This window comes from Heteronotia binoei, chromosome 10 (genome assembly GCF_032191835.1).
Source record: "Heteronotia binoei isolate CCM8104 ecotype False Entrance Well chromosome 10, APGP_CSIRO_Hbin_v1, whole genome shotgun sequence".
Taxonomy (NCBI): domain Eukaryota; kingdom Metazoa; phylum Chordata; class Lepidosauria; order Squamata; family Gekkonidae; genus Heteronotia; species Heteronotia binoei.
Genome location: NC_083232.1, coordinates 55,122,493 through 55,182,072, shown reverse-complemented (window position 1 = coordinate 55,182,072; position 59,580 = coordinate 55,122,493). Strand labels below are relative to the sequence as shown.

Genomic DNA, 59,580 nt, shown 5'->3' with positions numbered 1-59,580 from the left:
TGATTACTTACAGATGCCCCATTCCCAGGGGTCATCCTGATTGTTTCCATCCTCTTTGTGCTGGAAACAAAGGAGGCTACAAGAGGAAAGGAATACCAGGCCCCCCATGCCCCAGTCTTACCTCATTACCAGCTGTGCTTGCTCTTTGGCCCAGTCTGCCTGGGCTGCAGCAGCGTGTGGGGAAAATACAGTCCCACAGCACAAATGCCTCACATGTGCCTTCTCCCTGCAGAGCAGCTGTTCTCACTGTGTGCTGCCCCCTGCCCCAGCAAATAACTCACAGAGGGAAATATTTAAAATGCTGTGCATTCCAAAATGGATGTGGAGAAAAAAGCTTTAAGAGGTCTTTGTGTGTGCTGGCAGAGTTGATGCTGCCTTTGTGCCTTTAATTATCTTGATGGCAATAGAGGCAATCTGTATTTGTAGGCAGGATGGCAGTACTTTGGGTGTAGTGATTTCTGATCTCCATGGTGGGGTGTGTGGGCCCCCAGGAGCACTAAGTCTGCCCCAGCTTTTCAGCCTCTTTTCCCTTTAAACTTTGTTCATGTGCTGGAGTCCACTGCCTTCACTACCTTCTTTACCTCCACCCTATTCACTTCTCTTCTTCCATGGGACTGAGTCTCTCTCCCCAGCAGCCTTTCACTCCTGATGCACACAGGTGGACTGCTGCAACCACTGTAATGTCCCTCAACTAGATGACGTGTTTATAAATGTCCTATAACAAATTTGAGCAGACTTCGGAGGATGGTGGAAGACAGGAGGGCCTGGCGTGACTTTGTCCATGGAGTTGCAAAGGGTCAGACTCGACTGTATGACTGAACAACAACAAAATAACCTCAAACCAGGGTTTCATGGAAGGCATGCCCAAAACCTAAATGCAACAAAAACTTATGCCAGGTTGCAATTTAGCCCTTTTGAAATAGAAAATGACACAGGGCCTTCCAGAACAAAGTTAGAAGCAAGCATGATACCTACAGAGGAGCAAAACTGAGTTGCTGGGGGACTTAATGCATACTGCTCAGAGAAGAGAGATGCACATGGGGAGAGCTTGAATCCCTTGCCCTAGCCAGGATGCTGGCAGGATGATTAAATCAGAACCAGATAGTAGTTTTCAGCTGATTACAAACTGATGCGCTTGAACTGGTCTCTAAGCACACAAGGTAATATTCCCTTTATTATTGTTCTAGGAAATACTAATAGGTTGGGCTGCACTACTGGAGTATTAGGAAGACATAATGGACAGAACTGCTCAGTGCTCAGCAGGCAGCTGTGTATAACAAAGGGATTATGTCCATGTGCTCTGAACTGGAACCAAACACCTGCCCAATAGAAATCTGTTGCTAAAAGTAAACTGGGTTGGTTCACACAACACTTTTCATCTATCCCTGATATTTCCTCTATCTTCTAGTTAGAATGCCTTTTTGTTTCCAAAAACTCCTTTACCTATCCATTTTTCTCATTGCTTTCCCCAGCCTGATCTTCTTTCCTCTCAAACACTGTGTAATATTGTTCAGTGGCTGATATGTATCTTGTGCACTTAAAATGTTTAGGACCATTCCAGTATACTATAGCAACCCACTGCTGGGGTAACTTACAGGTAACAAGCAACAATGAGATTTCCCCCCATTTTTTTATTTCATATATACAAAAATACTTTTAGAGTTAACAGCATTTCACAGATTTGTACATTTCAACAATTATACAGAATGGCATGGCTGAAGTTTAAAAGGTTAACTAGAAGTTATATCTGACTGGCAGTAGGGTTACACCTCCCCCCAATACTGTTCTTGGGTTATTGGTATTTTTAATGTCAGTTTACAATATAGTGAAATGTGGCAGACAACAACATTTTACTAAGGTTTCATTTGTTAAGGAGCTAAAATAAGGGTCTGATCAAGTGCAACATTTAGGCTGTATTGCACAAACGTGCATGCTATGCCTACAGTGGATGCTTATATAGAATCCAAAACAAAGATGACATGTTTAAAAGCAATCTTAAATTTAAACAAATTGGGAGCTGCGTAAACCTTGACAGAATTTAAGATTGACAAAAATGCCCCAAAAGGGCTCCATTTAACATGCATTTTAAAAAGCTGCACGTCAGTGCCAGCTGATGTATCATTTTGAACACAGATGCCAGCACAAAGTTGTGCATCTAAAAAGCAAATAATGTTTCTTACTGTGGGCACTATGAGCTGTTAACTTAATGTTCTGCCAGGTAAAACTGTATTTGGCAAAGTACTTTTAAATAAACAAGCACATAATTAATCCAGGTTTACACATCAATCTCCAAAATGAATCCTTAGCACTCTTGCTGCTAGATTATGACCTTGTTTTCTTTAGAAATGCTATTTAATGAGCCTTTGGGAACATGCACCTCTTCCTGTGAAAAAGAGGGGTCGGACGAGCCTGCTTAACATCACCTTTCGGTTTCCACAGCCACTACAGTAACATTGGAAGAATCAAAAGAATCTTCAGCAAAAGGTTTTGTATCACACAAAAAAGAGAACTAGGTAGTTAAACATGGGGTTTCAGTTCCCCAATCCCTTCCTTTGAATAGAACTTCTGGGAGAATTCAGGGGGCACTCAATTTTCTCTCCTGATGCTTCCAAAATTGCTTATCAAGCATACCTTTCTCCCCGAGAAACATTTTCTTTCAGCAAATGCAAGACACGTCTGCCAAAACATTGATATTAGTTCTGGAGCCCCATGTCTCTGATGAGCACCATTTCCAAATATGCCCTTCTGCCATGTTCCAGGAAAATGGGCAAGACCATCTCAGTGTGATTGGCAAATGGTTCCCACCATGAAACAGCTGCTGCCAGAGGGGCTAGAGGATGGGTAAGTTGCAAGTTCTCTTGGGCTTTAGATCTCATGCTGTGGATAAAGGGCCCAAAGTCTCCAACAATCCCAGAGTCTTTGCATTCTCATCCCAGCACCCTGGGTGGCAAACAGGAAGATAGCAAGCTGTTTGCAGAGAAGGGAGGGGAAAATATTGCCATATTGCAGCCATTTAGAAAAAGAGCAAGCTGACCCCCAGTAGGGTGGTGACAATTTTACTCCCCTTTCGCCACAGCCAGCTTGCTATCCTCCGACCTCCCCCCCCCCCACCAGCTGCTGTGCCTAACCCTCCAGGTACATGAGGGTTGGCTAAGGTTCAACAGTGGTAGCAACAGACAACCCTAAAGGCTCAAAGTTATTCTGGTAATTAAAAAGGTTTATTTTGTATTAACAGCTATATCTTATTGTGGGTGGTTAGTGGGATGGTACACACGGCATTTAGTGGCTTTTTTGGTTGATGGTAAATGCTATTAGCCACAGTGTATGTGTGTATATAACATTTTTTGCCACTGTGTGACACAGAGTGTTGGACTTGATGGGCCGTTGGCCTGATCCAACATGGCTTCTCTTATGTTCTTATGTTCTATTGTTGCTCTCTGAAGAAATGGTGCTCCACAACTCTCAAAGAACCCACCCCCCACCCACCCCCAAAAAGCAGGCTTCTGCCAAGTGCTTCTCCTGTAGTTTGTCTAATGGATTTCTGATTAGTAGTCCAATCCAGTCATGAACTGGGTGCCCCACATAGGCATGGTAATCAATCTTCTGCATATCTGCATTACAAGAAGTGTGGCAGGCCCTCTTCTCTTCCCATGCAGAGAAGGGGGGGGGGAATACATCATTCAGTCCATTTCCCCTTGCCTAACAAGAAAGAAAACTGCATCTCATTCTTCCACCCTGCACCCTGGCAAATGATATGGAACAGACATGCTGAAACATGCATTGGTTTTATTCTGTTTCCAGTAATGGAAAAAAGCAGAAATATTCAGCTTAGCAGCTCACCCTAGTCTGAGATTTCACCAGGCAACTCTTCTAAGGAGGCTTAAGGACTAGTCACTTGCCTTTATAAATTCTCCCACAAGGAGAGAGTCAGCAAGCTCTAAAAGATTAACCCGCTCTTGAATAATCTTTTTTTTAACACTTCACTGTAGGTACAAACACCAGGAACACTATCTTCTAGCAAAACTTTTATGTACAAGCCCACAGCTACAATACAGAGCCATTATTGCTGACAGGATGTCACTCCCTGAAACACAAGTCAGGAGCCTGTTGTCCAACAATCTTTCCATCTCAATTTTCTATCTTTGGGCCCAGCTGTGTCTGCTACTTTCACCACGGTATGCTTTATTTAGTGCTTCCTGACCACAAAGTAACTTTACCCTCTGACATTTCAAAACTGTATTGGCATAATCGAAGATAATTGCAGTTCTGTCCCTGAAAAAAGCATCAAATAACTGGATATGCAGAGACAAAAATTTAAAACTAAAATCTGATTTAAGCAAGCCTGTGTAAACACCCATTCAGTTCACAGTTATTAGAATTTTTATAACAATATTTCAGCCAAAAAGTGGCAGGTAAAAGCCAGCATTGTCAACAAAAATGATTCAAGATCTCAAGCTCTACATCATCTAATGAACAGCATAGTTCACATGGAAGCCTAAAGTTGAGTGTAACTTTCTACTAAAGAGAGTAAGAGAGAAACATGATACAGCTATGATCTCTGGTGTATACCAGATTTTATCTCTCCGCAAAATCAATTGCTTTTAATTTTTCTTTAATTGCAGATATTAAAATATTAATACATTTTGAATGGCTTTCCACTCCCATTTGTTTTACTCTACAAGAATTCTACCCATTGCAGGCACAAATATTTCTGATTTGTATTGGCCCTCAAAGCCTTTAAGACTGGGTCTAGTCAAGATAATAGCATAAGCCACTATTCTCTACTTACATCTGCATCCAACAATAGCTGCTCGAGTACATTCAGGGCTTTTTGGGGAGCAGGAATGCCTTTGCCTATTAGGCCATACCCACCTGATGTAGCTAATCCTCCAAGAGCTTACAGGGCCTACTGTAAGCTCTTGGAGGATTGGCTACATCAGGAAGGTGAGGCCTAATATGCAAAGGAGTTCCTGCTACAAAAAAAAGGCCTTGCTTTAATATTAATGTTAATATTAACAGACAGGTATGGACTTAAGCAACAGCTCTACTGGTGGAAATATTAAGTAACATCTCGCTATTATTTCTGTACTCGGTGCACTGGCTTCCAGTTACATGTACTAATACTTGCAGTGTATACATTATCTGCAAAGAGAAAGACCACCCAAGCACAAAGTCACTGTGGTAGTGCAATCCTATGCAGTTATTTTAATCAAAACTCACTGAAATGAATGAGCTTAGACTGGAGTAATTCTGGACAGGAGTCTATTTGTCAACGTTCTAGCCAACAGCCTGACTGGGAGGAAGTAGAAGTTGATTAGAAGCCAGAAATCAGATTTTTTTTTTTAAAGCAAAGGTCCACCTTTCATGTTGATAGCAACTTTTCAAAGTCTGACCTTCCAAAGCAAGATAAACACACATTTAAAGCCCAGGTAGTAGCTGGAATTAAATCTTGCACGTAAATGGCTGGAAAGAAAGATATTTCCATAGCAATTAAGATCCAAATTAATTTAAATTGGGCTTCCAGCTGTATTCAAGCCACTGCTAGGCTTCATAGGTTACTTACATCCGTGTGCAAATAAAAAAAAGTTTTAGAGGACCCTGGTTAAGCAAACCATGCTGCTGAAACATACATAGGAAAGCAATCTCTCTGTTTCTTGTACTTGCTTCATCCCAGTCAAAAGGGACATTTTAAAAAATAACCAATGGAGACCGTGTTGCTACTCCCTGGTGCCTAACCTTCACTACTACTCACTTTTTTGTATTTCATGTGTCACCATGGTCATGCCCTGAGCAAGAGGACCATAATTTGAGCCATTCTTTTTTCCTTCATATCTTGGGAAAGTATACCCAAACATCTGCATTTTTAAAATGTAAAATTTTGCATGAATTGGTGTCATGCTGCTGTAACCTGTAAAAATTAATGATTTTTTACCATTAGGGAGAAGTTAGTTGCTCAGCCATCCTTTGGCATCACAGTTCAAAAAGATGGTTCCTCTACCACCTACTTAAAAGGCATAGTTTTATTTCAACATGCACGTGTGTGTGTGTGTGTGTGTGTGCGTATGTATACACACACACACACACACACACACAGACCTATATTCCAGTTTGATAATGGCAACTCCACAGTCTACACCCATGCACAAACTTCAGGATGAAAAGAGAATTTACTCAAGCATACCAAGCACTGGTTCAGCTACTGATGCTCTTGAGGACACCACCTGTTTCTTGTACTTTCCTCTTCCCCCTTCCTTGGGCAGAACAATCTGTACTCTAACCTTTCAAAGCCGATGATAATAGAACTCTGACCTATTTGCCACTAACCCCTCCCACAGCAATACAAGACACCAAGAGGATGTGTGACTCTTCTGTCTTGGTTTCTTCAGTTAAAGTCTGCCCAAAAGATTATTTCTAACCGCAGCTACTTAGAGCCTCTTACCTCAAGCTGGCCAAAGGCAGTAGCACCAAGCCAACTGGAATTGCTGTCCAGTAAGAAACTGAAATAAGAGGATCAACATGAACCACAGTAGAGGCTGAAGTCTGTTGCATTTCAGAGAAGCCTTTTTTAGGTAGGAAATATCTGAATGAGCAAACTTTTGTCCAAATAAGAATGATCACTATACTGTAGCTCTTGAGTCCATCAAATCATTTTTTTTTTTAACTTTTAAAGTCATTCTAGGTGCTAACTTCATGAAAATAGCTTTTTATCCACAATATGCCATATACATTTTCAAACACTTTATATAATTTTAATGTAACAGAAATTAGCAAATTTCTTAAAAATATTTTATGATAAAAGCTAAAATCTAAGTACCAACAGCAATTAAGACAAAGATATCCAATAATTTGCATATTATTTATAAAATATACTTAAGCCTTTAAAAAATCCCCCAAAAGGAATTTTTTTGTCATCTAGAATACCATTTTTGGTGTTTCATTATTTCTCAGTATAATGTAAAAACTATCCAAACCCTGTTTTCTTGTGCATTTAAAGAAGAACAAAAAATGTTAGCACAGCCTCAGTTTTCCCCCAAGAACACGTCTTTGTTGGCACCCTGTGTATACTTTGGTGTTTAAAAAGAAATTCAGAAGCCTGTCTTCAAATGTAACAAAATAAATACAGTGGGCAGATTACTACAATTTTAGGCACCAAGCATGTCAGTAAGGATGAGTGTGAGTATTTTAAAAAACCACCAAGATACAGTCACCAAACTGGCCTCTCTTGGTGACAATCCACACAAAAATGAATTCAACAGAATATGCATGAACCAATGTGTTTAAATGGCCAGTATAAGCCTAGTGATAATATGGAGTCATCTGCAGGGCCTACTGCCTGGGAAAGGGAAATTGGATGACTCTTCTGAATATTATGTTAAAAAATTACACTTGGAAAACAAAAAATAAACTCTCTTATAAATAACATGTTTTTCAGCATCCAACAATAACTGTAGTTGCACACGCTATTTGGTAAATAAAGCAAACACAAGGTAACACATAGCTCAAAGTCCCATCACATCACATTTTGTAATGCACATAACCACTCAAATATTCCAAAGTGTAAAATAAAAGCCTCTTAGTTATATCATAGAACAATATACAAATACAGAGCAAGGTCATAGTAACAAAAAAAAAGAGAGAGAGAGAAACTGTTCTTTTTAAGCAATGATTTTTCACAAGTGAGAACATCCATCCTACAGGCCAAGCATTGTGGAAGGAAGGTTCAGTATTGTAAGGCGCTCACTCATGGGCAACTTTGCCCTGATCCCAAACACAATGAAGAACATCACACAGCTCTCTGAGACAGCAGTACTTGTTCTAATAGGTTGTTGGTTGCTAAGACCAGCCTTGTAGAGGAAGTTCAAGGTATTGCTTTACTTTTTTGTAAAACGTTAACATAGGGAAAGTCTATACAGTACATCTGTCTAACAAGACAAGACAACTGCATTAAGCAAAACATTAAGCAAAAAAAAAAATCTGTTACATGGCTCAGTGCTGGTTTGTTTCCCAAGTATTGAAAATTCAGCTCACATCAAGAAGAGCAACGTGTTTATTAAGGTAAGGATTAGTGTCTTCTTCTGACTGTGAAAAAAAACCTGACCAGATGAACACTCGATTTCAACAAGAGTTTTACAAAATAAATCTTCAAGTATTTTTTTTCCTTATCACAGTGAAAAATGTAAGACCAAAATGTATTAAAGTGAATGACTGGAAAGTTTCGCAGATGAATAGAAGGCAAAAGTAGTAAAATCAAAACATTTATAAAATGCTTGAACACATTTCCTTCATGTGGTATGAATAGAAAGGTTATCGGTAAAAAGTTAGAAAAATTAAAATAAATTACATATTTAAGTACACTTTCCCTTTCAACATTTTGTATAAAAATCTGGAATAGCATACCACTATCTGGATATACAGAGAGTAAAAATGTATCAGATGCTGCTGCAACTGTCTGGTATTCTGTACAATGTTCTCTTGGTATACTGTTTATTGTTGGCAGCCATCTTAGCTTGCATCAGTAGACCCAGCTAATGGGGACCCACTGTGGTTCAGTCCTCAGTTTCTCAGTAGCACTTTGCAATTTTTCAAAGGCTTTGTCTAAATTGTCATTCACAATGACTAGATCAAAATAGTGGCTGTAAGCTCTTTGGATCCGAGCACTCTCATCTACAGTTTTCTTCAAATCAGTATCCTGTTAGAAGACAAAGAATGGAGCAGAAATCATGATATGAACAGGGGGAGGGAAGACACTGACCCTTTAAATCTTGGTTTCCACACTGACAAGTGCTTTTAAAACATGTTTACTGAGAAGGAATCTTAATTGAATTCAGTGGCACATGATTCTTTAGTGCCATTTCTTCAAAATTACAATGATACAAGTACCTGGAGAAAAACCATGTGTTTATTAGATATGGCTAAAGACATTCCTCCTCCTCAGGTTAAAGTACAAAGCTTCATGATGCCCATAATTATGTCTAGCTGCTTTTAATATTTACATACCAATACACAGCTTGACCAGCATCCTGGTTGAACAAACATTTTATTCTTTCAGACAATAGAACAATCAAATTCCCTCCACAGGAAGATTTGTCATTGCCCCCATAGCGCTGTCTTCCACTACAGGTGAAGACAGCAATTCCTCACTGACCCTCCTCCTTGTTTATGTGTTGGGGTTTTAATGTCTGCTGCCTTGGTGGACCCCAAGAAGGGCAGAAAGGTAGCATTAAAATGTTTTAAATAAATACAGTTATCCAGCTCACAGCAAAGTTGCTTGATTACTTAGAATAGCAAGGATCCCAGCTTTTTTAAATTAAGCAAGCTTCTAGACCAAGTAAAGGATTTGTTTTACTTCAGCCTGTATCTGCACAGAAGAAAATAACCTAGACAGCAGCCAATACCAACTTGATACAATACCAATACCAATGGCTGCTATGTGTAATCTATGACTGACAAATACCCCACAAGCAGTCTGGTGGTAAATCAGTAATGGTACACAGTTCCAAGGTCACATCCCTTGACAGGAACTGGAAACTGTGTGTTCAATTAACCAGCCACATAAATAAATGAATAAAGAAACAGCTGCTTATCCAAGTTAAACATTTTGTTAGAAGCCACAAGACTTTAAAAAGGTATCCAAGAGAGTAAAAAACCTGGCAGGGAGAATTTGCCTACTCGGAACTCCTGGAAGTCTGGAAGTTGTTTAAAAAGGAGGGAATGGAAAGAAATGTCTTCAACAATGCCTAATAAATCAGAGAAAACATGCAATGAGTTTAAAAACAAGTAAGAGAAGAAGAAAGGGCCTCAAGAGGGCAACTAACATGGTTATAGTTTTATAACACAAACACTAATTAGTCAATGTGTGTTCATGTTTGTTGTTAAAGAGCTTCCTTACTGTTAGAAGCTTGGTTGTAATTCCGGCATCCACCACTGCTTTGTGCATGGCACGCAGAGTCTCTAGCTCTGGAGCGGCAATGAAAACAACATAGGGCATAAACTCTGCTGTTCTGAGTATTTTCAGGGCCTGGAGAGAACAGATAATTAGATCCACTAAAATGTTGAACAACAGTCAGAAAACATCACTACAACAGCCCAGTAAGCTAAAAGAAGGCAACAATCATTTTGTGCAATGTGTCATCTTGAAAGACCTTTTTAACATAGTCAACACTTCCAAACAAAAAAGCTATGCTCCAAGACTGGTTTTGTTAAAAGGCATAAGTAAATATCACTTACTTAATCAGTTATAGCAAAACCCCATGACAACAGATGCCACATGGCTATTTTCAAAGCCCTCCCCACCCCCTCACCGTTGTAATGCTTCTGCTGGAGTATCGCTGTGCCATACCTGTGGATTCACATCCAAGATGCATGTCCTTCCAGTCTGAACCACTTCAAGGATAGAATCTATTTTGGTGCCATAAAGGTTTCCTTCATATTCCCCATGTTCCAAGTATCGGCCTGCTTTAACATCTGCCTCCATTTCAGCTCGTGACACAAACCTGTATGCTTGCCCATCTTTTTCATCATCCCTTGGCTTTCGTGATGTAACTAGACAAACATGACAGAATGCACACATCTGACAAGCAACAAATACAAGATATGCATTGCTGGGCTGGTTTTCTTTTTTAAAGCAAAAGGGCCTGTTACAAAACTATAGGAATACTTGATTGTTCTTTGAATTCCTTGTGTAAGTAAATACACTTCCTACTCTCTTACTCATTTAAGAGCGCTTAAGGGTACATATATATTACCTAGTCAGATCACTGGTCTATCAAGGCCAGTACTATCTACTCGGACTGGCAACAGCTCTCCAGGATCTCTGGTAAAGGTCTTTTATTTATCATTACCTACTATGTGATCTTTTTTAGCTGCTGATGTTGGGGACTGAACCTGGGATCTTCTGCATACAAGGATATGCACTAACATGGAGCCACAGCCCTTCCTTTACAGGCATTCTAGAGTTTAATGATAATGAGAAATTATCAAACATGCAGGCTCCAGTTAATACCATGACCAATACATTTTGAATTGGTTAAAGCTCTTGTGATATATTCACATACTCCTACCACCACCTTTCTCCCCAGTGGATCCCAAAGTGGCTTCCATCATACTCTTCATTTTGTCTTCACAGCAACTCTGTGAGGTTGGTTAGGCCAAGAGTATTGGACCGGCCCATGGTCACCCAGCAAACTGCATGTCAGGGTAATGATTAAAACTTGGTCCCCTAGACCAGGGGTGGCCAAACTGCAGCTCAGGAGCCACATGTGGCTCTTTCACACATATTGTATGGCTCTCAAAGCCTCCACCACCCCATCAACCAACTGGGAGAAAGCATTTGTCTCTTTAAATCGCTTCTCCAAGCCAAGCCAAATTTGGTGGGATTCAATACAATAAATCTGTTTTTCAAATTCCTTCAACCAACTCCCTGGGCTCCTATTAAGACCAGTGTTTTTCTCTGAAATGGAGGCATTTTGTCTACCTCCTCATATATCTGAATTTCATGTTCTTTTCTTTCCACCTCTTCCACCTTCCCCCCAAATATCTGACATTCACATCTTGCAGCTCTCAAACATCTGATATTTATTCTGTACGGCTCTTACATTAAGCAAGTTTGGCCACACCTGTCCTAGACCTTAGTTTGACACTGTAACTACTACACTGCACTGGAACTCAGGTATCACAAATAAGAGGGAGAAGTTGCCACAGCTTCCTGTGAGGTTTTGCTTTGTTTTTTGTCTATTTTTGTTTTTACAGATTCCTGGTGCTAACTGCTGCCTGGCGAGAGTGAGTGTACCTTGGAACTGGGTTCCATGCCAGTGTGTCATCCCTCTAGCATGCTAGTAGGTACCCTATCTGAGCAGGCAGAATGGATCTGTGGCTTGGTGTTTGAAAACCCCCCAAGCAACAGTCTGTGGAGGCTTCATCCATGCACAGGTGACCTTGCATGGCAATGGTCAGAACTTCTTTTGTCTCTATGGCTATCATGAGTCTGTCCTAGTGCTGACTGCACCTCTGCCAAATCTTGAGATCTCCCCCCCTCCCCATCTAGTGTTATGCAGATAACAAAGACTATGAGAGACAAGAGAGCAGCTCAAATTCTTACTTTTAAATCACTTAATTTCATAGCCCCAGGATGCGCAAACTACCCTCTGCTTCTATACCACTCTGCCCATGCATTCACCAAAGATTTGGGCAGCTAGACTAGGGAAAAAACTGAGTAGAAATTTTAAATAAATAAATAAATACACAATTAGAAATAAGCTTCTTGGTATGAGAAAATTTTCTAACAGTAAAGTGACAAACATTCTCAAGCCGCTTAAACCACAGGTATAAAGGGCGGGGGCGGGGAATCAATAACATAGGAAGGAAATATGTATAATTTATGAGCAAATTTACACATCACTGAACAATCTACCACTTAAAAACAGCAACTTACATGGCACTGTGGTTCCAAATTTGGTGGGATTCAATACAATAAATCTGTTTTTCAAACTCCTTCGACCAACTCCCTGGGCTCCTATTAAGACCAGTGTTTTTCTCTGAAATGGAGGCATTTTGGCTACTTCCTCATATATCTGAATTTCATGACGATCGAATTCTTGATGCAAAGAGGTAAAACATTAAAACTAAAGCATTACATTTAATAGCTGGGTTTCAATTACCAAGTAATTATAATCAAGATATACGTCATAAAGGCCACACACAATTTTCTTTTCTTAGGGTTGATATACTTACAGGCAGAGTTATTCGTATCTACAATACATTGTTTTGGACCTACTACTGACTTGGTATTTAACTTTTTATTCTCTTTGTTGATCTAGGAGTTCCATGGAAAAATCCAGTTGCAAGATACTTGAAAGAAATAAAACTGAAATACAGCAAAGTAGCACTAACTGTTCCATTTAAGAAAAAAGCTTTAAAACCATATTGGTGCTGCTGAGATAGCAGGCAGATTGTTCTAGAATAAAGAACAATTGCGTGCCTTGCAGAATAGACAGCCAGATCACATGAAGGTCTTTGCAGCAAGCTAGATGGCATCATGGGCAGTCCTAGATGATCCTTGCTATTGATTAAGTATTTGTGTTCATGTTTCTTTTGAGGGTTCTTGCTGTTGTAGCAGGTGACCAGGCAGTAAGAGAAGTTTGGTGTGCTTCTAGGTTTGCCTCTGATTTCTGTAGAGCTGGGGGGGGGAGGGGGCAAGGTGCCATCCTTCCTGCCTTCCTAATATATGACACCATAATAAATGCTTAACTTTATTCTGCTGAGCTGTTATCCAAACTGTCAACTTGTCATTTCTGGTGTATGTGTTGAGATTAAGTTTTATATGTAGGATGCTTCTTCTAATTTATTATTTCTGTTAGCTGCCTTGAGACAAAGAAGTAAAATAAAAACCCATTAAAAATGGGGAAAGCTGCTGCCTACATAGTGGCATTCTGGTATTTGTGGAATATTTAACCAGTCTGTTTACCAGTGTGCTATTTCTAGAGAATATTCAGGCATTTTTGTGTTCTTAATATTCATAAATAAAAATACTTGCGCAATATATACTAATTCATATTGGAACACTGCATATGAAATGTGGTAGCTTGTACACATTTTTCAGCCAATTCAGGGAAAAGCCCAATTTCTATAGGTTATGCATTTCTATAGTAGTTTTCTTTGTGCAGAGGACTTTGCAATATGTCATGTTGAACTGACTATAGTGAATTCTTTTGTTAAATAATTTGCACCATGAATAGTAGAAGAAATGAATTGTTCCTGGCTACAGATGTCACAGCAGAGGTCCCCAACTTGGTATCCAGGGCTGCCATGGCACTCAACACATTTCCTTGCACCCAAGTGCTCTTAGGCCTTTTGCCAAGCAAGGTTTCTGACTGGCTGCACAGATTTTAAATGCTGCTTTGTTAGCAGCTGACACAAAAGGATCTTCACTGTGTGACTTGATAAACTGTATGTACACAAGGAAATATTTTAACACAATACACTTGTTTTAAAAGGCATTCTGTTAAACACAGCTTCTGACTTAAGCGTTGAAGAGTTCTGTTAAAGTTATGCATAATCTTAATTCCTAACATCTTGTGAATGGCTTCCACCTCCTGTGGCAGCCATTTTATAGTTGTGCCCACCACCCCATGTCAGAATTCCAAAGTGGTTGTTGGCTAAAAAAGGTTAGCAATCCCTGTGTTAGATGATGTTCGAAATGCAATATCATTATAGTTTCACAATGAGCATTAACACATTTTAATTAGTGCAAGCATCAAATGGGCTGGCATATCACTGTAATCTTTTTGCTGGCTAAAAGTTTAAAACTTTAATCTAAAAGCACCTCCCTGGATTAGTATGTATAGTAATGTATGATTAGAAAAGAAGGGGATGGTGTAGAGAAATAAAACTACTTTTAAGTAACAATATTATGTCAAAGAACAAATGAAAACAGGCAAAATGCAATGGACTATTCAGTCAGAATAAAATATTCCATACTAAAATTCAAATACCTGCATTCCTAGTTGTGAGATACATCATCTTTTTCTTCTTTTTACTGCTTAATGTTCCACAAAACGGACCTGAAGACAGAGAAGTGGCAATTTAGAAATTCCAAATTCTTACAGAGAAGTCTTGGATAGCAATTCACTAAATACTGTTATTCTGAATAAGGACTTTATCTATGTCATGACCAATAACTGTAGCACTTGCTTTAAAAGTATTTTAATTGCACATTAAACTGAGAGCCAGTCTCGTGTATTGGTTAAGTGTGTGGACTCTAATAACTGGGTTTGATTCCCCACTCCACATGCAGCTGCTAGTGTGACCTTGGCTCAGCCACAAGTTCTCAGCAGAGCTGTTCTCTCAAGAGTACCCTGAGAGCTCTCTCAGCCCCACCTATCTCACTGCGTGTCTATTGTGGGGAGAGAAAAGGAAGGAGATTGGTAAGACATTCTGAGACTCTGAGTGAAGGGTGAGGTATAAATCCAATTTCCTTCATTTGAGCATATCACTACTAAAATCTGTGATATTTACACAGATGGAACGGAAACAGAAAAATGTCTGTATGTGTTAAGTGCTGTTAAGTCACATCTGACTCATGGTGACCTTATGAATTTAAAAGATCTTCAAAATGTCTTATCATTAACAGCCGTGCTGTGGGCTTGCAGACTGAGAGCTGTGGCTTCCTTGATTGAATCAATCCATCTCATGTTAGGCCTTCCTCTTTTCTGGCTGCCTTCAACTTTTCCTAGCATTATTGTCCTTTCCAGGAAGTCTTGTCTTTTCATATTGTAACCAAAGTAGAATAGCCTCAGTTTGGTCATTTTAACTGCTAGGGAGAATTTAGACCGTAACTGATAATTGGCACAGAAAAAATGGGCTAGTTTTATTCACTGAACTTAGAAGACAATGAGAGATTGGATTTATACCCCACCCTTCACTACCCAAAGGAGATTCAGAGCAGTTTACAATCTCCTTTCCCTTCCTGTTGCCACAACAGAAACCCTGTGAGGTAGGTGGAGTTGAGAGAGTTCTGACAGAAACCGCTCTTGAAGGGAACAGCTCTGCGAGAACTTGTGACTAACTCAAGGTCACATCAGCAAGTACATGTGGAGTGGGGAATCAAACTCAGTTCTCCTAGAGAAGAGTCCACAAACTTAACCACTACACCAAACCAGAAGACTTGCAGCCTGCCCTTCTACAAAAATACTCAGGGCAGTATGCAAGTTAAAAGCAATAACCCAAAATAAACACCAACTGAACTATGACTGGTGCACAAAAGCAACAATATTATCTATTTGCCAGCAGGTGGCAGAAAGGATTCAAATTTGTAAAGGAGTTCTACTTCTTAGTTGAATTTCATAATTTGTAGTTCCCAGCCATACTGAAACTGTTCATGTTAAGCATATCCCCTAGATTTGGCAATTGCAAAAGTGATGTAAAGAAAAATGAGATTGTGCACCTGAATTCTCCCAGTCCCGTCTAACAAACGCTTTCCTTTTTTCTTCCAGGAACTGACTAGGAATCAGTCCTGCACTTCCTCCTTCTTTGACATGGCTGGCCTGGAATGACATCAAGCATATATTCATTTTGGCACCAAACCACAGTCAAACATAGCCAAGGCCTTAAATTAACATAACCCAATCTGATTACATCAGCATGTTTAGATGTAAACCACACACACAAATAACCATTTGCTCTAACGGCACAAGATTGTGCTCTGAGATGATTAGTTTAATTTTTATAATCCAGATTATTACATTTCAAGAAACTTCTCCCTAAGATTTCCATCTTCTGGCTGCAGAAGCTGGGCAGGAGCTGTTGCAAAATAGTGCCACTGCCCCCACGGTGATGTCACAAAGAAGATATCACATATGTTATCGTAGAATAGATACACTCCATGAATGAAGCTGCATACCATAATATCGTTATAAAACTGAAATTTCTTTGGTAGACCCTGGCAAAGTGGCAGAAACAAAGGAAGCACGTAATATATTCAGGAGGAGATAAGTGAGCAAGGTGTAAGGGGAAAAGGAAGACTGCAGCCACAAAGTCAAGACTCCAAAGTAATCAACTCTTTCATTCCTATGATCTGCTCTCTAGCTCCCCCCTTCCCCATATAAGCCTGGATGTCCCACCATGCAAGCAGGTTCCCCCAACTCCTGCAGCTTGACTAATTTCACGGTGTGTACTAGGGAAGAAGGAGAGAAGAACAGAACAGTTATCTCATCCTGCTTTCTTTTCCAGCAGCTTTGGTAAGAACCAGAAGAGAACCTAAAGGGCTGAATTAAAAGGTTTCCCAACACAAACTCAAGGTGCAAGGTGGGAATGCAGCAAGGGGAAAAATTCCACTAGAAACACTCAACATTTTTCCTGTTTCCCTCCAACACTTTTTTTAGGGCAACCTGAAGTTTTGCTGAATGCAAAAGCTCGCTTCATACTTCATGAGGCTTCAGTTACTATAGTGGTTAGTCAGATTAGGATTTGACAGGCCTAGGTTCAAATCTCCATTCTGTCACGGAAGGCTGCTGCTGGGTGACCTTGGACTAGTCATTCTCTCTCATCTTAACTGAACTTGCAGAGTTGTGAAGATTAAAAAGAAAGAAGAATGACATAGGCCACTCTGGGTTCCCACTGAGCAGAAACACAGCATATAAATAAAATAAAATAGGTATTAATCTACTATTGCTATAGGTATGATCACGCAATTCAAAAAGAATGGGCTCTTTTTATTTATTCCAATATCCATGAAGGCTGCCAATCTTGGCATGCTCAGTTTAAGACAAACATGATTTGCTGAATTTTCTGCATTAGTTCCATTGTGTGTTCTGACCAAATTCAATGTTTGCTAATTTAGGAATAGTGGCAATTGGTTCTGGACAAGTGGCAAAGTGTATTTTAAAATTTCAAGAATACTTCTCTCCCCTGCTTAGTGTCTTTTTTCTGTTTTTGATGTGAAGGTACAGATCACTTTGTGACAGTTTGGAACTGATGGACTAATGGTTTGATTCTGCATGACAACTCTCATTTTATGTAACAGTTCTGAACCTCAGGAACATAGCTGTTCAGTTATAAAATATGAAAATAATCTCCTGTGGCACCCAAGCATAACCAGATCAGGAAGACTCCATACAGTGTGAAAACATACAATGAAAACATATGATTTAAGGCTTAAAAACAATGTCAAGCCAAAACAGCTTCGGAAAATTTCAAAGGAACACTGGATTAGTACCAAAAGCAAAGCAAAACAAGATTCTAGAGAAGTAGCTTTTCTTGCCCTAACCTGCCACCAATTTGGATCTTCTCGATTTACAATCTGAAGAATTTCTCCCTTCGAGAACTTGAGTCCTGCTTCTTTGCATGGAATCAGGTTGTCATTGTATGGATTATAATCAAAATGACACTTCACAAATACCTGAGATAATAAAATTTAATACTGTTAAGGCATTATAATGCTAACAGTTTTAAAAAAGCTTAGCAAGTTTGCAGAACACTTGATCACAGTTTAATCTTCTAAATTAATTGAAACATAGGAGTATCAAGCACAATTTTTAAACACAATTAAGCCTCCAAGGAGGCAAAAGCAAGAGAGACACCCAAATATGAATGACTGGCATCAAGTTTAGCATGGATACAGGAGCACTGCCATGAGCTAAGCTTCAGGTGTTTCAAAACACTGGAGAGGAGGAATCATGTTCTCATGATTCAATTGAGGCACATGGAAGCAGAGCTTAAGGGCTTTATTATTATTATTCAGAAAGGTGCTAGAGCTCATGGAAGTAGCTTAAGTTTTTTTGTTTTAATTCAGAAAGGTGCCAGGGCTCAGGATTGTGTGAAATCTCATACCTTCTGGTGCCTCAAACAAGACTTAGTTGTCAGTGTGAAGACTTAGGCTGATCACCAGTAACGGGACAGGCACTCTCAACATGCTCAGAAATCCTTTCCTTATATAATTTAGCAGAAGTCTGATGAGTGGGGAAGTGTTGTATTTTCCCCCCCACTCCATTTCTCAAGCACAGCAGCTAGCCTGATGCAGCACCTTTTTGTTCCACCTAATGCAGCGACCTCAGAGACCCCTAAACTGGTGAACCCAATTGTGTTTTTTTCATGGGGGGGGGAGGGTATAAAGCATTGTTACACAACTTCATTTAATGTATTTAGGCTTATATCACTGCCTTCTATCCAAGTTCTTCAGACTCACAGGCTGTTGTATTTTATGCTGCATTGCATTATTTCTAGCTGAAGGCTGCCTAGACTTTTTATGGTAGGCGGTGTCAACATCTGAAGAATTCTGAACACTTCAAATCATGTACCAGCAGCCCACATTTGCTTTTAAAATGACAAAACTGATAGTGACTAAATATCTCCCCAGAATGATTAATTCTGTGATTTAAAAGACACTCTCCATCTGATAAAAGAAGCTTATTTGACAGCTTCGGTGGGTGGGGGGGAAGAGAGAAAGCCTCCCTTTTTATGTAATGGACTTTCCTTCTCTGCTGTGTGCATTTGGGAACCTGAGTAACGCTCAGCCAACCGCACAGCACTGGCTTCCAAATGCTTTGTTAGCACTGCAAAGATGTCAAAAATTTCTATGCATGGCATCACTGGCTTATAAATTGGGGGGGGGGGGGGGCGGGGCGGGGGGTGTTTATATCAGACTCACAAGAACCAGGAATATAGGGAGGAAAAAAACACACGAGATGACACATTAGTGCAACCGTTAAAATATACATAGTTAATACTGGACAAATGCAATGAATAAGAAGAGATCAGTAAATTTACTACACATCTGCACCTTGAAATGGAACTGACAGAAAGTAACAGAGGAAATTAATGTAAAGCCCTCTTGTGGATAATAATGTGCAATAATTGTCTACGTGGGCTTTCTGCTTTGTGGTGATACACCAACGAGCAGACAATTGCCACTTCCCGGCATATACAGTAAAAGATCCTGGTGTGCAATCATGGCAACTTACAATTGACACACAGAGGATTCATATTAATCCTACAATAGCTACTTTATATGAAAGGATTTTATAACCCATCATGTGACTGTGAGTCACTGATTATAGAGTAACCAGTTGTGTACATTGAAAACAGTCAATAAACTTAATTAGAAGGGAAGAGGAAGAGAAACAATAAAGTGACTAACTTAACAGATGGTCCAGGCTAATCAAAAAGAATATCCAGTTTCACTGATATATGAACATTTTGTTTCTATAAATAGTTTCAAATGAAGAATAGCATTACTGACCTGTTGAGGAATAATATTATCCCTGTAGCTAGGAAGAATCTTCAAAGTGACGCTACCACTTATGTTCTTAAGAAGTTCTTGCAACTCTTTTGGATTGTTTCCAACTTCATGACCATTAACCTCTTTAATGATGTCACCCACATGTAGAAGACCTTGCCGATCTATCATCCCTCCATGAAGGATTCGTGCAATTACCAGATCATTATTCTCAACCCTAAAAGTAACACCCTACAGAACATATGAAGGGCACCATTGTAAGTTTATACTTTATCCACATCAAATTCTACTAAACCTTACAATACTGCCATTAATTATTTTAATTATTATCAGATACAATAATAGCTATTGAAGTTTGCATAACCCTAACAAATCCAAAACCAAATAAGTACAAGCTGACAGTTTTACTTTTTTTGTATCCTCTGGCCGAACGATAAAATAGGTGTAGGAAGGACTTAATCAATGATCACTACTCTCTCGCAAACTAGAATTGAAAAGCTTAATCTACACAGCTAGCACACAGGTAGCTGTGGTTACCTATCCCCTTGAGATGTCACAAGTGTTTCTGGCATATGACTTGCTTCACAAGAGTTGTTCCTTCCCCTCTTTACCACCCCGACTTCTGCTTCTCTGAGTATCTCTGGACTGTTCAGGCACTGCTTTCAGGAGCAGTCTTCGCCATAGGGCAACCACGGCAGCTGCTAGAGCCCTGCACAAGCAAGGGCTCCATGCTGGAGCACACCCAACTGCCCCAGAATGCCCAGCTGCCACACCGCTGCTGTCCTGCCTTACAGACACAGTAGGCAGCGATAGCTTCAGGACAGCAGTCAGCTGTAAGGTGTCCTTCAGTCTGACTGCAAGCCACTCAATGGTCAGGGTGGAAACAGCCCTGGAATGCCTCCCTTCCAACTGAGGAATGCCAGAAAGACAAGAAGGCTTCTGCAGCACTGGGGCTGCCTGCTCAGGGGCAGAGGCTGCAATTCCTCCTCCCACTGGTGTATTCATGGCAGCAGCTGCTCACAACTGTGTCAGGGGCTTGGGCCACCTGCTTGCTGCTACGGTGGCTGCTCGCATCCACGCTGCTCAGTCTTGGGGCCTAGCTGATCCAGTGGGGGGCTGATGAGGGGGAGTGGGCTACTTCCTCATATATCTGAATTTTATGAGGGGGAGTGGCGGTTTTTCTGGGGACACATCCTGAAGTTTTTCTTAGAGCCCTAGCATTACTAAGGCTGCCCCTGACTGACTAGCAAGCATTTTCCTTTTCCATGAATCCTCTGCTGCTAGTTTGTCATTTCCAGCAAACAATAGGTTAATATAACTTTGATTACAGAAGGGCAACGAAGTAATACATGCAAGTAAGTGAAATGCTACTTCCTCTATGCTTATGTCTGCACCACATTTAGAAACCACTGAATACTCACCAGCGGCTCTCCTGCTCGCTTGTGAATGCCAAGTATACGAATAGCATCCACAGGTACTATCTGATTCACCGAAGAATTATTAATCTCTGGACTTGAGGGGGGAGATTCGTAGCACTTTGATGCCACAATGTCATGGGCTTCCAAAAGGGACTGCAAATACAGAATAGGAGAATTGACATGCTATAGATGACACAATAATTAGAAAATGGAAGAGGGTATTTCTGAGTTCTCCACAGCAGCCTAAAGTGCTTCTCAAATGCTTTTAAGGGAAGGCTTCTTTTCAAATCATGAGCAAAAAGCGAGATCACAGTATTTCAAAATAGTTGTTTTTTACTATTTGATCTCTAGCCAAAAGGAAGAACACTACTATTAAGGTTAATTTTTCAATTTAAAAAAATCATGCCCTCCCCCCAAATTCAGAGAAAATCCTGCTTAAATCCCACTGAAATCTATGGGAATTAAAGTTAACTTCCCCGAATCAGGGCCAAAATGTTTTTTTCTTTCATTAGATTAAAACTGATTCTGATCCACTGTAACAAGCAACTCCCCTCTCCTAAGAATTAAAAAGTAATGCATTACCAGAAAGTGTGGCTCCTTCAGTATACCAACCAACTCAGCAATGTTTTCATCTTCATTTACCAATGGACTGATGTCTTCAAGAATCTCATTGACTAGTTCTAGATTGTTGTCACTCACAGCCTCAAGTTTCGAATCTTCTAGTCGCTCATGAGCCTGTTATGATTACAGAACAAATAAACTAATAAGAACAGCAAACAGGAACAACATATTTGATTCATCATTTACATCATGAGACCTTCTCTGTGTTTTGACAACACTTAAGTCTCCATCAGTGTTGCTCCTGCTTTAAGTTCACTGGTCAAAGAGTATCACTCTAGGGTTTGCATACAGTACATGGATTCAGCCATTCTCAAAATTCATGGCCCCGTGTGCTTTATTAAAGGCACTTAATAATTTTTTTTTATTTACATAGTTTTATCATGCTTTTCTCTCCATGAGGGACCTCAAACGGCTTACAACATTATTTTTCCAACCTCTATTTTATCCTCACAAATGCCACTATGCAAGGGAGAAGAGCAATATTCTAGCAACAATCCAAAAACGATAATGAGAAGCAAGATTTGGGAAGATGCTGTTAGCAAACTGAAGGCTGTTGGATGTGCCAAAACCTTCTTAACACTTTGCATGCTAGATAACTTAATTAGGTATGCAGTGAACATCTTAGACCAACAAGATTTCCAGGGTATCTTATAAAAAGCGTGTTGACTCTTGAACATATACCCTGGAAAGATTGTTGGTCTTTAAGGTGCTACTGGACTTGAATCTTGCTCTTCTGCAGACCAACATGACCACCTACCTGAAACTATATATGCTAAGTAAGACTGAGAGCCAGTTTGGTGTAGTGGTGAAGTGTGCAGACTCTTATCTGGGAGAACCGGGTTTGATTCCCCACTCCTCCACTTGCACCTGCTGGAATGGCCTTGGGTCAGCCATAGCTCTGGCAGAGGTTGTCCTTGAAAGGGCAGCTGCTGGGAGAGCCCTCTCCAGCCCCACCCACCTCACAGGGTGTCTGTTGTGGGGGAGGAAGGTAAAGGAGATTGTGAGCCGCTCTGAGACTCTTCGGAGTGGAGGGCGGGATATAAATCCAATATCTTCTTCTTCTTCAATTGGCTCAAGGTCATCCAGGGAGCTTCCAAGGCAGTGAGGATTCAAATCTGGGTCTCCCAGTTGCTAGTCTGACACTAACCATTGTGAAATGTTGCCTGACTCACAACCTTCTGTATAGACATTCTATTCTCAAGTTTTAATAGTATGAGTAAGGTACTGTGCATTGTATACAGAACGAATTAAGTATACTAACACTATAGAAACTGGTTTAACAGCCAGCTCCTCATTTCAGGCAACTGTAATTCTGCAAATCAAGGATACTGACCTCTGATAAAATCCTTAAACACACTGACAATACTTGCTGGAATACTTCAGGGAAAAACCATACCAAGGAAAAACCAATTCTTTTGAAGAGGAAAAATGCACCAATAGTCTATTATTCCATCTTTCAAGTTACATTAGAGTCAGGTATCAGTCTTTTCCTTCCATCTATGCCTTCATTTACTCTGTTTCTTTCATAAGGAGTAGTCAGATCATCACCTTATAATTAGTTTGTTTGCACGAGATGTATACATTTCCTTTTCCAAGCTTACAGACAAGCTTCGGAAAAAAATAATGAATGTGCTTCATGAAATGAAACCTATCCCACTATAAATCATTTGCCCCATCCCACGTCAATATAAGACAAGCTTTAGAGCTGCTAGTGAATTCCAGGATACCTAACTTTGGGAGGGGGGGACATCCATTTAGGTCACCAGATAAAGTCTGGAAAAATGGATCTTAAAAGGCTTGGGCCTCTCTGAAGGCTTCCAGTCTCTTTTGCATGGCAGATTACATTGCTGGAGTGCAAAAAACCTTTGGACCTCCCCCACATCTAACCATTCTCTACAGTAGGGTGCCTCCAACCAAGCTGAACCTGCAGATACTTTTGGAACTTTGAGAGATGGTCATGAGCAGCACCATGAAACAGTTGCCATGTGTGGCAAGATAATCTCTTTGCTTCGGAAGAGACTTTTTTAAATTTAAGTTTCAAAGAAAATGTAGCCACAGAGAGAGCTAGCTAAGCCCAAAGATATAAGAAGTCCATATCTAAGGCCAAGCCAAGGGCTCATAAGCTTACAAAGAACTTCATATAACTCTCTATTAGGGGTGTGCATTCAGTTTGGCCGAACCGAATAGACCATCAAATACCCCCTGATTCGGAAGTATACGGCGTCATATACTTCCGAATTCAATTTGCAGGCATTATATGGTAGCCGTATATGGCTCCCATATACTTCCAAATCAATGTTCAGAAGTCAATGTAAAGGTGGGAAAGGAGCTTCTGCAGCCTCAGGGAAGCTACTTGCCTCCTTTTTCATCTTTGGAAGCCTTTTCCCACCTCTGCCATAGCCTCCCTGGGATCAGGGAGGGAGGGGGAGAGGAGCCCAGCAGCCAATCCAAGCATGCATTTGCAAAATGCATTGCAAATGCATGCTTTGCAGGGCTGTTGTGTAGCTGATGGCTGGGCTAATCCCCCAGCCATCAGCAACATTGTTGTTCTTTTGTTTACTTGGGTATCCAAGTAAACCGTGTTCTCTGGCCAATCACAGAGCAGTGGTATTTTTTGAAACTGTTCTGTGTAGAGCTAGAGGACCTTTTTAAGGAGTCTGCCTGGCTGGACTCCATTCCATTGCTGCTGTGTTGGTGTGAGAGAGAGTTTGTGCTGCACTGGCCCTTGGCCTCAGCTGCTGCTGCTCTCTCTCAGCCTTGCCTGACCTGCCTGGAGAAGAGAAGAATCTAAGGTAAGACAGTCTTGGGGTTCTTGTTTTTATTTTAGTTAGGATAAAAGTAAAAGGACTTTTTAAGACTCTGCGTCCCTTTACTTATACAGATTTGGGTGGGTGGGTAGCTTATCTGGGGTTAGAGTTAGGGGGTTCTGTTAGGGATGGTGGCCTGGGGTGGGGGGTTGCCAATTTGCCTATATTTTACCTTAGTGAGAGGACTTTCAAAAGTGCAGTGTCCTTTTACTTTTCCTGATTTGAGTGGCTTAGATTTCTTGGGGTTAGGGTGAAGGGTTTTTTGGGGGGAGAGGTTGGTAAACTCAAGTTTTTTACTGTTTTAAAAGGATTCTGTGTTGATTTGTTGCTGCTGTGGTGTGCTGCTGTTGTTCCTTTTCTGTTCTGGTTCTTTGGGGGGGGCTGTTTGGCCTAATTTTTATTGTTAAAACATCAGTTTTTTTAACAATTGAGTTTGTTGGCCTTTTCTCAGTTGGATTTGTCTGGATCTGTTGCTGTTGGTTTTGCATCCTGTCCTGCTGTCCCTTTTCCTGGTTCTGGTTTGGGGGGGGGGTGGGTTAAAAGTTAAGTTTCCTTCTGTCACATTTTGGTTTTTTTAATTACCTCTGGTTGGTGTGAGGGGGTTGGTGTGTGGGCTGTGTGGGGTGGGTCACTTTCATGTTTTTATAGAGCTATTTTTAGAATCTGAGGATGCTTTCAGTATAGCTAGGGCCACTAAATAGGCTGCCCCACTAATAAGGGTGTTTTTAAGGATTGTGTTTTTTGAAATTTAAAAAAAATAATCCAGTTTAGGGCTTTATCTTCTTTCAAAATTCAACTAGGCCAGATAGGGGCAATTTAAAAAGATTTTAAGTTTCTCATAAAAGGCAGCGTGACTACTAGGCCACATCAGGCTCCCTTTTAAAGAGACTAGGGTTGCAGTGCATCTTGCTTTTAGCCACTTTATTGAGTCAAGCCATCTCATGTTGGATTTCCCTCTTATCTTCTACAGCCTTCACCTCTTCCTAACATTATTGTATTTTCTAGTGAGTCTTGTCTTCTCATAATACAACCAAAGTGCAATAACATAAGTTGAATCATTTTAACTTATATGGAGAGTTCAGGCTTGATTTGATCTGGAAACCACTATTATGTTATTTTGGTGGTCCTACAACATCTAATTTCAAATAACAATTAGTGAATATTAACAAAAAAATTAATTTACCTTAGCAAGTGATCTTACAATAGGATTCTCCATAATTCCTTTCAAGAAAATAAGGTCTATTTCTTCAGCTCCTGTTGATGGAGATAAGTCCGTAAGGTTATCCAAGACTTGCTGCATTGCTGCTGATAAAAACACAAAGAAAAGCCTCTAAGCAAAAGTTTAGTGGGTTTTGGGAAGTTTTAATTTATCCAACAATCAAGCTAACAATTTCTTTAAAATGCCAGACTGCACAACTAGTTAAGAGCTCATGCTGCCCCTATTTCATTCAATTTAAACATCTGTTTTACCACAAACATTTCAACAACAGTTCTTCAGGCACACATAGAAGTGAAACTGATTATACTCCTCACCAATGTTAATCACATAGTTCAAGCATAATTTTGTATAACATAAGTTTATTTCACTGCTATTGCAAAGTGTTCTGAATCTAGAGATATCAACGACCAGGCCAAAAACCATGTACGCTGACCTGAACTCCCAGAAAGAAGGAACGGACAAAAAAGCAATAAAAAGGAAGAAATGGAAGGTAACTTTACACTAGGGACGGGCACTAACCAGTTCATGTGCCAAAATCTGACACAACCTTGGTCTGGTTTGGAGCCCTGGAACCTATGTTTGGGGAAGGCACCTTCTCCAAACAGTTGTTCAGCTGTCTGAGCCATTTAAACTGAATAGCTGAGCAGTCCATAGCTGACCAGTTAGATTTAAACAGCTGCTAGTCATTTCACTGGTTGATTTTGCTTTCTCTGCTTGGAAGCGGGGGAGGGGGGGACAAAACCAACTGGTGAAAGGTCTGCCAGCCTTTTAAACCTATCAGCAGGGGTGGGTCTGCCCATCAGCTGTTAGGCTTAAATGGCTGTGAGGTGATCCCCAACCCCCTTTCTTTTGGCTGCGGCTTGCTGTGGCCAGCACAAAAAGGATTCAAACTGACTGGTTCAGTTTGGGGCATTTTTGGCTCCAGTTCAGGGTTCAGTTTGGGAACTGCCCTGAACCAGATTGTTATGTTTGTGCCCATCCCTACTTCACACAGTTCCAGTTCCCATTAATATCTAAAAGCAGGCCTTGAATTCAGCAGGAGCTCACAGGAGCAAAGCTTCTGAACCTTTCTGATGGTCCCCCCTCTTCCTCCCTACCTTGTCCACTGAATAGCAGCTGCAGCTGCATAACAATCCCTGGATGAGCTCCACCACCTATTTTTCTACAAAACAACCCCTGTCTAAAAGCATTTTAGTACACCACACATTGAACTGTAATTATAACCAAAAGGATGAAGGGAGCTTTGATTCTCAAAAGCTCATATCCCAAAAGGTCTCTAAGGCAGGGGCGTCAAACTTATTTGTTATGACGGCTAGATCGGAAATAAATGAGACCTTTTCAGGCCAGGTCATATGTGTCATAAAATGTAATGCCAGGTAGCAAAGAGATAAAGCTTCATAAGGAGCACAGATAAAGACAATTAAAGTTCTTTTTTAAAAATAAAAACCTTAAAACATTAGCACTTGTTGGTCTTAAAAATGCTTTCTTTGTATCTTTCCCATGGGATCCAGGGAACTTGGCAAAGGAAGCTATGGCTCTTTCCTTCCTTCCCCAGGGGACCAGGAGGGGAAGGAGCCTCAGCCAACAGAAGGAAGAGAGGCTTGGTTGAGTAGCTCTGCTGTGCAACTGAGAGAGGCTGGCAAAGCAAGCTCTCCCCTCCCCCCTTCCTCCATAGAGCAGGAAAAATAGAGGTTTTGCTCTGTAGCTCCTGTGTGACTGAGCAAGCCCTCCAAAGTAAGCTGTTATGCAGAAAGAAGCAAGAGAGAGGGGAAAGGAAGCACAACAGCTGGTTGCTTGGGGGCCTGATAGGAACCCTCCGGGAGCCTGATTCAGCCCCTGGGCCGCATGTCTGACATCCCTGCTCTAAGGTGCTACTGAGCTCTACCTTCCTGAAATGAGCGAACAAAATTCCCAAAATATAATGGGGACTAGAAGAACACAAGACTAATGAGGGAGGCCTTCTGAGGGCTTCAGTTCACAGTGGGGACTAGAAGAACACAAGACTAATGAGGGAGGCCTTCTGAGGGCTTCAGTTCACAGTGGTCATGAAAGGAAAGTTTTAATTGTCCCTATCAACAGCTCAAGCAGGTAAAGCAAAAAGTCTTTGTCCAAGGAAAGAGGACAAAAGGTGAGCTTCTTCCGTGAAAACTCTAGAAAGTTCTGCACTGGTGGCTATAGAAGGGAAAACAGGGAATTTCAGAGTCACAACAAACAACCTGAATGACATCACCTATGCTTTCCTTAGCTTTGATTATTTAGGATTTTAATAGACAACTAGATTTACAACAACCTTCCCAATTTTCTGGCTACTCTTACTAATTTAAAAAGCATTAAATGTTTAAGAGCTTCTCCCTAGTAAAAATGTGTGGTAGTCAATATGTTTTTGTATGATTTTAAATTTTTTCCAGAATTGGTATAACGCTACAAAAAATGCATCACCCTGTACTTCTAGCAAACAAGTTCTTCTTGAAAGCATGTGTAGGAGGCAAATGACAGCCACATTATGCTTTCAGAGACTGACAGAAATACTGGGGTTTTTTTCTTTAGTTAATAGGCAAAAAGTGGTTGCCAACCACATTATGGTTTCTGGAGCACAACCCACTTATGTCAGAGCTAGAGACTGAGAGACTAACAGGACAATGAAAATGAATGGAACATATATAAGTTAAACAAACAGATAAAAATCTCAAGGACAAACATAATGCACAACTCAGGTACCAAGTTGCTCAGGAATCTTAAATATGTTTCCAACTCTGCCCAAGGGATGAAAAAAAAGCCAATACAATCAGTTAGCTGCCACCCTATTTAAGCTCTGGAGTCTAAAATTTACTGAACACAAATGTCAGAAGTCTTTATAATTGCCTATGAGACACCCAAGAATTTTCACCAGCGTTTTCCAAACAACAAAAAAAGCATATACACAGCACCCAAAGTTTACTACTTGGTAAAACAAATGTTGCAAGATTGGATCAAATCTCTTTTGCAGTCATAAATCCTATGCCTGATTTGTGGTAGGTGGGAATTTTTGTCACACAAATCTATTTATTATTCTGTGGATAGGATGAATAGAAAAAAATCCAGAAGTTACACCAAAGAATTATGCATATTACAAACACAACATACTGCACAAACACAGCAAACACAGACCTACAGAGCTCAACTATGTGCTCCCAAACTATGAAGATAACCCAGGTTTGGGGGGAAGGACACACAGACACCTATCAGCTCTTCCTCTTTCAAGAACCACCTAAACAGAACTGCCCAAAAACATTCACAGGAAAAAAATGTAGCCTGTAGCCTCTCCTATGCCATTTCTACTGTAATTGTGGATTAGCACTATTCATAAGAGGACACCTCTAAAGCACCTTTGTGCCCTTAGATACAAAACCATATATGTTCTGACACTTGACAGCTCTACCCATGGAGCTGTTATACAGAAATACAACTTCTTACTAAACGTGTGGGAGAGTACAGAAGCTGCAACTGGGAACACAGCAATAGACAAATGCATTTAATATGCAACAGATTTCACTTTTGTGAGTGTAGGAAGAAAAATGGCAACATTTAATTCACTTCTATTGAGAGGCAACACCAAAATATAAGAAAAAGACTCACTGTTATTGATCTTCCCCTTTGTATAGCAAAAAATCAAAGCATTGAGGCCATGGTACTGGGGGGGGGGTCCATTTGTTTTTCTTAGTCTTCAAAAGATGGTTCAGATATCATGAGTTTTTCTTAGTATAATTTTCAAGAACTGAGTGTTAATTTTTATCATTGCAATTCCATGCTAGACATCAGAGTCCAGATGTAAGTATATGGAATGTAAAATGGTTTTAGAGGTTTCAAGACTGGAATATCAAGGACTGATAAAACTAGAAAAAGAACTGCCTTATTTTATTGATTAGTTATCCCACCTTTGTCTGAGACTCAACACAGATCACACAATATAAACTATCAGACCCAGAAAAAAATAACCAATAGACTACAATATAGTACTGGAATTAAAGCTGACTGGAGAGACATGGGTCTAGACACCATGAAATGTGAAAACGCAATACATATCCTTAAGGACCTCCTTTCCCAACCAACATTACCTCTTTCAGTACCAGGTTCAAGAGCACCTCTGCAAGCTCAAACAGGATTCCTACTAGGGAGGTAGGTAGCCTGCAAACAAGCAGAATCCTATCCTATCCTATCTAGATATAAAAGCCCTTTCATCTTGGCAAAACAGAGCTCTCCCATTGGTTGGGGGGTGCACTCCATCAACCTTTGGCCCATCAAACAATCAAAAGTACCTGCATGCCACTGGTTGAATCCGCTCTTTTCGCTTGTGCAAGTGGCTGTTGCTAGTCAGCCAAGCTGATTTTGTCAATAAAAGACAACCAACCTTGGTTCTGGCAGTTTCTGCCTCTCCCTACTCTCTCATTGGCTGGGCCGCCTATCACACTGCTTTGCAGAGGAAAGAAAGAAACCCTTCCCTCAGTTGGCTGAAGGAGGAGGAGAGAAAGAGCCAGAGAAAACATTCCCTTGATTGGCTTAGGGCTCTTCTCTCTCTTCCTCTGGAAGGGAAACAGACAGGTGAAAAAATGGCATGCTGCAGCAGCAGACCAGAAACAGAGAGAAAGAAAGATAGGGAGGGAAAGCAAGAGACTTAGAGAGACTGAAGTCCTGCATTTAAGACCAACGTTATCAGAGACAGACTGTTGGTCTGAAAGGTATCACTAAAGGCCTCTGAGGCAGAACTCATTAAGGCCCAGTCCTAACTAGGGCTGCCAGTTCCAGGCTAGTGGGAAATGCCTGGAGATTCTGTGGTGGAGTTTGAGGACGGCATAGGAGTTAGGGCTCCAGAGCAGAGTCTGCCAGACCCAGGTTCTTGCTGTGGAAGCTGACTGGGTGATTTTGGACCAGTCACAGACTTTCAGTCTACCCTACCTCACAGGGTTGTTGTGCAGATCAAAGAGGGGAGAGGAGAATGATGTAAGCTACTTTAGTCCCCCCTCACACTGTGGAGAAAGACTGTCCTTTTCCTACATAGAGGCTACAGGGAGGGGGAAGGCGATCGAAAGCTGAAGTCAGAGGGGCAGAGAAGGAGATAGAGTTGCCAACTCCAGGTTAGGAAATTCCTGGAGATTTAAGGGGTAGGGCCTGGAGAGGGTGGGGTTTGAGGAGGGGCGGGATCTCAAACAGGTACCATGCCATACACTCCAACCTCCAAACCAGCCATTTCCTGTTTCCAATCTCAAGGTTTGGGATGGAGATCACTCAGAATTACAATTGCACTCTAGACGGCAGAGATCAGTTCCCCTTGAAGTGGAGGGAGTGAATGCTTTCATTTGTGTGGGTGAAAAGACAACAAGGGTGGAGGGAGGGTGCTCACTCAGAGCCTCTTTATAGAGCCTGTTGTATTTTTCTCCACAATGGGCCTTATTCCTAGTCCAACATAAGGAAACAACCAATGCCCACAACAGAACAAAGTTTGAGTCTAGTGGCACCTTTAAACCTTATAGCCAGACTTAAGACTAACCTTTGTTAGTCTTAAGGTGCCACTGGATGCAAACTTTGTTCTTTAGACTAACATGGCTACCCACCTGAATCTATCTTCAATGTCTGCAATAGTTTGTACTGGAAGTCTGCAAAAAGGAAAAGACTCAGGGTGTATGATAGCCACAACTTCCCACCAGCCTCCAAGGCAGGGTTGATAAAGAATTGCATAACCACACAAAGTTAACAGGTACATATGCCAATGGCCCATCTAAAGCAGTACTATTTGTCAAGTAGTAGACCAGCATGGCTTGAGGAAGAAGTCCTTTTTCTCAGTCTTCCCACCAGCTTGCATATCTATGGCTAGCTACATGAGAGCTGGAGGAACCCACACCTATGACATCCCTGAGAAGGGGCTCTTGGTAGATAAAATGGGGATATATATGATCATCTCCCTTTCCACCATGAAGCAGTCAGGGAGGAGCATCCATTATGTTAGAATAAATGCCTCACATAAGGGCAACATTTTTCCCAGAGTCTTTTGCACCATTGTATATGGATCCTCTGCAAAGCGATGGCTTGCTCCAGTGTACCTACCAGACTAAGAGCGGCACGACAGTATTTTGAGTTGAACTTTCAGCTTTGACAGCCACACTCTCAGAGTTAAGCAGTGGTGACACCCATGCAAAAAAAAAACCATTATGAAAGTTTTGTGAGAGGCAGATTACACACAAAATGAAAGGACACCCCCAAGAAGCTTACTGAGCAAGTTGTCATTTTGAACAAATCTGCCTGCCAAATTGGCACACAAAGCTTGTGTGATGCTTTTGACATGGGTAGCACCACTCCCTAAGCAACTGCACTCAAACAACTGCCAAGGCTAAAAGCACTACCCAAGAAACTGCCATGCCACACAAGTCTGGCAGGCACACCAGGGCAAGACACCATTTTGAACAGGCCTGCAAATCATGCAGAAGACAGAGTCATAGAGTTGAAAGGGATCTATCTCCAGGGTCATCTAGTCCGACCCCCTGCACAATGCAAGAAATTCACCTACCCCCTGCGCACATACCCAATGACCCCTATTTCAGCCCCAGAAGATGACAAAAAAGTCAAAAAGCAGCTTCTCCAGGATCCCTAGCAAAACTGACTTGGAGAAAAACTGCTGCCAGATCCCAGAGCGGCAAACAGCATTTTCTCAGGCATGTAAGAAAGGGCCATGAGAACTACTCATGATCTGCCTAATTCACAGAATCAGCATTGCTGTCAGATGGCCATCTAGCCTCTGTTTAAAAACCATCAAGGAAGGAGAGCCCACCACCTTCGAGGAACCCTGTTCCACTGAGGAAATGCTCTGACTGTCAGGAAGTTCTTCCTAATGTTGAGCCAGAAACTCTTTTAATTTCAACCAGTTGGTTCTGATCTGACCTTCTGGAGCAACAGAAAACAACTCAACACCATCCTTTATATGACAGTCCTTCAAGTACTTGAAGAAAGTGATTGTATCACCTACCAATTTTCTCCTCTCCAAGCGAAACAAACCCAGCTCCTCCAACCTATCCTCATAGGACTTGGTCTCCCCAGACCCCTCACCATCTTCATCGCCCTCCTCTGGACCCGTTCCAGCTTGTCTGTATCCTTCTTAAAATGTGGTGCCCCAAACTGAACATAATACTCCAGGTGACATCTTACCAGAGCAAAGTCATATCTATGACTTCATGTGATCTCGACACTATACTTCTGTTGATACAGCCCAAAATTTCATTGGCCTTTTTAGCCAATGCATCACACTGCTGACTCATGTTTAGCAGGGGTCATGTAAGACCCCTAGATCCTTTTCACACATTCTACTGCTAAGAAAGCCGCCCTCATCCTATAATGATGCATTGGATTTTCCCTACCTAACTGAAGAACTTCACGTTTATCCTGGTGAAAATTCATTTTGTTTTAGCCCAGTTTTCCAGCCTATCAAGATCATCCTGTATCATGACTTTGTCTTCTACTGTATTTCCTACCCCTCCCAATTTAATATCATTTGCAAATTTAATAAGCATCCTCTCTATTTCGTCATCCAAATCATTTATAAAGATATTAAACAAAACAGGTCCCAAGACAGATTTGTCACTTCTCTCCAAGAGGATGAGGAACCATCCACAAACACTCTTTGGGTGTGATCTGTCAACCACAGTTACAGATCCACCTAACAGTAATAGGATCCAAACCACATTTTACCAACTTGTCAATAAGAATATTATGTGGAATCTTATCAAAAGCCTCATTGAAATCAAGATAAGCCATGCCTACAACATTCCCTTTACCCAGCAAGGTAGCAACATTCTCCAAAAAAGAGACATTAGTCTGACATGTTCTTGAGCAACCCATGTTGACTTTTAGTATCACAGTCATCTTTTCTAAATGCTAAAGGACTGTGTGATTATTTGTTCTAAAATTTTTCCAGGAATAGACATCAAGTTGACAGGTTAGTGGTTACCTGAATCCAAGGCTTTGTTTGTAGAACAAGCCCAGCAGGAACTGATTTGCATATTAGGCCACACACCCTGATATCACCATTATTTTACATAGGGCTTTTAGTAGAAAAAGCCCAGCAGGGACTAATTTGAATATTAAGCCACACCCCCTGACACCAAGCCAGCCGGAACTCTATTCCTGTGTGTTCCTGCTCAAAAAACCCCCTGCCTGAATACTACTTTTTTCCCTTCTAGAAGATGGGGACAGCCATATGCCCACTTCTAATCTTCCAGCACCACACCTGTTCTCTAAAAATGCTCAAAAATAATGGCCAGAGGCTCAGAAATGACATCCACAAGCTCTTTTAGTACCCTTGGATGCCATTCATCTGGCCCTGAAGATTTAGTTTCATTTAAAGAAACTAGGTCTTTATGTACTTCCCCTGTGTTGATCCTAGGCCGCTACTCCCTTCCCTCATCATGTGTTCTGTTTTTGTCATGCTGAGCACCTTTTCCCTCACAAGAAGACTGAGGAAAAGTAGGAATTGAGCAGTTCTGCCCTCTCTTCAACACCTGCGACAATTTCACTTTCCTGTCCCCATAATGGGCATACCATGTCTTTGCTCTTTTTCTTTTCTTTTGTTGTTTTTAGCATTTCTTGCTAGCCTAAGCTCATACTGAGCTTTAGGTTCCCTAACTTTCTCTCTAAATGCACTGGTTATTTGTTTATATTCATCCTTGGTTATGAGGCCTCCTGCTGTAGGACAAGCACTCCCATTCTGGGAAGGGGGGGTACAAAGAATTAGTGTAGAACAGGGGTATCAAATTCATTTTCTATGAGCGCTGGATCTGACATAAATGAGACCTTGTAAGGCCAGGCCATGTGTGTTCCAATTTTAATTAGGTAACAGAGATATAAACTTTACAGACATCATAGATAAACACAATTAATAAAACATGTTTTAAAAATTAGCACTTGTTGGTCTTACAGGTGCTTTCTTTGTATCTTTCCCATGGGATCTAGGGAATTGGGCAAACGAAGCTCTGGCTCTTTCCTCCCTTCCCCAGGGGACAAGGATGGGGAGAAGCCTCAGCAAATAGAAGGAAGAGAGGCTTGGCTCATTAGCTCTGCTGTGCGATTGAAAGAGCCTGGCAAAGCAAGCTATCCCTCCCCCTCTTCCTCCCTAAGGGAGAAGCCTCAATCAATGGAGAAGATAGAGATTTTGCTCTGTAACTCCTGTGTGATTGAGCAAGCCTAGCAAAGCAAACTGTGATGCAGAAGGAAGCAAGAGAGAAGGAGAAGGAAGCAGATGACAGCCAGTTGCTTTGGGGCCTGATAGGAGCCCTCTGGGGGCCTGATTCGGCCCCCATGCTGCATGTTTGACATGGTGTAGAGGTTTCCTTTGGTTAACAGAGCACCAGATGGCCTAGGACACTGTCAGCTTATTAAATTTGTTGATATATCTTCTAGAAGATATTGACACTTATATACAATTGATAGAAAAAGAAGAAAAAATCCCACTTGGTAGCCATGGAACACATAGCCCTACCTTCAATTAAAACAATTTTCCACTCCTGAGAATACTAACACAAGTAGCCTTAGAACTATGAGTAACCCAAGTGTTCTTTTAAGGCAGTTTCCTTCCTTCGAGAACACTGGACTAAAACACTGATTTAGTGGGTCTGAATTGTTGACGTATTCGCTGGTGTGCTCTGGATTTGTGAGGCTTAATAGACAGCACACTGACTTGTGCTATTTACATTTATTTACAAATATACAAGTTTATAGTTGTTCTGGTATACACTGGACAAAGTGCTTCGCCAGACAACACGTTTGAGAGCAGAGATTCACAGTACAAACTTTCCCCAGTTATATACATACAGCTATACAGAAACACCAATCAGCACACAGTGCTGAGTCATCTTGCATAGGCACAAGTACTCTGGATAGAACCGGTATTCACCTGCTAAGGGAAGCTGTCAGGAACTGTCACAGATCATGAACTGTCATTTGCATTAGACTCCAGCCTGAAGTCTTACTAGCAAGCATATGCTGACATGAATTTAGCTAGGTTAATCACCACCTCAAAAAACTTAACAATAATGCTCTCATTTGAAGAGAGCTGTTATAGTAAAGTACACACTCAAATACCATATCTTGCACATTCACAAAGTTCAGAAATTTTTAGGACAGCCCCCCCCCTTAATGACAATTCATAAAGCTAAAAGAGGCACACAAATAAGGGGAGAGATACAGAAAGATTAAGCTCTGCCACCCATTTCCCAGGATACTCTTTTCCCACAATCATTTCCGCTATTCAATTTCTCCTTCATCTGCTGCCATCATTTTTCTTCCCTCCTACTTCTCAGTCTATTGATTTAATGCAAGCTCCAATAATACATTAAAGTGTTAAAAACAGTCCGAAGGTGCAACAGATTCTATGGTTAGGAAGTGGGAGGAGTAAGAATACAAACTCAGAGCAAGAAGAGAAAAATGGAGGGCTGCCGGCAATTTCTATCACTTAAACATCTTCTTTTTTCTTTCTTTTTTAAGGAATTCAGTGTTAATAAGATGAAAGAAACAGAATGAAAGCAGGCAAAATTGCTATAAGATTAGACTACCTCCTTCCTCATTTGAAGTCATATTTTAAAGCAACAGTTAGTAGACATATCTCAAAAGCCATACCAATCATTTCAGATAGACCCATTTTAACGGCCAGCTGCTAGCAAAATTTATTTACCTGTTTACACAAACCCACTTGCTTTGGGTTCCCTATTTTGAGGGAAACTGCTTTTCTCCATTTTCAACCCCTTTGTTCTATTTCTTAATTGCTGCAATATGCTGTTTAAAATGTCCATGGTATTACCTACAATACCACTTTTCCCCCACCCCTTTTCACCTTGACATCCTCCTCAGACTTTTTATAAAGAAAAATTCTAAGATGAATGCTATAGCTCTAAGCCGCTATTGCACTGAATTGCTATAAAGATCTAGCACTACAACACTCACCTTAGAATTTTTTTTTAAGTCTGAGGAAGACTGTGTGGTTAAAAAAGCAGCACTGTTTGAAATTACCATAGCGCTTCAAAGACAGTTCATTAATGGAAGGAAATCCACTGTATGAAACTCCTGTCCATGTATCACTTCACTTGAAATTGGCCCAACAATGAACATCCACTTTAGAACAGTAATGTCAAAAGGGCCATAGTTTCCTCCCTTGATACATTCAAGTTCTTCTTCTAGTGGAGTGATTTGATTACCTGTGCATCCTAGGAACACATTAACCAAAATGTAGGTTGTGCTTCAAACTGGGCCTTCCAATGCTAAACTGGAGACATGGAATATGGAACAATAAAGCTTCCTACAGGAACAAAACAGATATCCCACCTAATATCCAATCACTAGATCCTATGACACCCACCTCAACTGCCTTTACTAGCAAACAATATGCAGCATGAGAAACTCATGACCAGTTGGCTGTTGCTGGTCTTGTAAATACAAAGGAAAAACATTTTACAATATCCAAATCTGATCAGAGGACAACATGAACCCTGTTTGTTAAGGCCAACTATGATTTGGAACCAGTAGAATGCAGGTAGTAGATAATTTGTATATTTTAAAATGTCATTCATCCAGGATAAAAAACCTACCTTACTTATATAAATGGATTGTACTCATGTATTTGACAATACATGCCTTATTTCAACATTTGAGTTTTTAACACTAAGAAAATTAACAACTTTTCAGTATGCTCACTGTAATGGCTGAATAATCAGAAAAGCCAGTATAGCGCATAAATAAGACAAACACACTGGTACCAAGAACTTATTTAGAAGATTTCTGTGCTGCCTCTCTAAAGAACCTACCCAGGGCATCTTACAAAATTAAACATAAAACCATAAGGGTTGCCACAATTAAAAACCCAGCCAGAGCCTAAAGCATTGAGCAGTTTAAGAGGAGTCTCACAAAACAGTTCAGACTAGAAGCAGGCCATTAAAAGGAGGTTAAAAAGTCAATCTCTTAATTAAAAACCTGTTAAAAATAATTAAAATAACAGTTTTGGCATAGTGCCTAGAAATCAGTAGGATAGGCACCCAGTGAACCTCAAGGGGAAGGGCATTCCATAGGTGAGGTGCCACTGTTGAAAAGCCTGAGCTGTTCAGGGTCTGAGATATCTGGCCAAGGAACATCTCCCTCAGACGCTTTCAATGACTAGCTCTTCAAGGATTAACAGCATCCCTATTTATATTTTGTGTGCCCAGACAGCATACCTCCACAAACACACTAATAAGCATGTTACCACAAGATCAGCTTTTAACCTGTGATTATGTGATGCCACCACCCAGAGGCTTAAAAATGGAGTTACATATCTGATCTCATCATCCTGCCGGGTAGGTAAGACTTTTATTTCCTGAACTTCAAGACTCAAAGTTACAAGTAAACATGCTGCTTAGCTTTTTATGGAAGAATTAAATTGGAGAGAAGGAAACCCTTGCTGTGTTTGCTTTCAAGAGGCTGCCAAGCAAGGAACTGAACGCGCCAACGGAACTTGGTCAATAATTGTTATAATAAGTATTTTTAAAAATTAGTACCAGGAGAAGAATTATTTGTTGAAAAAAATTCATGACAAGTGAAAACTAGGATTAAAAAAATAAATCAGAACAATTCCTTGCATTTAAGCGCATCTGTTATAAATATTGAAATTTGCTTAAATAGAGGGGGGGGGGATCTCAGAATAACCCTTTCTATTTTGAAGCTGATAATTCTCAAATCATACTTTTAAAGATCCAAAACAGCAGTCAATAGCATATACTGATAAAGTTCTTATGAAAACTTTAAGGACGCCCCTGCTGAATATAACCAATGCTCTGTTACTGCTGTTGTCTGCAAAGGCCAACCAGATGCCTGGTACAGAGGCCAAAGCATTTCCCTGCTGCTCTTCCATCAGCAATTGGTGGTCAGATACATATGACCTCTGAAAATGGTGTTTCCAAGTGGCTAGTAAGTATTGATGGACCTTTCCTCCATGATTCTTAGAAAAATCATTAAGGTAATAGATAACTTAAATTACTACTGTCTCTGAAAACAATTAGCACAATACCATGTTATGTTAACTCCATGCAAACCCCATCAAGTTCAATGGGAATTACTCCCAAGTAAGTTTGCATAGAATCATGGTCTTAAGTTTTCCCATAGAGAAAGATCTCTGATTTTAGCTTGTCAACAAGCAAAATATATCCTTCTGGACATGTAAGATTATTTGTTCACATCAAGAATAACTATCCCTAGGGCAGGGGAAGAAAGAAGGCAGATAGCCAGTGTTACATAGTGTTGGTTTGGATGTCAAAATCCAGGTTCAATCAAACCCCACAAAGCAGCCCAGGATAAAAATCAGACTAACTTGCACTTTACACTGCTTCTGTGAGACTTCAACACAGCTAAGAGCTTATAAGAAAGGCAAACCAAAAATGTATTACATAAGAAAACCCAGCATAGCTTTGCATCTTCTGTGTTGCCCATCATGAGCAAGTTTTACTAATGATATCACATCACGTGGCAAGTACTGACAGAGCTACTATGAAACACATACATAACAGAATCTTATATATTTTTATACAGCTCATCCAACTATATCTCCCTTCTAAATGCAAATCTGCCCCAAGATGGCAATTTTGAAAGTTTACTTACCAGGACACATTAAATCAGAGAGACTTGCTTCCCAAAATGCATTAAAGAAATTCAGTAAGAAGAAAAGCTTTGGATAAAAAGCTTTATAGATCCATTCAGTAATTAGATGAACATTTGGTTGCTTTCCTGCATCTTTCCCAGTTTTGTTCAAGAGCTGTCTACCTTCCTTAGTTTAACATCATCCTTAGGCATCTAGTGATTAGTATTCTATTCACTCCTACTTTTGACACCTTGAGCTAGATCAGATATAGCCAACCATTTTGGCAAGTGCTCTATAAAAGTCACTACCATCCTAAGAAAATGGTACCTAATGTGCCCTGCAGTATATATATACAGCAGTCCTTGGGTACTTTTTCTTCCAGTGGGAAGCAAGAAGTATCCAGAGCCTGTGTTATGTATCTGGGTCTTTTAAAGATGTCTGTGCCAAATACAGCACATATGCTTCAGAGTGAGCACCAGTTTGGTACTGTAGTTAAGTGTTCAGATTAGGATCTTAGAGGCCCGGGTTCAAACTCTCAGTTGATCCTGGTCTAAATCACTCTCAGCCAAAACTAGCTTCACAAGATTGTAGTAAGAATAAAGCAGAAGAGAGGGAAATGATATGTGATATCCTGAATTCCTTAGAGGAAAAAAAAGGACAATTAATAGAAATTGGGCATACAGTTTAGAGCAGGGGTGTCAAACATGTGGCCCACAGGCCAAACCGGCCCCTGGAGGGCTTCAATCAGGCCCACAGGGCTCTCTTCTCCCCCTCTTGTCCTCACCCTGCAAAGCTCCGAGGTTGCCAACATTCCCAGCTCCCTTCTGCATTCTCTTTGTAGAGGCCAAAGCAGAAGCGAAGCTGCAAAGAAAATGCGGAATGGATTTCCCATTCAGGCCTATGGGCAGAGCAGACTGGAATGGGAAATCCACTTCATGTTTTCCTTGCAACTTTGTTTCAACGGAGAGGTTTAACTTCCCAGTATTCCTATGGCCAGCTGAAGTTTCCTGGAGTTGTGTTCTTGCAAATGAAAGGTCAATGCTCTTAGTCAGCTTTGTCTCTTAATGGACATGAGGATTAGTGCCTAATGAGTACTCTGACTGGGGAACCCACAGCCAAAGGGGGATATTACATTGGAGAGCCATTGCAATCTGAGTAGACCTGTTTGGGGGGTGGGGGGAGAAGCTTATAATGTCCTGCCATTTCATGGCTGAGAGAATTTTATATATTTAGTTTTCTGCAGTGTGATCTTTGTACTTTTCCTTGGTGTTTTATTTTTAAAATTGCATTGCAAAATCCCACTATTCCCCTAACTTTGTTTTAAACAAAATATTGCAAGAGTTTTAAGCATGTTTGTATTTTAAGTTAAAAACAATATCTTTAATTGTGTTTACCTGTGCTCTTTATAAAGACTATATCTCCTGTGGCATTACATTTTAGAACACGCATGACTCGGCCCCACAGTTCCATTTATGTCAGATCTGGCCCTCCTAACAAATGACACCCCTGCTTTAAGTAATTATATCCCATCTTTCAACTGATTAATTTCACAAGGAGGTTCACAACAGTATGATCTTCATCCATACAAAAATACAAAGAAATAGAGCCTCAAAGACTTTCCTGAAGAACAGAGCATCTAAGCACAAGTAGAAACAAGCCAAGGAAATTTCCTGTGGAAGGAGTTGCACAATTTTGGCACCGCTGTTGCAGGCTTCATCTATATATGGTTACTCACCAGATTCCCAACAGTAAGACCATACCAAAGAAGGCCTTTCCTGAGCAAAAATGATCTGGCCACTGCGGTGCACGGCTTGGTTACATCTAAATTAGATTACTGCAATGTGGCCTTCATGGGTCTGCCTTTAAGAAGTGTTCAAAAACTTCAGCTGGTGCAGAATGCTGCAGCCAGGATGTTGACTGGAGTGGGTCATAGGGACCACATGATATGGTCATAGAGACCGTATCTTGGCTCATCTACACAAGCTCCTAATTTGTTTCCAGGCACAATTCAAGGTGCTGGTCTTGACCTTCAAAGCCCTATATGGTTTAAGGCTAGTATACCTGAAGGACTACATAATTCCTTATGAATCTGTCCAACCACTACAGCCACGTTTGGAGGCCCTGCTTCACGTGCCCCACCTTCTGAGATTAGGCTGGTGACAATCCAGTAAAAGGCCTTCTCAGCCACAGAACTAAAACTCTGGAACTCTCTTCCCAGGGAGATTTGTCTGTCTCCTTTTGTTGTTGTCTTCCAGATGAAGACATTTTGTTTCATTTGGTATTCCCTTCATGATACCTCCTTCCTAACCAATGTTTTATATATGTCTTTTAACTTTGTTTTTAATTGTTTTAATGATCTGTTTGGGAGGAGGATTGATTTTAAAAGTTCTAAAACATTTTATCATGTACGTTTTAAATTGTTAGCTGCCTTGGTGGCCTCTGTACAGGTGGAAAGGTGAGATGCAAAGCTTAACAAGGTTGCCATAGTAAACATGAAGGTTAAAGGTTAGCAGTATTTTGAACTGGGTCTTGGAAAATGTTGGTAGTTAGTGGAAGATTATCATGCATCCCTGCCCAGTGAACAGTTCAGCTGCTCAACTTTGAACCAGCTTCAGAACAGTCTACAAAAGACAGCTCCACATATAATGAACTGCAGCAGACTAATCTAGGGCCCTGCTGGCACCAATGAAGTGGCCAGGAAGGACCAAAGGGTGATTAACATGTGGAATTCACTGCCACAGGAGGTGGCGGCGGCTACAAGCACAGACAGCTTCAAGAGGGGATTGAATAAAAATATGGAGCAGAGGTCCATCAGTGGCTATTAGCCACAGTATATTATTAGAACTGTCTGGGGCAGTGATGCTCTGTATTCTTGGTGCTTGGGGGGGTGCAAAGTGGAAGGGCTTCTAGACCCACTTGTGAACATTCTGATGACACTTGGGTTTGGGGTTTTTTGCCACTGTGTGACACAGAGTGTTGGACTGGATGGGCCATTGGCCTGATCCAACATGGCTTCTCTTATGTTCTAATGTTCTTAAGAGAGGCAGAAAGGGACTAAAAACTCATTCTTCTCCATGAAATAGCACAGCTGGCTAATCAATCTTAGCTGATAAAACCCATTCCTTGCCTTGACTTGCACATCAAGTACAGTAGTAGATTCAAGAACATGCCAAAACTGCCAACTTAAAAAGGGAATGCAGCTTACTGTAAGTAACTTCAGGTTACCAATGGTGCGGAAGGCTGGGTTCAAATGAAGGAAAAATAAATAAAAATACAGCCTACACCTAGATCAGACATATTCCTAGTCAACAGTATTTGCTGAGATTAAACCTCTATGGGCTCACTTTCATCTACTCTATTACTGACCACAGGAACTAGTTCAGAACCATTAATCTGTTCCTAAAATCTGACAGGAGGGGGGATATAGAGTTAGATACATCATCAGTATATTGATTACACAGTACCTTAAGCTCCTGGACTACCTGTTCAGAAGTTTCATGCTGATGTGGAGGGCTGGGTAGGACAAAGTTCACCAGTTCCAACTTCTGGAATCAACTATGAACAAGAGCTGGAACTACCGTAAAGTAGAACTGCCTAACCCAGGCACCAAGACAACCTAGGATACCACAGTTAGTAGTATCAAAAGTTGCTGAGAAGTCAGGAAGACCAACAGGAAGTCTCATCAATGCAGGTCATGTACTAAGTCAACCAACACAGTTCCAGTCCAAAAACCAGACTGGAAGCCCAGCTAAAACAGAAAGGATAAGAATCACTGTAATGTAAACATCAGTATCTTACCTAAATAGAGAAGTTGCTGAGTACTGCAGCACAAAATTTGGCTACAGATTTCTAAAAGAAAACTACTTTGTCCTAATGCTCAACAGCAACAGTGTTTTTGAACAGAAAAAAATCAGAGAATCAACAGGAGATTTCAGACAGACTTGCTTAATGACAATTTAAGGCATGAGACACAGAAATTAATCCATCTATAACAGAGATAGGATGTACTGAGGATCTGGTAAATGGCTAAATTGAAACTGCCCAATCCTAATGATGTTTACTCAGAAATATTTCAGTGATACTTACTCTTCAGCAAGCATGCTTAGGATTGCATCTTAAGTCTCCTAGCAACAATAATACTGTTTTGTTCAACATGTACGTGGGCAGGGCATCAGTCATTTAATTTCCAAAAGGAACAGCAACAAAAAAAGAACCGACTAAAAAGAAAGCAGATAAAGTTGGAAATCAAATCACTGAGGACTGCGTGAAAACGATTTAAATATAGTATTAGCTATGACACCAGCTATAACATGTATTTAAAGGAAATATATGCACCCATCCAACTATCAAGCTTTGTGTGTACAAAGACACAGGCACCAACAGGAAAACCAGGAACCCTGAGCAATATCCCTGGTATGCACTGCTACTCCTTTTATGTAATGCAATGAGCTGAATCAACATAAAGCACCAAGGAGGCTGTTGAAAATAAGAACTCTTTTCAGAAGAAAGCTTCTTGTCTAAACTGGGGAAATAGTAAAAAGCCCAAATCCAGCAACCTAAATACAGAAGAAGGGGAAACAATATAGAATTTTAAGGGAGCAAACAGTACTAGCATGAATTCAATATACAGAAAATGAAAGGTCCCCTGTGCAAGCACCAAACTTTTCCGACTCTGGAGTGACGTTGCTTTCACAACGTTTTTACGGCAAACATTTTTATGGGGTGGTTTGCCATTGCCTTCCCCAGTCTTTTACACCTCCCCCCCCCCCAACAAGCTGGGTACTTATTTTACCAACCTCGGAAGGATGGAAGGCTGAGTCAACCTTGGGCCAGCTACCTGAATCCAGCTTCTGCCGGAATCGAACTCAGGTCGTGAAACCACAGTACTACTCCTTTACCACTCTGCACCACAGGGTGAACCTTAAATAGCAAAGTCACAGAAGTGTTGCCCAATTGAACTAAGAACTGTTTCTATCCATCTCCACTACTGACAACTCTGGAGAGAGGTATCTGAATATAAGCTATTTTCCATAAGTATCTCAGGAAACAGATATCTTGCAAACAGAGGAGACCAAAGGAAGACGTTTCAGAAGAACACAATGTAATCAGAAATATCGCGGAATTGTTTCTCTATCAGACACCTGGAAGATGTTTAACACATACATTCTTTATAAAGGATCCAGTGAGTACACAGTACCTATCCAAGCTCCTATCACACTCATATGAAGTACTAAGGCTATAATACATACTACAGAAGTTTCATTTTAAAAAATATTTCAATAAAGCCCCATGGGCCCACGGTGTATTCAGATGTTTTTAAACACAAGTTCCCCAATAAAGCCTTGAGAGAAAATTTGGATATGGTTTCACCAACACATTTTAATCACAATACCAAAGAATTTAACACATTGCTGTTTTCTGGCCATACAATCTGTATCAGGAGCTTTGTGCCCAGCTACTGGGCAAACAGTATATATGCCCTCCTTCTCTCACTTTTACTGGGATCATTACTTTTAAAGCATAACCTGATATTAGCCCATTAACATTACTGTTGGTGCTGGGTGTGCAAAACTGAAGTGAAAAAAGGACAATCCTAGGACGACTACCTGAGAACATGGTTTTCTCAACCTTTCTTTCCATCAAACCTCCTCACATGCTCCAGGTCAATACAAAAAGGAAAATCAACAACCCACTCATGTACAGAAGTGCTTTCTTTTCATGCCTGGAGATCTTTTGTTTTTCAATGGCTGTAAACCAACTTGGAGATCACCAAATAAGCCAACATGTGCTAAATGTGAAAACAAAATAAAGTTCTCTCAATCAAAGCAGAGCAGAGCAAGATCCTGATCTCTGCTTCTAACCGCAGCTCCAGGGCCACTGTACTCTTCAAAAGAATTCAACTGGTTTATGCTTTTATCAATATCTTCTGTAAATAATACAACATTTTTTTATTGTTCTGGAGAAAGGATTTGACAGTTCTCTCCACTGCAATAGAATATCTGCCTGTGACACTAACCACTGAACACGATTCATCATGTACTAACCTTATGGCAGCCCTTGCATCAGAGACTATCAGATCAGATGCTAGCTAGGTATGATTTGTGTATTGCTTCCTAGAGAACACTATCTCACATTAAAAACCAGGATGTTATCTGACATCCAGTGATCAGTGTATCTGATGTATCTAATTAGTGAGATGTAACAGCAGGTTCCTAGTCGTTTTACTTGCTCTGTCTTCTGGAGCTAGACTAACCAAATGACCCTCTTCAGTTGGATAGACCTGGATTTACTGAAGCCCCTTACAGGTGTGCAGTCTCCAATATGACTAATCCTGAAGATTAAACTAAATGTGGCCCATTTTGCAAGGAGTTCCAGAAACTGCTTGAGATCATAAAGTAACTACACCCCCATATTGATTCTGTATTATAGCAACTACTAGTTTTACATCCTCTGTTATACTAATATTAGAGAAATTAACTAGCATTTCAATGTTATCTTATTTTCTTTCATGGCTCCTCTTGATTAGAGGTCAGTTTTTGCTCAATGTGGGTTGAGGAGTTTTAAATAAACATTTGTTTTAGCATCATCAAATAAGCATAACTTCTCCTCTGGAACTTGTTGCAATTAAGCTCCTTTCCCTAGAATCACTCAACTTTAGCTCCGTTTAGGAATTTTGATGTGATAAACTGCATATTAAACAGCAAAATACTCTGCATCCAGCAGTAATTCTGGAACTGTTTTAAGTATATAAAGAAATTCAGTGAGTGGTTTATGGGCCATGTAACAGCTAACATTTTAAAAATATGCCATACTTTTATTAGGACCAAAACACAAAACAGTAGGCAAGTTTTCAGGTTTATGTTTCAAGTTTTAAAAGTATTGTTCAAAATTATTTAAAATATAGCAGGTACACAGGAAACCAATTTAAGTTGTGATTGTGGCAGCAGTGGGGAGTCTGGGGACACACTACAACAGGAAGGGGGAAATGTAGCTCTGTCCCCATGTATGCTGCCAGTCCTAAACTGGGATCCTTCACACCACATCTGGTTTAAGCCTTGATCATATCCATGTTCTGGGTAAACATGGGCTTAACTACATCAGCAGGACACCAAATCTCAAACACCTCATTATATCCTTTCTGTAGGGTAATGGTTAACAAGCACATTTATTCAAGCACTCAATCCTTCCCTGACAGATGATCCTAAAACAGTGGCTCCCAACCTTTTTGGTACCAGGGACCGATTTCATGGAAGACAATTTTTTCACAGACCGGTGGGGGAGCAGCTGAGGTTTGGCTGGCCCAGGCTGCCACCCTGCCCATGCCCCATCCCCCCATGGGGATTTTTAAATGTGGGGGGGGACTGGAGCTGCTTTTGCCACCTCCCTGCTAGGTGACAGAAGGCCAATGTGCCTCCCTCTCCCGTGGTTGTGCTGCCTCTTTCGTTTGCCCAGGTCCTGGGTGGGTGGGGGCAGTGCGGCGCCTTTGCCTTGCTCCACAGCCCAGTTGCTAGCAGGCCACGGACTGGTACTGGTCCATGGCCTGGTACTTGGGGACCCCTGTCCTAAAAGACTGAGATAGCCACAGTTCCTCATCACAATTGTAAAGGCTGGCTATTTAGCTTTGGCTTCTTTCAAGTTACAAAGAATGGCAAGCTAACAACCAAACAAATGACCTTAAGTACATACGAACAAATACTTGATTTGAATTATTTCCAATATATGCAGACATAATCTATTAAAAGTTCCACAGCAGTTTTAGTGCAAGCCTTCAAAACTTAAATTTATTCTATCTACTTATCAGAGAAATGCTTATGTCTTTATGGTCTACTTTTTTTGCTGGTCCTTGTTCTTAACACTGGGGCTTTAATGAATATCTTATAATGTTTTAATTTATTATTTTTTATTTAAAAACATCCTTGGGCAGGTGTTAGGGAACTTCTCAACAGGAAGCTCCCAAACCCAAGCTCTAATTTGGTGAGTAGGCTGTCTGGGCACTTCCTTGCCAGAGAGACAGAGAGCCACAGACAGAAGTCCCCTTCTAAATTCAGTTTATTATATTCCAGGTAGACATCAAGTAAAAATAGGCTACTGAATGTAAGGAAAACCCCAGTGCACACTCAGATAATGAATATATTCCCACTACAGACATCAAGGCCATAGGGCATTGATGGGCCGCCCTGACCTTTGATAAAATCTGTCTGGGAGCTTCCTTGGACCAACAGCTGGTTCCATACCTACTGATGTACCTGACACGCAAGACTACCATAGATGTGATGCAAGCCCAACCAGAACTGACTAGAACTAACTCTAAGATCCCACCCATGACCTTTGCACTATCACTGAGGTCAGAAAGTTCTCAGAAATTCAAGGAAAGTTCAGGAAGCTAGATTTGGATATGGTATCTATTTTGATTCTGATAGTGATAGTTACTTCTAACTCCTGGTATGCATAAACATCCATTAAGGCAAAAAATCACATACAGTTATCTATACTCGAAGGCCACAGCGGAGTTCTGTAGCCTCCTGAGGAAAATAGAACCAAAGACACAACTATGGAGGCTAAGTTTGGTGAGAGCCTGTTTGAGAGCCAGTTTGGTGTAGTGGTTAAGTGTGTGGACTCTTATCTGGGAGAACCAGGTTTGATTCCCCACTCCTCCACTTGCACCTGCTGGAATGGCCTTGGGTTAGCCATAGCTCTGGCAGAAGTTGCCCTTGAAAGGGCAGCTGCTGTGAGAGCCCTCTCAGCCCCACCCACCTTACAGGGTGTCTGTTGTGGGGGGAGAAGATATAGGAAATTGTAAGCTGCTCTGAGTCTCTGATTCAGAGAAAAGAGCGGGATCTAAATCTGCAATTCTTCTTCTAAGTTCTTGCAAAAATTAAAGTAACATATGCTTAGCAGAGGACTCAGGCTCAATACAGGCCCTAATTCCACAACAGAAGGTTCCTGGAGAAGCAGCACAAAAACATTCTAAACCAATAAACATTTCATGTTTCATCAAGACTTGCCCCTACAATGACTTGAAGTTTAATCCCTTTTGTGTTACTATACAAACATCGCAAACCTGTGGTATTCAGACAGATCTCTTAAAAGTATGTTATGCAGTTTTAACACTAAGACCTGCATATATGACAGAGAAATAAAACTTACCATATCAGTGTGCTGTCCTTTGTTCTATCTACAGAGCCACAAGTTTTCACAAGAACCTGCTAGGGAATACATTGCCCTACATTTTTTGCCACTGACTCCCCTTTTAGATTTTAAGACATGAGCATAAGAATGGGGAACATGTTTAAATGGCATTTCAAATCTACTACCAAGCTATTTTACCAAAAGCACCTTTGTCAGGTCAAAACCATATTTAAGAGTTCTCATAAGACTAAACTGTTTCCAGTAAATTCCCAAATTTACCCTATATTCCACTATATGTTGTCATATGTACATTGAACATTCTGCTCAAGTAGCTAACAGCAAGCACAAACAACAAACTACAACACAAGAACACAATCAATTATTGGCTCATCTTCTGGCTCACTACACTATTCAGATTCTGTATATTGATTCACCGTTTGCTACTGTTCTTCTTTCCACACATCATATCTGCAGCAATTAACAGCTACCGATAAATTATATGCCAGGAACAATTAATTTTTCCAATAAGTAACTTTAATCATACTCCAATATGTACTGAACCTTAGATGTCACAGGGGACAAGCCAAACTCATCCTTTTCTACACACAATTCATGCATTAAGCCAACCACTGAGAACAATTTCCTCCTGTTATCAATGCAACTCAATAGTAGCAACAATTTGGATTTAAAATGTTAAAACTGTTTTGCGGAATTGATATGTGTACATACACCCCAACACATCCTCATCAGGATTTTAGGCTCACATAAGATCAGTTTTTGTTTAACACAGCCATTTCTATTAGCAAAAGGAATATGGGAGTTTAATACATGCAAATAATTGATTGCCATTTGCAGAGACAGCTGCTTCATTCAGAAGAAATTCTTCAGCAGAACTTCATGACTTTTTTTTGGCATGCAGAATTTGTCCAAGCACAGCAAGAGAACACACAGGCCTCAGATACTCCTTCAGATTTGTCAGATTTCTATATTATGTCATTCCTGATGGCATAAGACAGTCACTGAAATTATCCCAGTGTGAATCTCCAGATAAGACAGTGAGGTCATGTGAGGTGACATTCAGTAAAATATTGAGACTGCACTGGAAGGAAACAAAAACTATTAAGTAAACTGAAGTATATCACCAAAGCTGACCTCCATTTTTATTCAGGGCACAGTGCCCAGCAACTGTAAACATCCTGCATAGATTAATAATTGCAGGTAGTTTGCGAGCTGTAAATAAATTTCCAAGGAGAAAAGACAAAGATGGTGCTAGCCACTGAACATTCTGGAGTCACTGATTTATATACTGAACACATTAGAATTTATGAATTCGGAATCAGTAGCTCTGAATTATGCCAATTCTTGACTTAATTCACAAGATTGTTCTCTGTGGCATTTTCAAGCAGAAACTGATAAACAACATTAAGCTAGTCCTTCAAAAACAGACACGCAAGACAGAAGCCATCAAGCCATAACAGGAACATTATGACAGTCATCCACCCAATCAGCCTGAACAGACACTAGCAGTTCAAACGCAATAAGAAAATTTTGTTCAAAGCCTCCACTAGTCTAAGATCTATTTATAGTTACCCTGCCTCTCTTCAGTTTGCCAAGGCCCCTCCTCTTTCCCGAGCAAAATCAAACCAAGTTTGAAGGATGGATATAATCTTGGGCTCTGTGTAACAACAACAAAAAAATGGTGATAAGCTCTGCTGCAGACATCCAGTTAGTTCCCCATACCTACCTTAGAAAGGCGACAGGAAGAAAAGAGGAGGATTCTGCCAAAAGTGGGAGCTACATACCCAAGACGATTACCTCTAGCTCTACCACCAGCCCAACGTGATTATCCAGTACTGCTGTGGCGTCAGAGCAATAACTTAAGTGACGCCTGCCCCTCCTGCTGTCAGCGCCAGCCACAATCAATTGGTTGGAAGCCAGAACGAAGTCCAGACACTTCAGAGCTAACCCCGGCCAGCGACAAACGACATCCACGCAGCTTTTCATTCACAGTCGAGTTGAAACGGAACTATTCGATTGGCCTGGCGGAGGAGGGGCCGGGAGGCGGCAAGGCGTCTCTAGGAGTTAGGATCCAAAAATAAAGGTACGCTCCAGTTTCGTAACCGGGAACGTGAGCGCACTGAGAACGCATGATGCCAAAGCACCCGGCTGGTTCCTTTTTCCTTTCCCCGGGAGCAGCCGCGCCGCCTGGAGAGGGCTGCACACGTTTCGCCCTGCGTTGGGCGGATTGCAACATTTACCTCTTTTCCTCCTCTCCCCCCCCCCCGCCTCAATATCCCTTCCCGGGGCCAATCCACGCGCCTTTCCTGCCTGCCGCCCCACAAACTCCCAATCTAGCGAGGTGACAGCAGCCCCGTGGCAAATCCAAGCCACCCCACCTCTCTGGTCAGCCCCGCCAGCCGCCACCCCCTTCCCACCCCGTTCAATGCGGACTGCAGCCACGAGGAAAGAGCAAAGAAGAGACGTGCCTTTCATCCGAGAATAGGAAGAGGCAGGCGAGCGAGCAGGAACCCTCGAGGGGAAGGAAGGGAAGGGCGAAAGAAAAGAGAGAGCTCCGTCCCCGTATCGCCCCTAGGATTTGCCAGAGGGGGCAGGATAATCCCGCAGAGGGCGGGGAGATAATCCAGGGCGGGAGGGAAAAGGATTACCTCCCTCCCCGCCCCCCTCCGGAAAGTATTTTCTCTCACGTTGGAGCTAATCCAGGGAGAGCGAAAGAGGCTGGAGAGAAACGAGGGGCGGAAAGGGCCACAAGTCCCCTGACAAAGGGGGGCGGCGAAAGGAGAACTCCCCCCTGATTGGCTCTCCCCGGAAGATACCTGCGTGAGCCCTGCAGCCAGCCGCCTGCCCGGGGAGCGAGCGGGAGGCCGCCCCTTGCTTCCCCGCCACACTAGCCCGAGCCGCTGGTGGAGGAGCTCTCCGCGCAATAAAGCCCCAGCGCCGTCCCACAGCAAAAAAAGAGAGAGGTTGTGGTGGGGCGGGAAAAGGGGCAAGGCTGGGCTCTGACGCCCCACCAGGCGAGGAGTCCGCGGAGCAACAGGATCTCTCCTCCAGCTCCGCGTGGGGAAGGCGCTGGAGCGATGAAGCTGAGGCAGTTACCGGCAAGCGTTGGCTGACTGGCCCCGTCTTCCTACCGCGCACGCTGCTGCTGCTGCTGCCGCCGCCTCTTTCTTCTCAATGGGCGCTGCTCCGCCTCGACCACATTCGCGGTCTGCGAGGCTCGCAGGAGCGGCGCGCGCGAAGCGCTCTCCCCGCCGCCTCAGCCAAGCTCAGGGGGAAAACCGGAGCCCGCCGTCCTCGTTCCTGCGCGCGCTGCCGCCAGAGCAGGCGCACCAAAGCAGCCCGGCCGTTGGTTAGCCAGCTACTGGGGAGGCCGCCAGCGGGCCGGCTGATCTGGCGGGAGCGCGCTCCAGCCCCGCCTCCCTTCCGGCTAAGCTCCGCCCTCTTTACTCCCCCCCACCTCCGCTCGTCAGAGTCCCGCCTCAGTTTGGAAACTGCGGGCTCGCCCGGCATTCCTATGCAAAGCCAGCGAACACGTGCGCAGTTCCTGCTGTTCCTCCGGCTCCCTGTTTTGCACTTCCAGAACTTGTAATGACAAGGGCAAACCGCGGCAGCTCTTCCACACTTAGTGCACAAGGAGCGACAGATAAAAAGAGTCTCCTTCCTAGTTACCAGAAGCCTCTGCCGAGGAGGGGGGGGGGCGTGTTTGCCTGAACAAAAACAAATTTCGCTTTGCTCTTGGTCAAGCAAACATACCTGCCATTCGTGGACACTGGTCGTCTCAGTCAGGCACTAGGATTAAAATGCTGAAGAAAGTTGTCTGTTGACCTGTGGTGTGGACTTTTTAAAATGCATGGCTGGGGAGGGGGGCGGTGTACATAAAACTTATTTTGTTAATCATGGGGGAAATTATTTTAGAAATCAGGGGATTTGTAGAAAAAGCCCACCAGGAACTCATTTGTAACTTAATTGTATTTTAATCTGCTTTTGTCTCGATTGTATTTTATTGAAATCATGGTTGTCCCATGTCTGTGAGCCGCCCTGAGCCTGCCTTTGGCGGGGGAGGGCGGGATACAAAAATAAATTTACTTTACTTACTTTGCTTATTTGCATATTAGACCACACCCCCTGACACCAATCCAGCCACAACTGTTGCTGCTCACAAAAAGCCCTGCTAGAAATAAAGCAGGTGGAGAACAATGGGATGAACTCCATCTTTGTTCCAAGATCATTTGTTCCCACCCTGTTTTAAAGAGTCAGCATCTAACCGCCTGATCCTCATGAGTAAACAAGTCCATGGGGCTTTTTCCTAAGCAAGTGTGCTTAGGAGTGAAGCATAATGCCCTGGGGAAATGATAGGGTAGCCACAAACAGTACACTATACAAAACATTCACATATCTAATGATAAAGTGGCTGACCCTTGTTGCAGATGATGGAAGTAGCAAAACCAGATCCATTCATAAATGATTTAGAGTTGGGAGTGAGCAGTGAAGTGGCCAAGTTTGCGGATGACACTAAATTGTTCAGGGTGGTGAGAACCAGAGAGGATTGTGAGGAACTCCAAAGGGATCTGTTGAAGCTGGGTGAGTGGGCGTCAACATGGCAGATGCGGTTCAATGTGGCCAAGTGCAAAGTAATGCACATTGGGGCCAAGAATCCCAGCTACAAATACAAGTTGATGGGGTGTGAACTGGCAGAGACTGACCAAGAGAGATCTTGGGGTCATGGTAGATAACTCACTGAAAATGTCAAGACAGTGTGCGTTTACAATAAAAAAAGGCCAACACCATGCTGGGAATTATTAGGAAGGGAATTGAAAACAAATCAGCCAGTATCATAATGCCCCTGTATAAATCAATGGTGCGGTCTCATTTGGAGTACTGTGTGCAGTTCTGGTCGCCGCACCTCAAAAAGGATATTATAGCATTGGAGAAAGTCCAGAAAAGGGCAACTAGAATGATTAAAGGGCTGGAACACTTTCCCTATGAAGAAAGGTTGAAACGCTTGGGACTCTTTAGCTTGGAGAAACGTCGACTGCAGGGTGACATGATAGAGACATGATAGAGATAGACAAGATAATGCATGGGATTGAGAAAGTAGAGAAAGAAGTACTTTTCTCCCTTTCTCACAATACAAGAACTCGTGGGCATTCGATGAAATTGCTGAGCAGACAGGTTAAAACGGATAAAAGGAAGTACTTCTTCACCCAAAGGGTGATTAACATGTGGAATTCACTGCCACAGGAGGTGGTAGCGGCCACAAGCATAGCCACCTTCAAGAGGGGTTTAGATAAAAATATGGAGCAGAGGTCCATCAGTGGCTATTAGCCACAGTGTGTGTGTGTATATGTGTGTGTGTATATATATATATATATATATATATATATATATATATATATATATAAATTTTGCCACTGTGTGACACAGAGTGTTGGACTTGATGGGCCATTGGCCTGATCTAACATTGGCCTGATCTAACATGGCTCCTCTTATGTTCTTATGCCCCACAGACAAAGCAGTACTCTATATAGTAATGGTCTCTCCAAGTATGCACAAAAATACAATTTTTCTAAATTAATACCCCCAAATCTTTTTTAAAAAATGCCTAGTGAAGACTGAATATGCTGCAGCCATATGGAATGTAGATGGCAGCTGAAAATTAAAGTGAGAGACCACGCTGCTCAAGTGCTTGAGAGTGCTATTTGGGGAGACTGGATTTCCAAACTGTTCCCAACTTGGGAACAACCTGTAAGTTTATAATGACCACTAACACTCTGTTTTCCTATTCATTCATTCATTAAAATAAGAGAAACTCATGTAATGGGAACATTGTAAGCATTTGATGCTGTAATGTTGCCCAACCTCACAAGCAGTGTTTTGTAGGCAATAGTGATGCAGCTCACAAAGCAAAGGATGTACTCCCATCACTTTCACTGTCATTTCAAAGGATCTTCTTGGGCAATGCCCAATGGGCATACTTTTTGAATTGTGTAGTGCAGCCACTTAGCGCAGAAAATGTTTTGATCATACTCACTGTGCTCAACTACATTGGATTGCCAATTTCCTAACTGCTGGATTTGTAGCCCTTTTTTGTTATCTGAAAGAAGCATCTGAGAAAAACATTCTGAAACTAACTGTACCATCCTTAACAGGTACACCCATCTAAATTACATCCTTCTAATTCTGCTTAGAATGGCACTATGAATTGTTGTTACAGGCGTCTCCCAAACCAATCCAGCCCCTGACACACAAACCTCTTTTCATTGCTGATTCTACAAAAACTGAGAGGTTTAGAGGTTTTGGGGTGAGTTGTCACTTTGCACAGCACTGGCCAGATTAAGAGTGGTTTGTAAATCTCTTGTGATGCTTTTGGCCTCTGTAGCATTAATCCCTCACTTGGGAAGCAGTGCTGCTCAGGCCAAAAGCAGGCTTGCATACTGTTTCCAAACCTAGTAACTACCCAATCTTGGTAAATGTTGAAGATGCTGTGAATGGGCAGAGGGACCTCTCCCTGGCCCAACCCAATCCAAAAGCAGCATGTGAGGCACTGCTTCCATCTCAGCAGAGGCCTCTCGAGGTACCCTCTCACCTCATGCAGGGAGAGAAGCTTGCCACATGATTCTTAGTTTGAAATGTTGTTTAACGCCATGCTTCTGCCAAAATACAGCATACCAGAAGCTTTCAAAAGTTCATAAAAAAGCGTAACCAACCTAACAAGAAATTTAACAAAAACACTGAATTTCAAAAAAACTGCCCCCCTCCAAAAGTTATAGTAGCAGCAGCAGCAGCAGAACACAATCAGAACCCTAAACCAGTAACATCAAAGCATCCAAGTAGGCAGCCATGTTGGTCTGAAGTAGTAGGACAAAATAGGAGTCAATTGCACCTTTAAGACCAACTTAGTCTTATTCAGAACGTAAGCTTTCATTTGCATGCACACTTCAGACGAGGAAACGACAAGGAAGAAGTGTGCATGCACACGAAAGCTTACGTTCTGAATAAAACTAAGTAGGTCTTAAAGGTGCAATTGATCCTATTTTGTTCTATCAAAGCATCTACTACAAGGTTAAAGATTAGCAGCAGTAATAGAAAGAAGTAACACCCACCCACAAATACAAAAAGATTCAGCACACAGGATAGAATTTGCCTATACTTAGAAACTTGCAAAGACAGCACCAGGGAAATGTGCCTTCGGTGAATTTCCATAAATAGGACACAATCACACAAAAAATAGGTGCCGCAGTGTCTTGTAACCACCCCCCTATTTCCAAAGACTGGGCCACTAAAAGAAGTGCCTATGATGAAGATCAGAATTGATGGGTGGTTTCGTAAGGGACAAGGCAGCCCTGGCCAACCACTGACATGGTCACTAGTAGTTTTCTCAGAAAGGGTCTAAAACCTTAGTATTTGGAGTCACATTGTTCCAGACTTCACTTAGACCAGTGTTTCCCATTTGCAGGGTCGTGACCTGGTACCGGGCCACGGAAGCCTCACTACCGGGTCACAAGAAAGGCCAAAGCTAGCCCCGCCCCCAACAAAGCTAGCCCCACCCTGTCTCTGTGTTGTGCAGAAAGGAGCTGGGCTGCCTGTCTTTCCTTCTCCCCCGCTCCTAGTGTTTGAGAGAAAAGCTGGCATCCATTGACACTTTAGACCCATGAAGTATTCTTCAAGGTATGAGCTTTCATGTGCCTTTTGGGGCAATTTCCCCGGGAGGCCTGGGCAGCAAAGAAGGGTGTGTGTGTTTTTTTCAACTGGGAGGGGCGGAAAATGGGCATTCCAGTAGCTGGGGTTTTTTTTAACCAAATGACCCCTGGGCAGAATTTTTGCTGGCTGGGGTCATCTGATGGTGAGGAAGGCTTTTTTTTCTTTGGCTGCCCCCTTCTTTCTTTGGCAGCCCTGGCCCCACTGGTGGACATTCTGGTGCTTTTTGGGCATTATATGAGGGATTTTGGACTGGATAGTCCACTGGCCTGATCCAACATGGCTCCTCTTATGTTTATGTTCTTTCTTTCCATGTCTTTCTTTTCTTTTCCTTTCCTTCCATTTCATTCTTTCCTTTTCTCTTTCTTTCCTTCCATTTTTGCTGGATGAAACTTTTCTGTTCATCATACTGTTGTTGCAGACATAGGAGCTCTGTCAATGAAAAATTGGCACCCCCAGTTGTAGACAGGTGACCTTCTATGAGATTTCTGTGTGAATGCATGAGAGTAAGAGGTGTGGGGCAGAAAGAGATTATTGGAGATTACTGCGGAATATCTCAACAGCACTGGAAGAGATGGTGCTATGAACTTGGCACCATTTTACCGGTCCTGCTTTTAACAGCTGTCTGACACCAAAATTAAACTACTCCTGTAGATATTAAAAAGGATGAAAGTAGTTCACTGGCTAAGTATCTGCACAACAGGTTGCTTTAAAGGCATGGGAAACACAGCCAGTAAAAAGCTGCAAGCCCCTCATAAATATCTTTTTGTGATAACTGCAGAAAAGCTTGTATGAACTTCATATAACTTGAAATTAATTCATTAATTACAGTACAATATTCTACTACCTTTCACAGCAATTTCCCAGTGTTCCAACCAAAGAAAAGTATGAAAAATAGCTGTTGAAAGATTTTCTTGAAACCAAGCAAGCTTGGTTGTAGCTTGAGGCAAAGTTCCAGTAGTAGCAGCTGAAGGAAGGGCCTACTAAATGTGTCAGCATATTTTGAGGTAGAGCAACTGCCAGGGCCCACTGTGGATGGTACACAGTGCTGGCATTCCTGATGGCAATGGCAACAGCACTCCCAACTGTATACACTGGCCAGTGCTGTTGAGGAAAGGATGTGTAGGTGGTGCAGGCAATTGAACATGGGCATTAGAAGTGCTTGCAAGCTGAAGAAGAATACACAAACGGATAGGTGCATGCAGGTGTGGAGGTGAAAAGAGAGGACTGCCCACTTTCCACCCCCATTTTGGCTCAGCATGAGTTTCAGAGAGATTTTTCTGAAAATGAATTTACTTCTGAAGAAGAGACAAGTTTGGGGGAGTGCCCTGGAAGTGACATCACAGGAAAAAGTGGCGTTTTGGTTCAGTGTGCCTTGGAAGTGACATCACTTGGTCCTTAACACCACAGGAAATGACATAATTCCTGTCTCCTGGCTCCACCCTCAAAGTCTCCTGGCTAAACCCCCAAATTTTAGTGGGCCACGAAGGAGAAGTGTAAAAATAACAGGGACAGGGGAAAGAAAAGTTTGGGAAACCCTGACTTAGACCATTTGGAATTTTCAGGCTACCCCATATCCAGTTTGCGAACTAATACTACTGTACTTGTTATGTTGCTGTGCCCCCTGGAATGGCATGGGAGTCCTGCTGCAACCAGGCAGTGCCAAGTGCCACAATGGAACATCTGGTGTCTTGCTGGGCATTGAAACTGCAGGTCTCACTTGTGGTCTGTGTGGCATGCATCATTACCTTTTGGCATGCCTATGTAACAATTTCGGCATACTATTCCTGTGATGAGGTGTTCCTTTGTGATTGGTGGGTGAACAGCTGAGAGGATGCTGCTCCTCAAATCCCTCTGATGTTTAGCAGTCCCTCTGATGTTTAGGGCTTCAATTGTCTGTGAGAGGTAATGTGAGCATCAAGACAGTACTCATAGATCCATTAGTTTTTGTTCTGCACCATCCTCCCTGGCTGTTATTCTATAAAGAAAAAAAATAGTTATGCATGTTTAGCATGCAATAGCAATAGGTGGATAGCCCAGGCTAGTCTGATCTCATCAGATCTCAGAAGCTAAGCAGGGTTGGCCCTGGTCAGTGTTTGGATGGGAGACCACCAAGGAAGTCCAGGGGTGCTGCACAGAGGCAATGGCAAACTACCTCTGAATGTCTCTTGTCCGGAAAACTATATGGGGTCACCTTGTCAGCTGCTACTTGGCAGCACTTTTCACCAGCAGCAACAGGTGGAGTGGAATGGTTGGGATTCATCAGACAATGCTGTACTTTCCATTGCCCTGAACAATGCATAAGGGAAACATACTTGCATTTGGGACTGGCTGTGTAGCCATTAGCAAACATGATGTAGTGGTTACAGTGCTGGATATGGGAGATCAGGTTCAAATCCCCACACTGCCAAGGAAGCGCATTGGGGCTGTGGTCACACTAGAGGCTTTGTGTGATTTTGCCACACCTCTGTGTGCAGCAGTTTAAATAGTCACAGGAAGGGGTGAGCAGACAGTGCACCCTGAAGTGGCTCCTCCATGCGCCTGTCCTGTGCTCAAACATCCACATTACCAGTGCCTCAGCCACAGAGTGCAGTGTCCAGTGGAGGGAGGGACAGCTATGTATGAGCATATGCACACATGCCTGCCAGGCAAAAAAAACCCACTAAAAAAATGGAAGTGACCATTCACACTCCCCCATCCATTCACAAAAGGAGGGTTCAGACATCAGAAAAAGTGGCATGGAAGCACTGGCATACCAGTCTTTCCCTGGTGTTGGTAAACTCCACTCCCAAAATGGGCTAGACCCAGGTGCTGATGACTGTGGCACAGAAGGCAGATGTTGTGTGTGACCATTCTCTTTACATCCACATATATATAGTTGCGAACTGCTCATGTGACAGATTAAGTGTGGATTATGCTGATGTTAAGTTATGTGACACTGCCAGGATTATTATTTTTTCTTCTATCATAATTTTTCCTGCCATTGCGTTTTGCCAGCACACAGAGATTTAGAAATAATCTTGTCTCACCAAGCAGGCACAAATTGGAGACAGGTTCATGCTGTCAGTTTCCGAAATTAACTATATCATTTTTACCCATTTTTAATACTGATATCCATCAGTTTTCATTACAGAATATTGCAAATTATTTGCGACACCAAATACTCACTAGGTGTAGGAGGCAGAAGAGCCTTTTTATTATTCACTACTTCTATCAATAATTATATCTGTCTTAATAAGACTTCTCTGGAGTAATTAAGTTATGGACTGCCACTATACAAGCTCATTTGCCTTTTCTCCCTTGCATTTCTCTGAGAAAATTTA

General features: G+C 41.7%; 1 protein-coding gene across 2 annotated transcripts; it reads right to left on the bottom strand.

The window, feature by feature from the left end:
• Positions 1-8,029: 8,029 nt before the first annotated feature.
• PALS2 (protein associated with LIN7 2, MAGUK p55 family member) lies at positions 8,030-51,968 on the bottom strand. 2 transcript variants are annotated; one of them, XM_060248661.1, is made up of 12 exons: positions 51,656-51,968; positions 25,759-25,880; positions 21,730-21,882; positions 21,151-21,300; positions 19,733-19,960; positions 17,762-17,893; positions 15,941-16,040; positions 14,490-14,558; positions 12,431-12,592; positions 10,340-10,542; positions 9,890-10,018; positions 8,030-8,689 (listed from the first exon to the last, which is right to left on the bottom strand). In XM_060248661.1, the coding sequence occupies exons 2-12, from the start codon at positions 25,873-25,875 to the stop codon at positions 8,513-8,515; spliced, it is 1,620 nt and encodes a 539-aa protein (XP_060104644.1). In that variant the 5' UTR covers positions 25,876-25,880; positions 51,656-51,968; the 3' UTR covers positions 8,030-8,512. The 2 variants fall into 2 exon arrangements, with proteins under 2 accessions (XP_060104644.1, XP_060104645.1); XM_060248662.1 differs by having other exon boundaries at positions 25,759-25,877.
• Positions 51,969-59,580: the final 7,612 nt, after the last annotated feature.

Bases quoted from the DNA above. Each gene is read 5' to 3' on its own strand.
- PALS2 (XM_060248661.1), bottom strand. From the start codon at position 25,875: ATGCAGCAAGTCTTGGATAACCTTACGGACTTATCTCCATCAACAGGA. The intron at 17,894-19,732 runs GTCAGTAATGCT...TTATTATCTCAG, and splicing joins ATAATATTATTCCTCAACAG to GTATTTGTGAAGTGTCATTT. The intron at 12,593-14,489 runs GTATTTGAATTT...CTTTGCATCAAG, and splicing joins TCTCACAACTAGGAATGCAG to AATTCGATCGTCATGAAATT.